Source organism: Cupressus sempervirens, chromosome 6, assembly GCF_028749045.1.
Source record: "Cupressus sempervirens isolate cs-2001-9-10 chromosome 6, ASM2874904v1, whole genome shotgun sequence".
Classification (NCBI taxonomy): Eukaryota; Viridiplantae; Streptophyta; class Pinopsida; order Cupressales; family Cupressaceae; genus Cupressus; species Cupressus sempervirens.
The window spans coordinates 23,113,081-23,185,169 of NC_143123.1; positions in this window are offsets into that span (position 1 = coordinate 23,113,081).

Here is a 72,089-nt window from a genome sequence, read left to right on the forward strand (position 1 = left end):
GTTGTAAGACTTATCAATGTGTTGACTCTTAGTTAGTCTTGAGGCCTTTATATTCAAGCACTCCTAGTGTGCACATCATATCAATTATATCAATGGAATATCATATTGCTATTCTAATCATACTTTATTGGTCTATTTTGTGCTAGTTATTGTGCTTCTTGGTCTTGGGTGATTTTTCCCTAAGGCAAATTCTTACAAAAATAAGGACCCCAAAGACTAAGGAAAGAAATGCAAATAAACAAGGGGATGGTTATGTGTGTGTATGTGTGCATATGTTCATATCTGTATATGTATATATATGTATATATGTATATGTATATCTACATATATGTATATATACATATGTATTTGTGTGTATATATGTATATATATACACATATATGTATATATACATATATGTACACACATACATATATATATAGACATTGGTAAAAGCACAGATTAGTGTCACCGTTTACAATACCAAAACCTATTTTGGTCAAATCTCATTTCTCTATCAAAATTTAATTTTTTTCAAAAACTAAAAATACTCTTTTATAGATCTTAGATTCAATATCATCGCTATATAATTTATTGAGTGTTTTGATTAGTTATAATATGTTATAATCTCAAAATATTATAAGTCGATATTTCAACATTTCAAAAGATGCTCCCTCAAAAAAGGAAAAAAAAATAGTAAATCATATCAAAAAAATTAAAAAATCATATTTATCTCTAGAGAAGAGAATCCTCTTCATGAATATGTAATTTTTTTTCAAGAAGGTATAGATTTGATAGGGAAGTTTTGACGGGAGGAAAAATTGTTGGATTCTGATAAGGTCAAACTTGAGTACTTATAACAAAGAAAATATGAATAAAAAATAATTATTACTTTTTTGGTTCCCTAGCTATACATGTCCTCTATATGATATTTTCAAATCAGAACAAAAAAATATGATTTACATATACTTGTTTGACGGGAACTACACCCTATATGTTTTATAGTTAAAAAATGGATTTCAAAATAAAATAAAATGAATAAATTCTTACTAAAAAAAATTATAAAAATTATAGGCATAAAATTCATCCAATTCTACAGATTTCATCAATTTACATCATCTTCATATTGTAAACACAAATACCACTTTTTTTGTCATTAATGTTGAATTGTCACATTTTGATATCCCATTTCTTTATAAAAGGTGACACAAGTTTGTGCTTTTACCAATGTGTGTGTGTGTGTAGATATGCATATACGTATGTACACATATATGTATATACATATATAGATATACATATATGTGTATATGTATACATGTATATTTATATATACATATATATAAATATATATATATATATATATGAATGTATATATGTGTATATAACATATGTACATATACCCACTTCCTTGTACATATAACCATATAATATTATATTGAATATAAGTGGGAAAAAAAAATCTAAAGTGCAAAGAATGTCTACAAATTCCTAATATAAATTCTACAAGGCATACTACCTATAAATATACAACACATGTAATAAAAATTATATATATAAAATATAATATATATAAATGGAAGCGGATGTGTGTGTGTGTGTGTGTGTGTGTGTGTGTGTATAGGGATGGATGGGATATATGAAAGAAAATATACATACATAAATACATATGTGTATATGTGTGTGTGTGTGTGTGTCTGTGTATGCATATATACATAAAAGAAGATAAGAATCTAACTATAAAAAGTGGTAAAAAGCAAGTGCAAGAAAATAAGGAAGGGGAGAGAGAGAGAGAGAGAGAGAGAGAGAGAGAGAGAGAGAGAGAGAGAGAGAGAAGGGCAAGGAGATAAAAACACAACCAAAGAAATGAGGCAACAAGCCACAAGTCACTATGAAAAGGAACAAAAAAGAGACTAGGGAGGCATCAAGCTGAGTTTGTGAAGGACACATTGAGCATGGGAAAGGTAAAACCCTAGGGAGGAGGACAAAAGACCAAGCCAACTTAAAGGAGGAGAATGAGCATGGAGGATGAGTTGGCTAGATGAGAAGGAGCTTCGAGGGAAAACACACAAAGGGACAAGAACAACCTCATACTAAAGTGACAATAGGTCAAGGGGGAGGGGAGAAACATCAAGAATAGGGCAAGTGAGAGTTCCTAAGGACTGAGAGAAAGGGAAGCCAAGAGTGATTCAAGTTCCACCCATCATCGTGATTTAGGTTGGATGGGTTACTAAAGATCTCAATCGCCTCTTTGAACTTTCTTTTAAAGAAGTTATGTTCCTTGGAAATAATTGAAGCATCCTCTAAGAAAATATGATGCTTGGTAGAAGAAGAATGCTCAACAAGGGAAGGCTTAAGAAGCCTTTGCTACTTTCCAAAGAGGTAACTCCTTCAATTTATGGGGTCCCTAAAATCCACAAAGAAAATATTCCTTTGAGACCTATTTTGAACACCATTGGCTCCCCTACTTATAATCTAGCCTCCTACCTTGGCAAATTCTTTGCCCCCCATGTTGGAAATTCTAACTCGTTCATCAAAAAGATCCATATAGTTTTATCGACTTTGTTAAGGACTAGATATGATGACGGGGACATCTTGGTTAGCTTTGATTTTTTTCCCTCTCGACTAAGGTTCCCATTCCATATTCTAACATGATTGTCAAGCACAAGTTTGATGTTGAGATTACCTCGTTAGTGGAATTGTTCTTGTGATCCACCTTCTTTTCCTTCCAAGACATGATCTATGAATGTGTTGAAGAAGTAGCCATGGGCTCCCCCATTTTTCTAGTGATTGCCAACCTCTTCATGGAACATTTTGAGGATATCACCCTTCGTACAAGCCCCCTTAAACTCAAGTGGTGGAAGTGATATGTGGATGACACCAATGTCTACAAGATCCATGGTCTAGAATAGTTTGAGGAATTTCACAATAACCTCAACAAGTTAGTTTCATGCATATCTTTCACAAAGCAAGTTGAGTCCAACAATTACCTTTCTTTTCTTGATGTTTTGATCATTAAGAAACTGGGGGGCTCCTTTGGTGGTTGTGTCTTTTATAAAGCTACCCATACTAATTTCTACCTTCATGCCTCCTTTGACCACCATCCTAGCTAGAAAGAGGGTATTCTCAAAACCCTTACTTTGAGATCCCTTTCGATCTATGACGATGATCACTTACCTCTTAAGCTTGCTCATCTCCATCAAGTTTTTTAATGAAGAATGGTTATTCCAAAAAAAAAATCTTCACAGTCTTCAATCATGCCAAGTCTATTTTTCTCTCCATTTCTACCCCCCTCCCCCCACCCTCACTTCTTGAACCTTCCCCTTTCATCTCCCTTGCCTACGTTGAGGGTATCTCCCACAAAATCTCTAAATTTGGGTTTAAAAAAGGATCTCTGTTTCCTTCAAGCCCTTCTTCACCTTCAACATATTCCTTCCCCCTCTTAAGGATTCTAGGAATCATTATTTGGACTTGGGGGTCTACATAGATAATTGCTCTTGCAACACCCCCTACATAGGTGAAATGGGTAGCTCTTTCTTCACTAGAATTAAAGAAATGCAACATATATCAGGGATGAAGGTGTTCTTCATTCTGCCCTTGTTGAGCATTCTTCTTCTACCTAGCATCATATTTTATTAGAGGATCCTTCATTTATTTCCAAGGATGATAACTTCTTTAAAAGAAAGTTCAAAGAGGTGATTGAGATCTTTAATAACCTGTCCAACCGGAATTGTGATGATGGGTGGAACCTAAACAACTCTTGGCTTCCCATACTCTCAGCTCTCAAGAACTCTCACATGCCCTCTTCTTGACCTTTCTCCCCCTCCCCCTTGATCTATTTTCACTTTGGTCTAAGGTTGTTCTTTTCCCTCTGTGTGTTGTCCCTCGAAGCCCCTTCCCATGTAGTCGACTCATCCTCCTTTTAGTTGGCTTGTTCTTTTGTCCTCCTCCCTAGGGTTCTTCCTTTCCCATGCTCATTGTGTCCTTCACAGCCTTAGCTTGATGCCTCCCTAGTATCTTCATGACTCCTTTTCATAGTGGCTTGTGGCTTGTTGCCTCATTTAGTTGGTTGTTTTTTTGTCTCCTTGCCCATGTTTGTTCTCTTTATTTTTCTTCTTTCTCTTATCTCTCCATCTCTCAATCCATCTATCTACTTATTCTCTCGTGCTTCCCTTTTACTATTTTTATAGTTAGATTTGTATTTTCTTTTATCTACATACATACATACATACATACATACACACACACACACACACACACACACACACACACACACACACACACACACACACACACACACACACACACACACATTTCCACTTTCCTTTATATTATTAGGACTAAGGTGTCTCAATTCCTATTCCTATTATTTTTTTTATAAATGTATTTTGTGCAAATAATGTAATTAAGTGTGAGTATACATGTCTAGTTGGCATGTTGATGTGTCACTCCACTTTCATTTGTAGGCATCTTGAATTGTGTATAAGGAGATCATGACTGCAACAATTATGACGGATTCCTATGACATGTAAGAGCTATCTTTGGAATATTTGATGATGGGTGAAGATGTGAAGACATGTGGAAATTAATCATTGAGTACTATACAGTCGAGTATCCATCTACCCCGTGGGGTTTGGGGCATCACCCCCAAAAAATTTGAGTTCCCACTTTTCCAAAGAATGGTAAAACTCTAATATGGTTGTTCTTTGGAAGTTTCCCTAAAATGGAAAGCGCATGATATAAGAATTTTTAGGGTTACAAATAGGAGAGAATGAGAAGTTTATTATTGGTGAAGCTACTGGATTAGTCTTCCATGTCTTGAAAGAACTTGCATTACAAGTGTGTTTTAACCTTTGTGTTGAAGATAATACATTGTGCAGGTTTTGAAGGGGTGGGATTGTTTTACCAAAAGGTTTTTCCCACCAGCACATCTTTGTGTTTATTTATTTTCTTTCTTTGTATTTTTTTTTATTCATGGTTGACTACAATATTATTGTTTACATAATATTGAGTATGAAATTGTAAGGATTTAATAGGATTTTGCACAATACTTTCCTTAATGGATTAGTGTAGGAAGCTATTTCCACACCTGAGTTTCCTTACATATATTATATTTGATATATATAGTTTTTTTGATGAATAGTCCCTTTCTATTAATAAATTAATATACTAGTTACAAATTCACAAAAAAGGGGTTGGGGGATAAGATCACCTCATGAGAGTTCACATAGCTGAAGTCAGATACAATAACTATTCATCAAAAAAAAATTAAGCAACTCCCTCAGGCTACCAGAGTAGTGCCTTCCAAGGGAGGTGGTTCATCACAATCATTAAAACCCTAGGCATCCTCGAGATTGGCAAGTAGACTAGGAACAGTCCAGCCATTAGTAGCATCATCATCAGCTTGTTCTTTAGCTTTCTCTTCTATCTGTGGTAGTGAGATAGCCAAATTTAGATGGAAAGGCCATTTGGAGCTAACAACATTAGGAGGAGTATTAGGGGGGAACTAGGGACTAGCTAGACCCATGATGAGTTGGAGAAGCCAAGTGACACCACCAACCATCATCACCACCACTTGGAGATCAGTGGTGGGGAGCCTACGAGCATGGTGTATGCAAGCAACAAGTAGAAGAATTGCAATCCCAATGATAGCCTTGAGGAAAAGTATGGTCGGCTGAGTCAAGAGGCACTCTAGCGACTATGCAAGGCATGTTACACTAGTGATTGAGTAGCCTCTAAAGGTCAGCCACCTTCAAAGTCACCTTGTTAGCTTGTATCTATATCTACAACATGACATTATTACAAATGATGCTTTAGTGTACATAGAAATAATTATATCAAGAAAGTTGTGAGTGAAAAGAACAACATTCCTATCTTTCCATAAAGTAAAAAAATCTCCATCCTGAAGGCATGCCAGATCTGAAAAAAATTTCTAGGGATCCTAGGGGAATCACCCATCACAATCATGTTCCAAATAAATATTTCTAGCCTAAAAGGATTGAAAAAATCATGTATCCAATTCCAATAAGTCTGAGCACACCTACAAAACCAAAAAATATGCAAAAAAGAATTAGGATGCCCACCAAATGGATAGAGAGGATCTAGAACACCAAGATGCTTGAGCCATGGCCCAAGGGGAAGCCCTTAAAACAACAAGCACTAGGAAAAATGGGCAATCTTTGGCTTAATGATAGCACTCCAGATAGTGTAAAATCACATTCTCCATTGATAAGTAGAAGAATAAAGATGTCAACTCTTGTTGAGAGTATCCACCATAGGAAGATGGGGAGAAATTGAGTGATATCCTAAGCTAGGTTTGTAACTAGTGAAGGGCATGGCAGGATACCACTTCTAGTCTTTCCACCAAGGTTGTATAGATTGGATGTCCACCTTGTGGATCAAATGATTTGGAAGGGCAGAGAGTAGAAGATCAAAATTTTTTCGATCTAGACAAGCAAGATGGAATTGGACCTTAATATCCTCCCAAGATCTAAGACTCATGGAGATCCCAGAGAAGAGATCCTTAGGATTCTTGATGTTGTGTTTGAAAAAATGCAGAGCACTGGAACCTTGAGTCTTGGCTAGAGGAACACCTTGAATGGAAAAAAATCAATGACCACCAAAATTTTTGCTAATTTAAAGAAATCCCATCACAAAACCCATCATCATCCTAGTGAAGCCAAGGCTTAACAACTTCCCAAGCTTTCCAAATGCTTTTGATAACAAAGGAACCCTTGACATGAACAGATTCTTGCATAATGAGAAGGGCTTGAAGACCAATCCCCTTCCACTCATGCTTGTCAATAGGGAAACTAGAAGAGATGTAATGTTGAACCGACACTTTCTAAGCTTCATCACCAGTAAGGGCACACATAATCCACTTAGAACAAAGAGTGAGCCCTTTCTTCTATGTGGAAAGAATTCTAGGCAACCCTATGAAAAACATGATGATCAAACCCAGAAGCCCAAAGAAAGTCATTAAGAAAATGTTCCACCTTGAGGTAGGAAGCTTTAGAAGGAGCCCAGCAAGAAAAGAAATACACATGAGCAGCCGCCAGTACATTGGAGAAAATATGGAATTTACCCACAAGAGAAAGGGGTTTAGTTATCCAATAATCAAGATTTTTCTCAATTTTCATGAGCACAACATTCCACAATTCGACCAGAGAAGCTTGAAAGGAAAAGGGGATTCCCAAAAAAGTAGAAAATCTCCCCATGGGTAACCCATTTCCACTCAAATTGAGCAAGCCAAGGTGGTGCTAGAAGGAAGGTTTGTTTGTAATAGAGTGTCTTATGCCATTGAAACCAATAGCTTGACAAAAAGTGTCCAAGCATTGCAAGGCATTAGTGATATTTTCCTCATCTTCTAGGAAAGTGAGAAAAGAGTCATCAACAAAGTTTCCATTGACAAGCTAAGAAGAAGACTTAGGCAAGGAAATTCCACTAACCAAACCAACAAAAATGGGTTGGTCAAGTAAGTAACTGAACCCTTCAGCAACAAGAACATAAAAAGATAGGGCATATGTGTCTAATAGATCAAAAAATCCCAAAGGCTTTAGATTGAGAGTTGTTAATGGTAACAGAAGAATTAGCATCACCAAAAGGAATTTCCATTGACTGAAGGAAATTAGGGCCCAAACCCAAAGCTTGGAGCATAGCCAAAATGAAGGGCCATTCAATTTGATCATAAGCTTTGGCAAAATCAAATTTTAAGAACGTAATCTATTGAATGGGCTTGTGAGCTCACTCCATGCCTTCCCAAACAACAATGTTGTTGTCAAGAATATATTGGGACTTGATGAAACTGGTTTATTTAGGTCACACAATTAAGGGAAGAAGATGCTAAATTTTGAGAGATAAAGCTTTAGGAATGATCTTGTATGACACATTAAGCAAGGTGATGGGCTGCCAGTTGCAAATATCCTTAGGGTCACCAGCTCTATGTATGAATTTAATGTTTCCTTTGTTAATGATGGCTCCTAGACTCTTAGTATGGTAGGCTTCAAGATATACTTTGTGTAGGTCTAGACCAATAGACTCCCAGGGGTGTTTGTAAATTTCACAAGACAATCTATCACACCCAGGGGATTTTTCATCTTCCATAGAAAATACATCCTCCTTGAGGTACCTAATTGTTCACAGAAAGCCTATTGCTCAACTACTAGGTGATTTGGAGCAAAAAAAATACACTTTTTTAGAGCTTCCTCCTGGGAAATCAAATTTCCTTGCAAAGCAAAAACATTTTCATAATGATGAAAAAAGGCTTGTAGGATGTCAGTTAGATTGGAAAGAATAACATTTCCCTATTTAATCTTTTTAATCCCAAAGTTGGTATGACAAGCTCTGATATCCTGGAGGAATTCTTTAGAAGCTTTATTGCCAACCTCCAACCAATGAAGTTGAGCCTTGATTCGGGCACCTCAAGCAGCATAGTTATCAAAAATCTATTTCTCATGGTGAAGATTGGAAAGTTGGACTTGCAAATCATAATCAAATGGGTTAAGGGTAAGAGCTTCAGAAGCCTTTCTGAGAGCCTTGGTATTGGCTTCATAAGATCTTTTTTTTGAAAATAACCAATTGTAGCTTGTAGATGTGAAGAAACCTAGCGATGTGAGCAATAGTAGAAGCATGTGTCAACACTGATGTGTTGAGAAAAAATTATGTTTTGATAGATCATTGGACAACTATTTGCCAAGAAATGGTATAATATATATGGGATAGTGGTCTGATAATGTCACATCCAGTAGAGGAATGACAAGTAACTCTTGATCTTCAGAAAAGGAGAAAAAATATTGTGTAGTAATCATAGCACAATCGAGACATTTTAAAATGTGGTTAGAGCCAGCTCAAAAATTAGACCAAGAGTGCTAGACCCCACTCTATTGGTGGTGATTAGCATTGGGATCAAAAAGGCCCAATTTATTGCACATGTAGTACCACACTTTCCTTTCCCTAATTGTCCAGCCAAAGGGAAAAATACCTTCCTTGTCAAAATCCATCTCTACCATATTAAAATCAGTACACATAACCCAAATAGTTGGTGACAAGTTGTTAGCCATCCAACACCAAAATTGATATCTTTCCACAACATCATTGGGAGCATAAACATTAAATATACCAAAGGAATGATTATTGATAGAAAGAAAAATCTAAATAATTCTATGCATGGGTTCCAAACCATGTGAAATAATAATAGAATGAAGATGAGATGATAGAAGTAACTACACCACCTCTACCAGTTTCATGTTGAGAAGAAAATATAACGTCATCTAGCCAAATGACGCAAAATGTAGAAGAAACCATGACACCTAAAATTTTAACTTCTTGCATAAAAAGAAAATCTAAATTACCAAGACTATGATGGTTATCCTAGACATAGTATTTTTTGGAGAGGTCTATAAGACCTCTTACATTCCATGATAAAAAATTTCATGAAAACTCTTCCATTTCTTCTTCTTCCTCAATGGAGGAGTAGCTATTTTGCAAAAAAGTAGAAATTGGGTTGAAACCAAAGGGAAACCCTCTAGAAGTGATGACCCATTGCTTCTCATTTGGTTTCTCAGCACATCTGGGAGGATTGTGAGAACACCACACATTTTGAGTCTCAATGGAGGATGTAGCAAGTAGAGTGTGAACCACTACAAGAGTGGTAGCCCTCAAAACTGTCTTGATTCCCTATAAAAAATCAAGGTTTGAATCTCATGAAATAATAAGAATTGACTATAGTGAAACCATCATCAATCCTGCAATGGTTGAGGTTTGTGCTCTATTCCAAACAGGAGGAGCAGAAGCTGAAGTAACATTCGAGTGTTTGGAGGTCGAGGAAGCCTTGCCCTTGTGCCTAATAGTGGTCCATTCCTCTTTTCATTTTCATTCTACTAGCTTAACAGGAGCATCCTTTTGTGGGGATTTAACCCTAGGCACTACCAAAAAGCAATTCTTGATCTTGTGTTCTACAGACTAACACCTATAACAAGTGTTTGTCAAGTTCAAATAAAGCATCTTCTAAGAGAAGGTGTGAGAACCAATATGAATCTCCACATAATCCTTTAGATCCTTGGAGAGATCAACCTCAATACAAACATTTTTTTGAGGGTGGGCATTTAAAACTTCTCATGTTCCTTTGTAACTACTTTGCCAAGAGTGTTGGCAATGGACTCAATAAAAGGTCATCATGATAGGGGAAGACCAAGAAACTCAACCCAAACAAGAAACCTAAGCTTTTTTTCATCAAATACTATAAGGTCTCATGACCACCTTTGGAACATTAGGAAGGAGGAACAAACTGACTGGGGGCCATTACCAAAGACTGCATTAGCCTAGGGTGGGTTAGCGAAGTAGAATAAAAAAACCTTTGGTAAGGTTTTGGACAACTTCAAGGTGGACTCTATGAGGAGTCCAACTTTTGGTAACCCATTCTCTGAGCATGGCTTTAGGAGAAGTCCTACCCACAAAATAACCTGTCAAAGTATGTTGTTCTAACCATTCACATGCAGCATCAAATTCTTGCAGAGGAAGGATATTATCAGGACTACCTCATGAAAGACCTTCGGGATGAACTTGTGAGGATGTTTTTTTAGTGGAGGCATTGTGGCTATCTAAAGTAGCAACATGAATACCAATATCAACTACTAGGTCACAACTAGTCGGGGCCATTATAAACTAGCCCTAAAAAAATCTCGCACTAAATGTAGTTTGATAGATGGAGATGATAGAAGGAAAGCTTAGACAAAGAGTCCTATTTAGGAGACACATGAAACCCTAGCAAAGCGAAAAAAAATCTCTAATATATATAATTTTTATTACATATGTTGTATATTTATAAGTAGTATGCCTTGTAGAATTTGTATTAGGATGTTGTAGATATTCTTTGCACTTTAGATATATATTTTTTGCCCACTTATATTCACTATTCATCTAATATTATATGGTTATATGTACAAGGAAGTGGATATATATATAACACCACCCCCTTGTTTATTTACATTTCTTTCCTTAGTTTTTAGGGTCCTTATTTTTAGTGTCTTGGGTTGTCTTTCTTTTGCTCTTTTTCATAGATTGGTCTTCTTTTTGCCTCCTCTTCTTAATTTTTCATTTTTATTTCTTCTCCCTTTCTATTTTTGTGCATCGGGTTTCTCCCTTTATTATCATGATATTATTTTTTCTTGGTGGTCGTTTAAGATTTCATTGCTATTTTGAATCCCCTTTATTTATTTATGTTCTCTTTTATTTCACACACACACACACAAATATATATGGTGTGTGCATGTATGCGCGCACACACATATAATTTTGATTTTCTTGTATATTTTATTAATTTGAATATATATATTTGATTATAGTTTTGTTTTCTCTTATATATTATTAATTTTATATTCTCATTTTTCTCTTATATATTATTAATCTTGTACATAATTTGAATTCTATTTTCTCTTAAATATTATCAATTTTTTTGTCTTATTATTATTATTATATATTTATTTTGTTTTGTTTTTCTTTTTCTTTTTTCTTTTTTTGTTTTTTCTTTTCTTTTTCTTTGCTCTTTTATTTAATACTTATTGTTATTTATTCTCTTTCTAATTGTTGTTATTTTCTCATTTTTTTGTTTATCTTTATCTTTTTGTTATTGTCTAATTGCGTGGCTGCTATTGTGTTTAACCATGGGTATGTTAAGGAAATATTTGGTTTTTTATGCTTGTTTTACTTTTCCATAGTCTCTTTTGGTGGTTTGTTGGTTGTTATCATTTATTTGTTTTTTGTTTTTTGTTTTTTCTCCTCTAGTTGAGTCATCTTGTTGGTCTCTCTTATCATTGAGGGTAGATGTTCTTGGTTATTATGTTGTCTTCCTTTTTTCCCCCTCCTTTTATTAGATTCTTGATTTGCAATCTGCCACTTTTCTCCTCTCTTCATTTGCATGAACATCCTAATGATGAATCACGTAGTGTGATCTAAAATGTTGACGATAAAAAATCATTTGCACAATCAAATCTAGAAAATTGAATAGCTATATTAGTGATGTTTTAATCAATCTAAAAAAATAATGTTGTTGGAATTGTCATATTTTTAAAGATGTATCTTTAGTATTTTATTTTGGGTTCTATTGTAAACTTTGTTTCACTATTAATGAAATCATTCATATTGTGTTCTGAAATGAATTTTTTAAAACAACTATTGAGTATATTACAATATGATCAATTTGGTATGATTATACATTTTTTTGCAAGAATTCGCTCACCAAGAAAATGAATGCTCTCTGATTAAGATTGATAGACATGATCCTATTGCTTTGAGCATTTACCATTTTTCACTTTATCCTCTTTTCCACTATATTCATGGCCAATGCAAAAGAGCAATGTAAGCAAAAAAAATATTGTCATTGTAGTTCTATTATGTAATTCAACATCTAGTTATTTGTTATCACTAGTGCCTATTCTCTTTATAAGTCAATTTAATATGTTAAAAAATAGTTTAAGTAAATAGATGATAGTTGGATATTAGTAACTCATAATAATTGAATTCAATGGTTAAACCTTAAACTAAAACATTACGATGGCATGCATGTAACATACCTCCCATTGTACATGTGTACTACTCCTTTCATAATACCATCTTTACACCTCTGTAATTAAGTATTTCGAATATTGGCAATTGTGTGTTTAACAAGTTGTGTTGTGTGCATAATGTAAGTATCAAAATGAGTCTACACACACTTCAACATAGTCATTGCATGTTGGATTCATCCAAGAATGAACATGAGACTTTTCATCTTGAAAGATTCAAGAAAATTGACATGTTGCCTTCTATATAGAAGGGGTTTGAATGCTTACTCTCATAATCAATAGCTCAATGACCATAAACCTAGCTAGAATGAAGGATTTGAAAACATAAAGATAAATGCAATGATAAAACTAGATTTACTACTCAAAAAGTAGGTCCTTTGTGAGAGATGAGAGCTCTCTATTTGTAGAGAAATTGGGTCAAAAGTCCAAGTAGAGGAGTCGACAGAATATAAATTAAAATGGGAGATTCTACAAGCGAGGGGAATATGACATGTCTTCCCTCTTACCATTGTACCCTTTCCAAATATTCTTTTTGAAAATTTTCCTACACTCTAATATTCCAAAAGATGTGTCAAATTTGAATATTTAAATTCAAATAAATGAATATGTGGAGACAACTTATGATGGGGAGGATCCAACTATCAAGACATAAAATACTCTTTCTTTAGATCCACACTAAGCCCACTCTCTACTAGCTTCTTATGGTCTCTTTCATCACCCTAATCCAAAGGATAACCTCTCTCTTATCCCTCTTACTCTCTAATCCTCACTATAAAATATAATCTACTCTTTTATGCTTGAAAACACACCTATACATTGTAGGTGTCCAACTTATTGTTTCAAGAAATTAGGACTTTCTCTAACCAAGTGAACATTCAAGACTCCAATACCAACTCTTTCCAAGGTTCTTTTATTTTTTTTGGTGGCCATATGCTTCTACTCATTAACAATCTCTTCAAATCCATTATTTGGCCTTGTAGCCTTTTTGTCCCCAACGAGGTCTCCTAATAGGGAATTTGATCTTGAACTTCCCAAACTCCTTAACAAGCCCACAAACTATCTTACAATCCTGATACCTTTTTGTGAAACCTCCAAGATTCAAATATTTTAGGATGTCAAACTAATTTTTACAGTACCATACCCAAAATGACCTTATTTTTAAGGGTTTTAGGGGTTTGTTGTAGTCAATTTATTTCTAGAGGATTAAACTAACCAAATGGATTCAACCCCTGCCCAAATCTAGTCCTAGGATCCTTTACCTTATAAGCTACATAAATCATAATCTGATTGGCACAAACCAATCCGCCTTCTCCATTTTTTTTCTCTTGCAATCACCAAGTTATCTTGTCGGGCACACCAAGGCTCGCCTAGGGCTTGGTGATAAGAATAGCTATTAACTCACTATGCCTTTGTACAATATCAATCCCAACCATTTCCTTAGGTGTGGCATGGAATTTTATAGGCCTCCTATATGAGTGGCATTTGTAGAAACTACCAAATAACTCCTATGTGTAAACTTGAACAAAAGTTGTGATGAGCAACCTTTTTCTTTTTTCCTTCTAATTCTTCCTAGGACCCCAAATGTGTCTATTTTGATCCCTTAGGACTAAGTAAGGAAATTTTAATCTATTTCACCTATCTATAGTCATGGTCAACCCCTTTGACCATTTTTTCACCCCTAAGCAACATTTGTTCAACTATGTCCTATTTGAGTCCAAACGTTAAAGACAACATGTTGGTTAACAGTTTGTCCCTCTTGCTAACTTGGCTTTACCTTGACTCTAGATGCCCAAAATGTGAGGAAACAAAAGATGTTACCAACAAATGGGTCAGTGTATGTGTTATATCACTGCCCTCTATATTATAAGGTACAACTCCCTTGTATGCAATATATGCAATGAATTGTGTTTTTTAATAGATCATTGGGATATGGGGTATGCTCTTAATGTGAGAGCAGAAACTCATTCACCATAAAGTTTTTTGACACTTTAATTTTCAAATGAAGTTACATTTACAGGTCCACTCTTAGGGTTTTGGCCAGTTATGAATTCATCAGTTACATTGACAAAGCATTTGAATCACTCAAAAACATAATAGTCACTCAAAACTAATATGAATAAGACATGAAAAATATCTAATCTTTAACATGATCATGTTCCCTTGGTGCCTCTAAGAACACTCAGTGACCTTTCATCTTCTTGTGATTCCACAAATCTTGCAATAAATCATTTTTTTCTTCATGTTCTGTCATTTTGTGCCAAATATGCATGATTCATATTCCAACATTCACTACTAGTTTAAACTTTCATCATTGATCTTAGAAACTATGATCAAGATTATATCATGAGAAACCTATTTATGTCTTTCTTTTATATTTCCTCAATGGGTCCCTCTTTTCACTTTGTCACTATAATTAATGATCAAGAAACTTTACATAGTGAGAAAGCAACCTGTGTATATCTTATTCCAATCTCATGGTGGTAACGAATGATGTCAGTCTCTTTGTTTTACAGTGTAGATCCACTTTCTCCAGCTAGGCACATTATGGCTAATAGTTGACATCATTTCATTGCATGAAGGATCTGACATGGAATTTTTTTGGTTTGTGATTGAGTTCTGACTATACCTTTATGAAAGGTGATGGCCCAATAGACATGTATTGATCCATCGCTATGTCCTATGAATAATAGTCAAGAAACTCTATATAGCGAGATAGCGATGAACATAGATTTATCTTGATCTAGTAGTGATTAATTTCCCTTTGCATCATGGGTCCACCTTCCATTTATATACCTTATGGCATACATGTGGTAGTACTTTATTGTTTGACGTTGGACTAGTTTGCGTAATTGGCACCTCATGACTAGACTCTGACGGTGCTTTGTGAGAGATGAAGGCCCACTAGACACGTTCCTTCATGTTGTTATGTCACATTAATTAATGATAGAGCATCTTTACATAGCAACATAAAAACCTTCATAGATCCTCTTTGATCTAATAGTCAATGAGATGCATTTAACTTTTGTTTGAATGGGACCCAATATGACAGGTAAGCATCTAACTTTTCAACTAGCCAATAGTATATGTTCTCTCATTCAATTGGCTTTTCAGCTTGGTGATGTGGATGATTAGATGTGTTTTGATTTTTTGATTCAATTTCAACTCAAGTCTTCACCATGTTTGACCATTTTTCTTTGCCATTTTTGCATTTATCTGGTTCTCCTACATGCGAATTCAACTGATCTTCTTGTAGTTCATTCTCACGATCTATATATTGTCTGCAAGATTGGTCTTTGACATTCCTCTACTATATTTTCTCTATATAGGCTCATGATATCTTCATTCACCCTATGTTATGTCTTTAATGAAACACTTGATCATAGAATTAGGGTTTTTCATAAATTTGTAGGAATGCTTTCATGAAGAAATGCTTCTTAATATGAATCTTTGTCTTGGACATGGTTAGGAACAAGGAATTATGAATCATTATAAACATCTAGACATTCTTCTCATCAATAAAATCCATAACAAACCCTCCCAAACCCTAATCACCTTGCCATGGACTAGAAATTTTCTCATTTGACTTCTCGCATTAGGTTAACTCAAAGGAATGATGAGAAGAAAGGCCATCTTATAGGCAATCTAGACTAAAACTTGACATCACATTGAATCAACAATAACCCTAAAAGTTTGAAAAATATAGGAGGCTGAAATCATGGCAACTATTGGCTCTAAGATGGGAACTAGCATGTTGGTGACTAGGCAGGAACCTAGCAATCTCTAGTTTGAAAAGAATTGACAAAAACACACATAGCAAAAAACTACTTACTTCCCTTATTGCAAAAAACACCAAATAGAAAAGATAAGTACCTTAGTCCATTGGGTTGCAAAGCCTTAAATAGCACAAGGATATGCTGTGCATTTGGGTTGTTGGGAAATAGGGCAACCAATACAAAAGAAAAGAAAACACACAAAAACCAAGAAAGTGAGGAAACATAACTACACTAAACACATACCTAACCTAAAATATTTATAAAGGTGAGATGGATCTCACCTTTGAGAATCAACAACAAAAGATAATCAAGTGAACCCACTTATTAATTGACTGAACTAGGATCCCCTCCTCCAATATTTATTTTGATCTCTACATAGGATCCCTACTTGTAGTAGGAGCAACAACATGGAAACCCCACATGTTTCTTTGATTATATGCACTATATGGCTATACATCCATTTGGGCTTGAAAAACCCTTCCTGGTCATATACTTCATTATCTCCCTTTGCATTTTTCATGTCATTTTCTTGATGATCTTCTGTTGTGCCAAGGAGAGAAAGAAAAACATATACTTATTTTCAGAAAATGAGCTCACTACTGCAATGGTCTATGCTTTCTTCATGAGCCTGAGAATAGGAAGATCTCACCTTCACCATGGAATCCACTAGTTGATGATTAGTCACCTTATTACTTTGAAAAATTAAATCAATCTCATCCTTTCTCTCTTTGATAATCTCTTTCTAATAATCTTCTGGGAGAGGAAGATGGTCATGCATCTCCTTATTAGGAGAGAAGTGGTTGACACCAAAGACTTAGTTACTCTCTTAGATAACTGGCATTTATCAATCAAGGTAGAGAAAATATTCTCCTACACAAGATCTATTATTGGATGGATACCTACTTCATTGCATTCAAGAACCAAATATCCCTTGGTTATGCATTCTCCCTATCCTTCATTACATCTTTGTTATCTAAGTTGTTGAGAGAGATTTCTACCATACACTTCACTATTTCTTCAGAGGAGTTATGAAAATTCAACAAGCTCTCAAATAGTACATCCACCTTTAACCCCTTTTCAACAAGTCCTTCATTAGGTGAGCATTTCTCCATATGAGATGACCAAAAGGAAACAACTTCTCTTTCTATGTCTTCTACTTTCTTTTTGTCATCTAGGACTTGTTCTTCATGATCTGACGTAAGGTCATGGTGATGAAAAAATGAAATTGCCAAGGGAAGTCATCTCATAAAAAGGCTCTTCCTTGCTATAAGGGAAAGTTGTGTCAACCAATGGAACTAGTTCTTCTACCAATTGACAACTGATCTTGAGACTCATTTCTTTAATCAACTTTTTATCAAGGATAAGATTCTTAATAGTGGGTTCATGAAGTTTCTCCTTATGTTGATACAACCATTCTTCATGATGAAATTCATTGCTTCTTTCTTCAAATAGAGTCAAACTTGTAGCTATTGGTAGATCACAAGTGGAATGTTCTAATGCAAGAAAATGATCATGAGGAGATTCTTTTTCATAGGATTCTGATGGAGTATTGTCACCTTGATTTATAACATCGAGAAAAACCTCTTTTCTACCTAAGATTGCAATAATATGAGAACTAGAATTAGGTGACATTACAATAGGATCCTCATAACCAGCTGTAGATGTTATCTTCAGCTTTAGCTCCTTTCTCTTATTCTTTGTTTATCCTTCAACTAGTGGAATAGGTTGCAAAGGTGGTCCCATATCTTCTTTTCTTTGGGGTCATCTCCTTTATTGAGACTCTCTACAAGATTTAACAAGATCTTTTGGAAGACCTTGTATTTAATTGTACAGATCTCTTTAAGAGTAGGATCAGATCTTATCTTTGCTCACTTCAACCTCAAATCCTCTCTTTGCATGTCTTTCAGCCTATAGAATCTAGAGCACACACATTTACAAAGGAATGTAGAAACATGATAATCTTTAATACTAATATTCTTTTGGACAACATGAGAGATTATTTATTTATATAGAAGTACAAGCTTTTGTAGTAGCTTGTTAGTACTCTCATTGAATTCTTGGAGAGTGGGTTTAGGCCTTAGCCTTCTCCCAATATTTGAATTTGGCATAGAAATTGAGTTACAATGGACCTTCTTTGACCAAAGAGAATAGATCCTTCATATAGAGTCACCAGTCTTCTTCATAGGGAAGACACCTTTAGATTTATGAGAATGAGAAACCAAACATTGGGCTTAGATTCCAATCCCCAATAGAGTTGCCAAAAACTATTGGTTAACAATTTTTCCCTCTTGCTAACTTGGCTTTACCTTGACTCTAGATGCCCAAAATGTGAGGAAACAAAAGGATGTTACTAAAAAATGGGTCAGTTTATGTGTTATATCACTGCCCTTTGAATTGTAAGGTATAGCTCCCTTATATGCAATATAAGCAATGATTTTTTTTTTAATAGATCATTGGGATATGCGGTATGATCTAAACGTGAGAGCAAAAAAGGATAAATCAAGATGTTCATAACTATAAACACCCTAGGCAAAAATATATTTGGGAAACTATTAACACCTAGTGAAATGGATATCACAAGCTACCTTGAAGTTCTTCTAACATCTACTCCTACTTCTAAGTGTAGATTTACCATCTAAATAAAAAAGAGGAATGAAGAGATAAGCACATAAGGGAAAATGGAATTGCTTTCACTATCAGCCTTGAATGAAATGGAATCCAACCAATAACTAATAGATTCATATAAATTTATCTTTCATTTCCCTATAAAACTATCTAACATGATATGAAATGAACAAGAGAGGGAGAAAGATCATATATGAGGAAAGTAAATGGAATCATTTTCACTGCAAACATCAAAATGAAATGGAATCCACTTGATTGTCATAGGTTGACATACAAGTGTTCTTCAACTCTTTATGCAAAACTAATCTAAGAATGGCCAACAAAACATGACCAGGAAATAGAAAGTAAATGGAATTAAAAATTCATTTACCATAAAGTTTTCTAAAACTTTTATTTTCAAATGAAGTTACATTTATAGGCCCCCTCTTATGGTTTTGGCCAGTTACAGATTCACCAGTTACATTGATAGAGCATTTGAATTTCTCAGAAACTCAACAATCATTCAAAACTAATATGAATAAGACATGAAAAATATGTAATCTTTAACATGATCATGCTCCCTTGGCACCTCTAAGAACACTTAGTGACCTTTCATCTTTCTATGATTCCACAAATCCTACAGAAAATTATTGTTTTCTTCATGTTTTGTCATTTTGTACTAAATATGCATGATTCACATTCCAACATTCACTTCTAGTTTAAACTCCCATCATTGATCTTAGAACCTATGATCATGATTATATCATGAGAAACCTATTTATGTCTTTCCTTTATATTTATTCAATGGGTCCCTCTTGTGGCTTTGTCACTATAATTAATGATCAATCAACTTTACATAGCAACAAAGTGATGTGTGTAGATCTTATTCCACTCTCATGGTGGTAACAAATGATGTCAGTCTCTTTGTTTTATGGCGTGGGTCCACTTTCTCCATCTAGGTGCATCATGGCTGACAGTTGACATTATTTCATTATGTGGATCTGACGTGGACTTGTTCTAGTTTGCGACTCAGTTTTGACTCTACCTTATGAAAGGTGATGGCCCATTGGACATGTTTTGATCCATCGTTATGTACTATGAATAATGGCCAAGAAACTCTACACGGTGAGATAGTGACAAACATAGATTCATCTTGATCTGACAATGATTAATTTCCCTTTGTATTGTGGGTTTTCCTTCTACTTATATACCTCATGGCATACATGTGGTAGTACTTTATTTTCTAATGCCTAACTATTTTGCTTCATCGGCACCTCGTGACTGGACTCTGAAGATGTTTTGTGAGAGATGATGGACCACCAAACATGTACCTTCATTTCACTATGTTGCATGAATTAATGATTGAGCATCTTTACATAGTGACATAATGACCTCCATAGATCCTCTTTTACCTAATGATCAACAAGATGCATTTAACTTTCATTTGAATGGGACCCAATATGATAGGTAAGCATCTAACTTTTCAACTAGCCAATAGCATACATTCTCTCATTAAATTGACTTTTTAGCTTGGTGATGTGGATGATTAGACATGTTTTGATTCTTCAATTCAATTTCAACTTAATTCTTCACCACCTTTGACCATTTTTCTTTGTCATTTCTGCATTTTTCTAGTTCTCCTACAATTGAATTCAACTGATCTTCTCGTAGTTCATTCTCATGATCTATATATTTTCTTCAAGCTTGGTCTTCGATGTTCCTCTACTTTATTTTCTCTGTATAGGCTAATGATATCTTCATTCTACTTTTGTTATGTCTTTAATGAAACACTTGATCATAGAATTAGGGTTTCTCAAAAATCTGTAGGAATATTTTCATGAAGAAATGCTTCTTAACATGAATCTTTATCTTGGACATGATTAGGAACAAGGAATTATGAATCATTATAAACATCTAAACCTTCTTCTCATTAGGAAAATGCATAAAAACCCTTCCAAACCCTAATCACCTTGTCATGGACTAGAAATTTTCTCATATGATTTCCTGCATTGGGTTAACTCAAAGGAATGATGAGAAGAAAGGCCATCCTATAGGCAATCTAGACTCAGACTTGACATCACATTGAATCAACACTAACCCTAAAAGTTTGAAAAATATAGGAGGATAAAAACAATGGCAACACAAAAAAAAAAATCTTGCCAACCCTTCCTTACCTACTTAAATACAACTTATGAACTTTTCTAAGTCCTTATTCTTCAATGGTTTGGCTAAGACCATTTACAAGTTACAAGCCAAAATTTGAATAGGCAGAAGCCAAATCCCTAGGTGCTCCTGCACCATTCTCCCCTTGTCACAACAAAGTTAGTTAACCTATGTTGGGAATGAGGTCTAATCCAATGCTAGAATTTTTTAAGTCACCTTTAGCCATCCAAGTGTCTCCTGACTCAGGTTTTTGCCTCCATTTTATCAAGTGTTCCATGTACACTTAGTTTCTTGTCTTCTTTTTCACCCTTGAGCTCAATACTCTTTTTGCTTGTAGCTTTGGCTTTTTAGGTACACTGAGCTCCTTGGTATCTTTCTCCACCTCTGAGACTCTCTCATTTTCTTTTACATTAGGCCCTTTCTATTTCACCAAGTCCTTAATATTGAAAATAGGTGAGATGGAAAACCCCTTAAGAAGGTTTATTTTGTATGCATTTTTCCCATACTTCTTCATAACTTTGCAAGGTCCTATCCTCCTCATTTGTAACTTGTTTGGAACATTCCTCTTCATCCTTTCTTTGTTTAGATGAGCCATCACCAAATCTCCAACTTCAAACTAAAGATCCTCATCTTAGCATCCACCTTAGCCTTTAACCTTTGATTAGCTTCTAGGAGTGTCTCCTTGACCTATTCATGCATTTCCTTCATGGACTAGGAAATATCATCAGCATGACCACTTATGCCTTGATCTTTCAAGTCCCTAAGTTCACATACAACTCTAGGATGTAGACCATATACTATCTCAAATGGATGCTTACCTATGGTCCTATTTACACTATCATTGTAGGAAAACTCTCCCTGAGCTATCATTTGGTCACATACCTCATCATAATCCTTGGTTGAGCACCTTAACAAGTTCCCAAGCACCTTTTTTATCACCTTAGTTTGACCATCAGTTTGAGGGTGGTAAGCTGATCCAAAAGCCAAGATTTTTCCCAATCTTTTCCATAAGGTCTTCAAAAAATGACCCATGAACTTCACATCCTTGTTTGATACTATTCTTTAAGGTAACCCATGGATTCTAACTATCTCCTTGAAGAAAAGATGTGCAATATGACTAGCATCATTAGTAGTTTTGAAGGGTACGAAGTGACTCATTTTACTGAATCTATCTACCACTACAATTATACCATCCAATCTAGTATTTTTCCTAGGTAGACCAACATACAAAATCCATTCTTAGACATTGCCATGGTCTATTAGGAGTAGGTAAAGTTTGTTACAAACTAGTATTAACAAAAATGTCTTTATCTTTCTAACATACTCCACATTGCTCCACATATTTTTGACATCCTTTTTCATCTTAGGCCAATAGTAGAACCTTTGCACCAATTCTAAGGTCTTTTTCAAACCAAAGTGTCCACTCAAGATGTCATTGTGCTTTTCTAGGATCAGGTTCTCCCTCATGGAACCCCTAGGAATACATAACTAGTTGTCCTTGATAGTAGTCTATTCTACAAACTATAATTAGAATATTCACCATGAAAATGATTCTTGATCTCCACACATACCTTGTAAACTTCCACAAAATATTCATCTCCCTCATAGAGAGTATTTAATTCTTCTATGCCAATACTTTGTAATCATACCTCTTAGACTGTGAGTAGCCTTCTACTAAATACATTTCCCACCTTGTTACACTATCCCTTCTTATTCTTGATTTTGGAAGTGTAGGCATGTGAGAACTCAATCCACTTGATATGTCTCAAGTTGAGCTTCTCTTAAGTGTTAAGGAAACTAAGAGCTTGGTTGTTAGTAAACACCACAAACTCCTTAGGCAACAAGTAGTGTCTCCACTTTCTAAGGGATTTAACTAATGCATAGAATTCTAGGTCATAATATGAATACCTAGATTTAGCTTCATTTAATCTTTCACTAAATATTGCCACTGGTATTCCCTCTTGGCTCAAGACTACTCCCATTTTTATATTGTTTGCATCACCCTCCACTATAATGGGCTTTTCAAACCTAGGTAGCTTTAAGATAGTCTGTGTGGCCACTTCTTTCTTTAGCTTCTCAAAATATCAAGAGGCTTCCTTGGTCCATGTTAACTAAGTCTTGTGTCCACCTTTTATGGTATCTAGGATAGGTTCACATATTTCATTGAACTTCCTCACAAACCTTCTATAGAAATTGAGCCAAACCATGAAAAATCTTGACTTCAGTCCTTGTTCTAGGTGTTGGCTAGTTTAGGATGGCTTCCACCTTGCTTGGATCCATCATAAGGTTTTCTTGTGACACCACAAATCCTAGGTAGACTAGTTCTTGTTTCAATAACTCGCTCTTCTCCAAATTGATGGCTAACTTATCCTCTTGTAGGCTCCTTAACACCAACTCAAGATTTTTCATATATTCTTCCTTTGTCCTATTGAAAATAAGGATATCATCTAGGTAGACCACTATAAACCTAGTTATGTAGTCTTTCAACACTCCATCCAATGGTCTCATTAATGTTCTAGGTACATTTGTGAGGCCAAACTACATTACTAACCACAAAAGTTGTCATGAGCCAATTTTTGCTTTTTACCTTTTAATTCTTCCTAGGACCCCAAATGTGTCTAGTTTGATCCCTTAGGACTAAGTAAAGACATTTTACTCTATTCCACCTATTTTTAGTCATGGTTAACCCCTTTGACTAGTTTTTCGTGCTTGAGCAACATTTTCTCAACTATGTCCTATTTGAGTCCAAATGTTTAAACAATTTAACAACTTTTGTCAGCCCCTCCTAACCTACATAAACAAACCTTGTGGACTTGTCTGAGTCCTTATTCTTCAATGGTTTGCTAAGACCACTTACAAGCCAAAAATTGAATAGGGAGAAGCCAAATATATAGGTGCTCTTGCACCAACTTGATTTGAAATGAATTAGTAAATCCCATTGCCATGTATTATTGACTAAGGTGTATTAATTTAATATAAAGTGTTATGAATTCATATTTAATTAATTAATCAAATATATGTTTAGCTAGAAAATTTCAATTAAATATTTAGGGATTTATTAAATTTAAATTATTATTGTAATTTATTAGTCTTGTGCACAATTGATATTGAAATTGAGTAGCATCAAGTGGGACTAGAAATGCCTAGTGATTTTAGGACTTTACAATTGTTCATAAATTGATGTTTTGAAGTTAGGACCAAATTGGTTTAGGAAACTAATTTTAGGGTATTACATTTTCCCCTCTTTGAATTGATGTATAACCAGTGCATTGATTTAAAGAACAGTATGAATTAGAAGCATAGAATGAGAACTAAAATTGGTTCTAAGTTTAATGGTATGAAGAGTGATAGATTAAGATAGAATTGATTCTAAACTTGGTTGGATGAAAGGAAATGTTTAGGAGTTTATTCGATAGCAAAAAATTGAATACCTTCCCATTGAACATAGTTTATGATTATCTCCAAAATGAAGCTTAATCTTCTAGAGTCCAGATAGAACACCTAGACACAGGTCCATTAAGAAGAGTTTTAGGATCATCTCTAGAACAAAGCTTAATCCTCTAGAGTCTAGATAGAGTACCTAGATATTGGTCCATTGAGAAGAGTTTTAGGATTATCTCTATGATGAACCTTAATCCTCCAATGTCTAGATAGAACACCTAGATATCAATCCATAAAAGATGACCAGAATTGTCATGGGTCATAGGATCATCCCTAGAATGAGGCTTAATCCTCAAAAGTCTAGGTAGAATGCCTAGATACCTATCCATTAAAAGATGACAAGAATTTTCATGAGCTAACCAAGGTAACTGATAGAATTTCAATCACCTAATCAAGAGATTAGGACAATGCCACATTGATGTGAGTTGCAGGAGAATTTGATATGCCCTTAGAGATTGAGATAGTCATGAGTAGATCATAAGACATCTATTTTGAAATGAGATATGAGTAACTTAATATGCCCATGGTGATGAGATATCCTTAGAGATGAAGACTTTGAGTTTTAATCATATTGGTTGGAAGCAAGATTTGATTGATTTAAAAAATGATTCCATCCTACCCCTTAAGGAGCGAAATCAAAAGATGACACATTAGAATGGTTATATAGAGAAATTGACGTGATTTGAAGAGGAAATTGAAGATTTAGAACAATGTAGAATAGATTAAGATTGATTTGGAGTAGATTTGGAGCTCATTTATCAAGAATTTATGTCCTAGTTGACCAAGTTTGACCATAGTTGACTGGAGTTGACTTTGTTGAAAAAGACAAGTAAATTAAGAAATTTTTGATATGAAAAGGTTCTAATATGAATGTTGCATCAAAAAGATAGATGACACAAATAGTCGATCATGTTGGTCCCAAAATTTTAAATCTTATTTTTGATATGCTTGGTAGTGTTAGATTTCAATTAAAATCTAGAAAATGAATCCAAGAGTGTCAAATTAAATATAGGGGTGACTTTCATGTCACTTGGAGCACATTTGAAAATAAGTTCAAGCTACATAAGATTCAAAAAGATCATTTTCAAATCATTTGCTCATTTGTCTTCTAGTGATCTTGCTCTAAGACTATGGAGAGAACTGCTTGAAATACAATAGGGAAAGTAAACTCTGAGAGGGGAGCTAAATTAGTCCTTCAAAAATTTCACCATAAATTCATTCACCAAACATCCATCTCAAAATTTGAATGTAAACTAAAATAGCTAGCTAAACATATTCATCCATAGCATGAAAACAAATAACATTCAACACATATATGAAACAAGATATTTGGCTACCTAAAAGCCCTCCAATGAGAAGGTAAAACTAGGGTGGGCATGACACCCAAAAATATCCACTACTATAGTTATAAAGTGTATCCAAGGAAGGCTACAATGTTTTATCATAAACTGTGATCTACCCTGTGAAAGGTCTGCTTTGTTAAAGGCTTACAAGATTGTTAGGTTTTACCTTGCTAAAGGATTTAAACACCTTGTTAGAAGTGTGCTTGATTAAAGGACTTAAAACTGAAAATAAAGTAAGCACCCTATTAAATTATTTACAATAACTTTATGTTAAGATATTTAACTGATTCACTTGCTAGAATGTATCAACAATGATCCTGTAGATAACACTCTACTACTAGATAATAGATCACCTCTTTCCTGATGTGTACTTGATCCTCACTGATCAAATGTATCACTTATATCCTCTAATTCCTTTCCTCTATTAACCTCTTACTAATTACGTAATCTATCTCACTTCACAACTCCTTAGCCACCATGAATACTTTTTTTTCACATGCAAACTTCTCTCTTCACTCCTTCCACTCCCTCTAATGTTTGGGGTTTTTCCTCCTTAAGAATATCTAGGTGACTTAGGGTTAGGAATGAATCAATGATTGTCATTCACCCATTTTTCCACTTAAAACACCCCTTCAATTGATTGGCTACATGTATTGCATAGGGATCCTCAATAAAATTTGTCCTTATCATCTAGAATCATAAAACAATCCTTAAGCTGGATAAAAAATGGTTCACATAGAAGTTTGTATCATTACAAACAACTATGTCCAAAACTTTTTACTTGGTACTTGAAGTGTCTGATGGTTGGCATCCACGGTCTCTTTAATGTTGTAGCTCAGCCTTTGAATGACTCAACATCCACTAATCACTCGGCATCTGAAAGACTCGGCACTTACTATCTGCTCAGGACTTGAGTGACTTGACACTTACTAGTTACTTAGCATAAACTGTATATATCTCGCTCGACATATAGTATCTGATAACTTATGCTCAACATACATTACTTTTTTGGCATGAACTAAGAAAATGACTTAAGTATATTGTCACTCATATGTCAAAACCAATCTAAGATTAACAATCTCTCCTTTTGACATGAGTGGCAAAAACTACTTGGTCATCCATGAATAACCTTAGCTTACCAGCATAAGTCAAATAATATCCATTAAGTACTTGAATTACATACAAAATTTCAAAAAAACTTTGAAATTTTTTAAAACTTATGACTCATCAGTCTTACCTCAAAATTCTATGACTCTACCTGAGTTGATTGTTCCATTTTAATTCTGAAATTTAATAGTGTAGGCTTTATTTGGTTTCCCCCAAAACTTATCTCTTCTTTCATGCATTCTCTTCTTCTTTATTCATTCTCTCCCAAAATTAATTCTCCCCCTTTTGACACTTATGTCATTGGTGGTACACAAATTTTGTGTTTGTCCAAGAAAGATTTATGGACATCCATTATTATCTATAATGATGCATCCCAATTGTCACATGTTACCTCCAGCACTTTTATCTATATTTCTAACTTAGTAACTAGGGTGACTAAGCCTTCATGTGTAGAAAGATGAGGATCTTTCTTTAACAATGTCTCTACATATGCTAGTTCCTTATGTAAAACCTCTATGTGAGGGGTTAACATGGATTGGATGTTGATCAATGTAGCCCTAATATTTTCATCTTGAGCTTGCAATGCTGCTAACTTTCCTTGCACTGATAACAAATTTCTAAAATGAGACTAACCTTGGCCAGGAGATTTTGTAGAATGTTACCTATTTTCTTTAGATCTCCCTCCATATGGTCAATATGTCTCTACACTTCTTGTGTGAACATGGGAACATCACACAACTTGGTGCAAAGAGAGAAAACATGTTCTAACATCTTCTTTACGCCCTCAATCTTGGTTGCTCATTCAACCTGGTGTAGTGCAATGGCACTATATATCTATTCATCCACCTTGGTTTGAAATTTCTTCCCAAACCATTCCAATAATTTGACATTGGTATTGAGGTCTTCATCATTGATTTACTCTACAATATTCACCAATTGCTGAATGATTGGCTTGGCTTCATCAGGTGTAGGGAGGCTAAATGCATCAAGAAATAAATCCTTGATATCATGAAGTTCTTTTTTTTTTGCATGTTCTCCCTTTTGAGAAGTTATTCTTGTTTCTTCCTTGTCAAAGCATCTTGCAATATGCTCATCTACTCTAATGTGATTTAAAAATCATACTTAGGTAACTCAATCACCTCATCTAATTTTATTTCATTATAGGATATCAACTCATCAACCTTAGATGTGCTAAGACTTGGCCTCGATGCTTGCAATGGTTTAGCTTTAGTACTTGACCTATGAAGTACTTGACTAGGAGTAGGAGTAGTAGTATTTGTGTTGCTATTACTTCCTCTAGCTTTGTAGTCAAGATTTAATCTTCAATGCTATCCTTTCTATTTTCTTGGATTTATACTTCACTTTGTTCTTGTGGTGTAGGTGTAGGACTAGCTTCCTAACCTATTTGAACTGATGTCCTTTATTTTTCAATTATTGCAATTGTCGATACTAAAACATGTTTTATCTTAGTGTTGATATGTGAAGGCATTGAGTCCTTCTATTGATATAATACCATATGCATGGTAGGTTGCACTTCTATAGATTGAGTGGGGGCAATAGATAATGCTTGTGGTTTCTCCCCTACAAATGCCAATTCTGCCTTCTCAATCTCATCCATGCTCACCAAAATAGGATGACTGCATAGTTGTACCTTGGTGGTGGAATCAACCAATATCTTTAGAATATCCTCCTCTGTTAGGGGATTGATGTTCTAAATGGTGGTGCCAGACACATCTTTAACCTTTACTATATTTTCTTGTGGATTGACACTCAACATCTATACTTCTAATACATTTTGGTCTGGTTGTTGCTCTTTCTCAAGTGTTTCCTCTATAGTGCCTTCCCCATGTGCTTCCATCATAGATTCATCATTTTTTTCTTCAACTACCTCTTCCTCTACTTTTTCTTCACCTACTTCCTTAGGTGCTTGCTCAATATCCTTTTGAGTTGTCAGCACATAAATTACCTTCCATACATGTGTGCTCTATTGAACAACCTCTTCAATTTTGTTCTAGAAAATATTAAAGGCTTGGTATTTTGGAGAAAATCTTCCCTTGTACTTATTAATATCTTTTGTGATTTCAGATTTGTGCAACTCTGGCATCACTCTTGCAAGTGTAGTCTCTCTAATATTTCTTTCATTTGTAAAGCTATACTACTATCTTTGCTCAACTCTGTCTTATAGGCTCTTGGGTAGAGATTTGGCAATCTCAATTGGAGTCTTCTTAAAAATTGCCATAATGGCATATATAGATTCTTCTACTTTATTTATATCTAACTTCCCAAGTGTATCAAAATCAACATGTGCAAATCCACTTAAATCAACATTATTCTTTATATTTACACAAAAGTCAAAATCAGAAGAGGGACTATTACTTACCACTTTAATTTGGTTGTTGTCCTTTGATTTGGTCCTCTTCTCATCTAATTCTATCTGGGGCAATGTACTTCCTTCTTTTTTTTTTGCTTAGGTTCATCTCCTTATGTAGTTGTACAAGCTTTCTTGCCTTTAGGTTTCTAAACCTCCCAAGTCTTCTTGGTAGTAGCTCTTGTGCTAGCCCTAGTAACAAGAACTGTAGGCTTTTTTTGTGAAGGTTTCACAACCTTTTTAGGTTTTCTTGTTTTCTTGTTTTTTCTTTTGTGGGAATATGTGCTTCATTGGCTTCTTCTCCCTTAGCACCTTCATCAATTTCTACTTCTTCAATGTTGTGATCTCAATATCTTTTCCATTCAATTCATGATTGGCAATCATCATTTGATTCAATGTTTCCATTTGAATGTGAGAAATCCTATTCACCTCTTATGTCTTCTCTTCTAGTATGTTGGTCAATAACCTTTTCTCATCTTCAATCATGACTATGTCTTCTTCAGCTTTCTTTTTCTACTTGGCCACCTCACATAGAATTATTGATTGGACTTCTTATTCTATCTTAAGATTTTTGACCTCTTTAGTTAGGGCTTCATTATTTTTCATTAGATCTTCAACTGCTGCATCAAATCCATTTGTGTTTCCATGAACAAACAATTCAATAGTGTCTTCCTCTTGGTATTGTGTGTCATTCTCTTCAATAGCCATCTCTTTCCTTCTCTTCAATGAGTGCTTCAAATCATCTCTTGCTTCATTCAGTTGATGTAGACCAAGCTGGATTTCAATCTTCTGATTCTGAATGGTCTTTCCCAACCTGTAGACTTCTATCTTCAAGATCTTTCCTCAAAGCTGCAAATATTTCCTTTCTAAATAACTAGGCTATAATACCAATTGTTGGAAATATAATAGGGAAAGTAAATTCTAGGGGTGGGGTGTAGGGGGTTAATCAGTCCTTTCCAAAACTTTAACCATAAATTCATTCACCACACATCCATCTCACAATTTGCATTTAAATTGAAATAGCTAGCTAAACATATTCATCAATGGCATGAGAAAAAATAAAATTCAACACATATATGACACAAGATATTTGGTTATGCAGAAATCCTCCAATGAGAAGGTAAAACTAGGGTGGAGATGAGACCCAAAAATCTCCACTACTATATTTATAAAGTGTATCAAATGAAGGCAACAATGTTTGATTATAAAATATGATCTACTCTATAAAAGATCTTCTTTGTTAAAGGCTTACAAAAATTTTAGATCTTACCCTACTAAAACATTTCAACACCCTGTTAGAAGTGTGCTTGATTAAAGGACTTAAAACTCACAATGAAGTAAGCACCTTGTTAAAGAATTTACAATAGCTAGTTAAGACTACTCCATTAAGAGATTTAACTGATTCACCTACTAGAACCTAACAACAATGATCCTATGGTTAGCACTCTACTATAGATAACATATCACCTCTTTCTCTATGTGTACTTGATCCTCACTAATCAGATGTATCACTTATGTTCTCTAATTCCTTTCCTCTATTCTCCTCTAACTAATTTTGCAATGTATCTCAATTCAAAACTCCTTAGCTGCCATGAATACTCTATTTTCACATACAAACTTCTCACTTTGCTCCTTCCGCTCCCTCTAATGTTTAGGATTTTTCCTCTTTAAGAAGATCTAGGTGACTTAGGGTTAGGTATGAATCAACAATTGTGATTCACCCATTTTTCCACTTAAAATATCCCTTCAATTGATTGGTTGCATGTACTGCATAAGGACCCTTGATAAAGATTCATCCTTATCATCTAGAATCATAAAACAATCCTTAAGTCAGCTCAAAAATGGTTCACATAGAAGTTTGTCTCATTACAAGAAACTATTTTTAGAAATAATAGTCTACCAAGATAACTATGGGGTGAATCAATTATCCAATTAAAACAATTATCAACCTTAATTAATCTTAACTATTCAACCAAAGTAAACAACAACCATAACAAGATGCACATACACAATTACACCATATTTGTGAACTTGGGAATTCTTTGATCAGATATATATATATATATATATATATATTCCCTGTTAGAGGATGGACCTTGTTAGGAGTCTATAAACACATTTTGTACATAAGAGTCCCTTTTAGGAGATTCCAATCCTGTTATGAATTGTGAGAACCCTGTTAGGAGTTGTAGAAGGGAGAAGGACCCACTATACAAACAACTTCTAGGGCAAGACTACTGAACTCACTATCCAACCAATCTCTCAACTATTCCTTGTAGAATTATTTTTTTATTTTTTTAACCTCTTTACTTTGTCCTATCAATTGGACCAAATGCTGCCATATGTTGTAGACTAGGTCATGAACCTCGAATCTCATAATAAGACCTTAGCAATGAAGTTTTCTCCAACTTCACTTTGCTCTACTTATCTTTGTATTCCACTCTTTGTGCTTCTTGCAATCATTCATACATTCCATACATGATAAAGGAAAATTTCCCTTTTTTATACCAAATTCATAAAACAATTCCCTAAGTTAGCTATTACACCTTCTCAATTAATTATTATAGGACCTCATTAAAAACACACTACACTTAGTGATAACATTAATCTTCCACCTTGTAACTTGAATAACTTTCCATATGTGTGACATCATGATGAGTGAGATAAGCCATGTCATCTCTAGAATTTCTTCTATGCATCTTTAGCTTCAACTTCTTAGAATATCAATTCTACTAAGAGATAGAACAAGTTTACCAAAATATGCTTTTGTAAACTCTATCTATCAACAATCTTCACCAAAACTAGTGTAAATTCTACCAAACTTTATATGTTATGCCTAGAGGTTAGCTACATATACTAGGAACTTAGTATTCTCTCCCTTTAATGTCACTTAGTTAAAATGCTCAACTATCTATCTATACCAACACTATCTTTCCATTGTTCTTCTATCAAATACCAAAAAAAACTGCTATATTAACATCAATGACAAACACAATCATGAAAGTAACATATCATCATGATAATGATCTAATCATGTTTCTACAATACTCCCTCATAGAAGTATGATCAACATTCATGATTCCAGCTATCTTCCCCTTTGGTATTGATGGCAACATAGATGCAAAACATCTAGTTCCAAAAATACCAACTATAAAATATTGTTATCCTTTTTTTGCAAATCCTCTTCATCAATCATTCTCCCATTGTTATGCCTCAATGTATCTCTCTCTTCAATTTACTCTATATCAAACTATTTTTCATGTTGTAATCTCTCACCCATTGACATCAATGTCAAAGGTTTCAACAACCATCAATCTCTGCAAAAACTATCTCTGACTTGTTCAAGTGTCCAAGAACATTGTTCAAAATAACATACAACAAGAGTCCTAGATGACTCTTTCCACCATAGATACTCCCCCATATAGGAAGCATCAAAATTTAGTCTAGAGAAACAATAGTGCTTTGTAACACTAGACTGACACACTCTTGCATCATCTACTCTGATGTAGGAAGGGGCATAACCCCTAACATACCTTGAATATACTCAAAAGTCTCTTTGGGAAGAGGCTTGGTGAAAATATCTACAATCTACTCTTCGGTGCTTACATACTCCAATATAATTTCCTTTTTTGAAACTTTCTCTCTCAACATATGATATTTGATAGAAATGTGCTTAGTCTTAGAATGCAACACTAGATTCTTAGACATATTCAATGTGCTTGTGTTATCACAATGTAAGACAATAGGTTCACTAAATTCTATCTTTATATCTTTTAGTATCTACTTTGTTCAAACAACTTGATTACAATTGTTTTCTAGTACAATATATCCTACCTCTAGTGTACTTTCTAAGGTACAATCCTGCTTCTTGCTTAACCAAGAAACTAATCTTCCTCCAAGAAAGAAGGCTCCATCATTGGTGCTCTTTCTATCATTCATAATGCCTACCCAATTAGCATCAGTATAAACATAAAAAGTGAAATCATTAGATATTTCATACCACAATTTAAACTCTTGTGTTCCTTTTAGGTATCTAAATATCCTTTTGACTACTACATCATGTTCTTCTCTGGGATCATCTTGAAATCTCACAAAAAATATAATTGCATTTTCTATATCTAGCCTTATGTGAGTCAGATATTGCAACCCTCCAATCATATATATGTACTTCTTCTACTCAATAGTAGGTGTCTAATCTTTAGTAGATAACTTGTGTACAGTTACCATAGGTGTTCCAACTAGTTTACATGTTTCCAAACCAAACCTGTTTAGTAGATCTTTTAAATACTTATTCTGAGAAATAAAGATTCCTTCTTTATCCTACACAATCTGTAATCTTAGGAAGTATCTCATCTCTCTTATCATGTTCATTTCAAATTCCTTCATTATTTCTTTTGCAAACTTGTCACTTTCATCTTCATTTCCTCCAAATATGATATCATCAACAAATATTACCAAAATCATCAATCCATCATCTATTTATTTCTAGTATAGATTATTGTCTTTCATAACTTTGCTAAATCCAAGCTTTGTTAAATGCTTGTCCAACCTTGCATACCAAGTTTTAGGTGCTTGCTTTAAGCCATATAATGCTTTCTTCAGTCTACATACCATGTCCTTGTCATCTATTAAAGGAAAACCTTTAGCTTGTTCCATGTATACCTATTCTTCAATTTCTCCATTCAAAAATGCTGACTTGGCATCCATCTCATACACATTGAATTTCTTATGTGTTGCATAGGCTAAGAATAACCTTACTACTTCTATTCTTTCCACGTGATCATAGGTTTTGTCATAGTCTATTCCTTCTTTTTGTGAGTAACCTTTACATACCAATCTTTGTTTGTTCCTTACAACTTCACTTTGTTCATTCATCTTGTTCCTAAATACCCATTTTGTTCCTATCATATTCTTGTCTACTGATCTGGGGGCCAATTCCCATGTCTCATTCTTCACTATCTGATCCAATTCTTCTTTCATAGCTTAGTTCCAATAGTCATCTTTACATGCCTCATTTGCATTCTTTGGTTCAACTTGAGATATTAGACATGGTCCTTCATTGATTCTACTTCTTGTCATCACACCTTTATCTCTACTTCCAATGATCTACTTTGGTGGATGATTCTTTATCATATTCTTACCAGAAGTAGGAGTTATTGTCTCAACTCTTAGCTCTATTGAAGGTTCCAAACTTTTTTTCTACCTTAGCTCTCCTTCATTCTACAAATCGTTGTTATTCTCAAAGAATACTTCATCATTCCTTGGTTTAGTAACAAAATTATCATCATCAGAATTGTAATCAACTACTCTTTCTTGTATCTTGAATTTCTCATCAATTCTTACATTCGCACTTTCTACAATAGTCTTAGTTCTTAAATTATAACATCTATAAGCTTTGAGTTTCAATGAATAACCAAGAACCATACCTTTATCACTTCTAACATCAAATTTATCAACATCATCATCTCTTTTGATGTAAAATTTGGTACCAAAAATTTTGAAATACTTAATTGTAGGTGAGTGACTGAACCATAGTTCACAAGGGGTCTTGTTTGTGTCTTTATGGACTTGCACTTTGTTCATAGTGTATACTGCTATATTCACATATTCTCTCCAAAACATCTTGGATACATCATTCTTAGCTAATATAGCTTGTTTCTTTTATTACTAACTTGTTTATTCTCTTTGCAATGTCATTTTGTTCATGGGTTCTCAATGTTGAAAATTGTCTTTTGATTCCATTGGCTTCACAAAAGATGTTAAACTCATTTGAACTAAACTCTCCTCCTCTATCTAATCTTAAACATTTAATCTTCATACTTGATTTATTCTCAACCCTATTCTTGAATATCTTGAACTTATCAAATGCCTAAAAATTTTCTTTAAGAAATGCAACTCAAATCATTCTAGAAAAGTCATCAACAATAATCATGAAATACCTTTCACCATAAAATCTTTTAGTCCTCGTAGGATCACAAAGATTTATGTATAAAATCTCCAACATTTTCCTAATAGTAAACTTCTTGCTAGGAAAAGAAGTTCTAGTATACTTTGCTAGTACACACTCCTTGTGAATTGTGTTAGTAGGCTTTATAATCTTAGGCAAATCTCTAACTACAAACATACTACTAGTTTTCACAATGTTGTCAAAGTTTATATGACAAAATCTCTTATGCCATATTCCAATTACCGTTCCATCTTTTTCTCTAATCATGTCTATCTTCTCTATGAACTGTAACTGATAACCTTTATCCACTAATTTTCCAACACTCAAAAGATTGTGTTTCAAACCATCAAAAAAATATACACCCTCATTATTAGTCTTACCATCAAGAGTTATAGATCCAATACCTTTAACATAGCAAGTTGCATTATTTCTAACTCTGACAATGCCTCCATCATGAATTTTGAAGTCAACGAACTTGTTCATATCACTAGTCATATAATGTGAACAACCATTGTCAATTATCCAATTAGATTTCTTTTCAACCTATGATACCAAAGCCATTTTCTCTAGATTTTATTCTTTAATAGCTACAAATCCTATTTCATCATCACTAGCACTTACTGCTTGTTCATCAGAATCATCTTTTTCATTTGCATACAAAAAATAGTGCTTCTTTGGCTCTCATTTTACACATGAAAAGTTATCTCTCTTCCTTGGTACAAGTTTCCAAAGCACTTTCAACAATAATTTTCTTTTTCTAATTTTGTCAAGATCCAATATCTTGGACCCATACACAACAGATGTGTCTTCATCTTTTCCTTCCAACTATCATAATTTGTTCTATCAAACTTTAGACTATCCTTTCCAAATATATTCTCCATGGATCTCCCAAAGTTGTTAAACTTTATCTTCAAGGACTTGATTCTCTAATACCAATTGTTAGAAATAATAGTCCACCAAGATAATAGAGGGGGGGGAGATGTTGGGGTTGGGGTGGGGGTGGTGTGTGAATTTATTATCTAATTAAAATAATTATCAACCATAATTAATCTTAACCATTCAATCAAAGTAAACAACAACCATAAAAAGATGCACATACATAATTACACCAGATTTGTTAATTAGGGAAACCCTTGATCAGAGGGAAAACCCTGGTGGGAATGATGCCCACTAAGATATACTAATATATATATTCCCATTTAGAGAATGGACCTTATTAAGAGTCTTTAAACACATTAAATACATAAGAATCCCTGTTAGGAGACTTTTAATCCTTGTTAGTAGATTCCAACCTTGTTAGGAGTTGTAGAAGGTAGAAGGACCCACTTTCCAAACAGCTTCTAGGGAAAGACCACTAAACTCATTGTCTAACTGATCTCTCAACTTTTACTTGTAGAATAATTTTCTATACTGCTTTAACCTCTTTCCTCTATCCTATCAACCAAACCAAATACTATAAGATCTTGTAGACCAGGTCACAAATCTTGGATCCAGATATCAAACCTCAGATCTCACAATAAAACCTCACCAATGAAGTTTTCTCCAACTTCACACTTCTTTGATTATCTTTGCATTCTACTCTTCATGCTTCTTTCAATCATTCATTTATTCCATACATGATAAAGGAAAATGTTCTTCCTTTATATGAATCCATAAAACAATTCCCTAAGTTGGTTGTTACACCTTCTCAATTAATTATTATAGGACCTCATTAAGAACATGTTACACTTAGCAATAACATTAATCTTTTTCCTTGTAACTTGAATAAATTTCCATACATGTGGCATCATGACAAGAAATGTTAGCCATGTCATCTCTAGAATGTCTTCTACACATCTTTAACTTTGGCTTCGTAGAATATCAATTCTACTAAGAGATATAAAAAGTTTACCAAAACATGCTTCTATAAACTCTATCTCTAAATAGTCTTCACCAAAACTTGCATAACTTCTTCCAAATTTAATATATTATGCTTCCAAGGTTAGTTTCATATACTAGACACTTAGTAGTATCTCCTTTTAACCTCTCTTAGTGAAAATGCTCAACAATCTGTCTGTGCCAACTTGATCTTTTCGTTGTTCTTCTATCACATACCGCACAAAACTACTATGTTGACATCAATGATAAAAATAGTCATGAATGTAACATATCATCATGATAAATATCTAATCATATTTCTACAATACTCCCCCATAGAAGTATCCTCAGTATTCATGCTTCCAATAACTATGTCCAAAACTATTTACTCGATGCTTGAATTCTTGGCATCCACAACCTCTTAAATTTTGTAACTTATCCTTTGAATGACTTGGCATCCATTTATCACTCAGCATTTGAATGACTTGGTGCTTACTATCTAATCAACACTTGAGTGACTCAACACATACTAGTTACTTGACATAAATTGTATATCTCTAACTCAACATATACTATCTGACAACTTATGTTCAACATACATTACTTGTTTGACATGAACTACATAAATGACTTAAGTATATTATCACTCATATGTCAAAACCAATCTAAGATTAACAATAATTCCTATGAGAGATGATCATTTTGAGCTCCAAATATGTTACACCTGATTGATAGACTACCCACCACCTATAAGTCAACTAAAATTTCCTTTTTTATTCAAGTTTTATAATTTTTGTTGAATTTTTTGAGTTTTAGCACATTTTCTAGGTCATGTCTGTCAGAAGTCTACGTGAAGCTTGAATTGAGCTAGTATGAGCCTTTGCATCAATTAATTTTTATATTCATTACGTGTATAAGTTAGTGGGTAAGCTCGTACAAGAGGTACCCACCAGTCATACGACCAGGCCCTAATTTAATCTTGTCTCATGTATGTTGATGTGAATCCTCCTACAAGCTTGAGGACTCATATGGTGCTTGATACTAGATTGTACATTCCTGCACATCAATATGTTTTGATTATGTTTCCTCGTATGAAAATAGAGAGGGCTTTTCGGAATTTTTTTCTTATAATTTTTCCATTTTTATTTTTCTAATGGACTTGTCGATTTGTCTAGCACTGGAAGATAGTTTTATATCACATCTATTTGATCTATTTAGCATATTTTTGTGATTGAGTAATGGTATTTTCTTATTTTTTGTTGTTATTGTAGGTGGACTTGCATATCATTGAATTTAGATCTACTTATCCAACCACACAGGGCCTAGTGAGGTAGTTGTCACATATCAAGGTAGCACATCTTGATGTACTAGGTTTTTTGCATTTCCATGAGTTCCCTGACATTTGGTGAATAATGAGCTATTGATAGCACTAGCCAAGTGTTTCCATAGTGAAATTAACACATTTCACTTTCTAACAAGAGATATGATGGTCATTCCTAATGACACCTATATAATCCTACAAATTCTAGTGCATGGGGCCATTGTCTCATATGATTCATAAGTACAGTCAAGAGTTGAGGCAATGCATAGAGTATATGAGGACAAAAATCTATTGGATAGGTTTATCATGTGGGATGAGTTAGTGTGGAGATACAATGCCACTCAGAATTTGGCATGCATACTAGCAGGGTTCACTAGTTGTTTCCTAATGCCTAATAGATGCCAATAGGGATTTCAATGTGAGTGTGGTAGACAACTCACAGAAATTTTGCAAAGATCAACTACCTTTGGATGGGTCAATGCATGTTGGCCCATAACTACCATGAGATGCATGAGGTGGTCTATCGCGAGGCAAAGACCATGGCAATAGGTGTGATAGTACTACAAGTCTTGGCCTAGGAGCATCTCTCGATAGCCAGGCCAATATTCATGGACTAGTGGTAGGGGGGAGAGGCCTATATCATGCAATAAAACATAGAGATTACCTAGCCTTGGTTGAGCAAACTTGTTCATTAGAGGGGAGTGCTAGATGATTTAGCATCAATGATATAGAGGTCATGGATATAGGAAAATGAATAGGGAGAGGGGAAATACTAAGTCAAATACATGTTAGTGTCTCAACCTTTGATAGGTTGATCACGAGATCATTTTGAGACATTTTTCATTTCTTGAGAATGGCATCAGTTTAGGTGGATATAGGACCTCTCTAAGGAGTACAAAGGTTATGTCTACTTCACCAATGAGGTGAAGAAGGGTTGGGGTGAGAAAATTAATGCTTCTTTATTAGTAGATGAGATGAGGAGGATGGCATCAAGATGATGGGAGTATCTCCCAGAGTTCATAGATCCAGTAAGGATGGGGTCACAAATCCAAGAAGTTCCTACAATTCAACCACAACATTCCCTTGAGGAGAGGGTTGCTTAATCAGAGTAGTTGGGGGAGAGGAGTTGGGTGGAGGAGTTAGGTTGGTGGAGTAGGCTATACACAATTTTTGGAGACAAAGGGTCAAGCCACCACCAATGCAATAGGCATAGGAAGAGGATAAACCTCAACTGGAGATAAGAGGTGGAGGGGATGAGGAGATATAGGAGTAGCTTATACAGGGACCTGTCTGTGAACATCTATTAGCATAGACACATGAGGCACTAAAGAGAGAAAAGGAGAGATCATAGATTTCTCAGAGTTAGGTCGTAGATTTAAAGATCCATGTCACAATTAGAGATGATTGGTTAGCATACAAGGATCAAGAGATAGTGAGTTTGGGAGCAGAGAGAGACTAAGACTTGACTAGCCTCATAGATGATATTTTAGAGCTATAGAGGTGTTGGAATTATAGATGGATTACCTGAGAGGGGGGTGAATCAATTACCACAAAAAAAAATCCATAGATCCCTTAGATGTGAAACAAGTTACTTATTACTATCACTCAATAAACATTCACAAAAAATTTGTAAGTCGGTAGATTTACTTGTTGCTGATCTTTAAGTATTCATAATTATTAACATGCATGCAAAAGTAAATAACATGAACACAAGTGACACCAGATTTAATGTGGAAACACAATATGGGAAAAACCACCAAGTAACTTGTTGAGATAATGGGTGTTGCACACATTGCATAATATTGTTATTTTATTATTTTATTTTATTATGTAATGTTGTGCCTAGATGGACGTGCAACATGTAAAGATTCCCATAGAATATTCTTGATGAGTTGTATTGTAACATTGTGAAAATATTTCATGTAATTATTTAATATTGGGAAAAAGAATTAAATGCCCAATATTAAATGTGGGGTCAGTGGGTTAGGTAGCACATGGTTTTAGCACATGGTTTATGTAATACCACTTAGTGGTTTTGTGGGACTTGCTACTATATAAGAAGCCACAAGGGTAGTTGTTGTAGAGAGAAAAAAGAGAGAAGAGTGTGACAAGGAGAATAAAAAAGGCAAGAGTCGAGCGGGACAAGGCTTGACAGGTTAGCTAAGGGAGCATTTGTGAAGGTTGAAAGCATGGCATGGGATGTGTGGATTCATGCTTGTTCACATAGTTTGCTCGGTTGTGGCTATGGCCATGAAGGCTTCCATGGTTGTATGGCAATGGTATTTTTGTTGAATAATACATGGTGATGGATGCTTTTGGAGGCTGGATTTTTCTCTCAATGAGGGTTTCCCAGGGTATATCTTGTATCACAATTTTGTGGGTATGTTGTCTATTCTCTTGCATGTGGATTTTAATTCCGTGTTTATTTTAGATCTATTATGGGTTATGTGGAAATGGTGGTTATATTCTTTGTTGCCAAGTTTCCTTACAAGTGGTATTAGAGCTATGGTTTTATTATTGTAACCCTAAATTAAATCCATGGGAATGCATGAGAGGATAAAAGAAAGGGCAAGATATATGAATGATTTATTGCAGATCTGAGGGTTTTGAATTTTCTATTATGATGGGATGTTAAAATATTTGGGCATGTGAAATTGTTGGACAAAAGAGTTTTTTGGATGTTTCATTTAAATGAGGGTTTTGGGGGGTAGCTTGCAAAAATGACCTCCTGGGTAAAAATAGACCTCACCATTGGATCCAGGTCGACATTTCCATAAAATTTGATATATAATATGCCCTAGTTTGGCCATGTTAAGAGGAAATGAAAGATTTTTTTGGTTTCAGCCCATGATGGCCGTCAAATTTAATCCCGTCGGAATTTTCGTCACTGAAAAAAAATTAAAAAATGAAAAATCGTACTGAAAATGGTAAAAAGACGGTCTTAGTAAAATGGCCATAACTTTCTCTCAAAATATCGGATTTCAGAGTTCTTATAGGCATTGGAAAGCTAATTCAGAGCACTACAAGATGGTGTAGGTTTGGTTGTCTGATTTTGATATTTTTTAGGCATACGGAGTCAGATTTTCGACTTCGAGTAGTCAACGGAAAGCTCTTGGAGAGCTCTACACATTGGTTCAGATTTGGTGCAGGTTTGGCATGATTTATTTGGTGATATATTGATCTGAATAGTTTATAGATATATTTTGACTATGGTAACATTGTGAGTTTATGGCATTGGAAATTTAAGATTTGATGTCATTGTATACTCAGTTCATATTTCAGATTGGTCTCATGATGATATGGTTATCAGTGTTTGGATTTGGGTATGCATGATGACTTGTTGGGTCTACAAGTTGTGCAGTGTTGTAAGCGGTCTATACTTACAGGTTGCATTTATGGCTTGGTTATGGGTTGTCTTTGCCCATTGATCTTTCATTATTGATGCATGTTCAAATTGGTGGCTTGGATTTGGGTTTTCTATGCCCTAAGTCACATGATCTACTATTTTCTTCATGTAGAAGGGATGAGATGTTGTTACCAGGTACAGTCATGGTGGAGGATTGTGGTTGACTATTTTATGCTGACAGGTTGGACACTTTGAGAGACATATGCTCGGTTCATGGATGTGATCATGGTGTCATGGATTTTGGCATGACATGATTAGATATATAGGTACCTCCTTGATGTTCATTAGCTTGGATTTTTTGATTTAGTTATGGTGGTATATCTTCTTGGTTGAGGATCATGGTTATTTGGTTTCTTTTGAGGAGCTCATGATGTGCACTTTGAGTTCTTTGATGGTTTGATAATTTTGTTGATTCTAATGGTTAGAAGATGATTTTTTATCATGATGTCATGTATAGCTTGGATACACGGTTTAGTGAGAGCTTGTGACAATGATGGGGTGACAGTGCAGGATTAGTTCCTGGCTTGGTTTATATCTTCTTGGTTTGGAGAAGATGGATTTTATGATGACATAGGTGACTTGGTACCATAGTTCAGTGGGAGTTGTTGGCATTGATATATTTATTGAGTGTTTGCAGATGTTGGAGGTTTTTCTTAGATCCTGTTGCTGCAGAAGCGTCTTTGACATTTGCATGGTGCACTTGTTATCTTCATGGTGTATGAAGATGGTTAGATCTTGAGGACTCATGGAGTTCTTGGTTATTTTCATGGTATGTGGAGATGGTTCTTCTTGGTATGTGGAGATGGTTTTCTTCATGGTGTGTGGAGATGGTTGCATCTTGAGGACTCACAGGGTTCTTGGAAAAGGTGTGGTTTATGCTTTTATTTGGCATGTTATCCTTGGTATGAGGATGGTTTCATTATTATGTCATGGTATACTCTTGATACGCATTTAGAGTTGTGACATGTTATAGTGTGTTCATGTGGAGCATGTTATCTCTTTAGTTGAGATGGTTAGATCATGTTGTCATGTTTATGTTCCTGAGGCCATGGTTGGAACTTTGACATTGATCTTGGTTTAGTTTCTTGGTATTGAGTACACTAATCATAAGCTGGATACTTCATGTTATTGCTATGTTGCATTTGGAGTTGGCATGGATTGATTGGTTACAGGTGCTCATGGATACTTAGAGATGGTGGTGATGCTGATTTCTCTTGGATTAGAGAAGTATTTGTTGGGACGGTTGATGGTTTCAGCAGGAAGTCTGAGGGACAGTCACCTGATATGGACTTGAGAGGAGATTGTTCTTAGATGAGTCTTGGTTGGAGACTTGGGTATCTTGATGAGCATTCTCATTCCCCACTCTTGGTCTACTTGGCGGTTTGCTACTTGAGAGGTATAGCCCATTGTTTCTCTCAGTTACATTATATTTATGCTTGTCTTTCATGGATATGGATCTTGAGCTATGGTACATGAGTTAGTTCTAGAGTGTTCATTTGAGAGATGGTTTTAGCATTGGTTATCTCCATGTGCATACGTTGTTATGCTAGTTTAGTTTGGGAGATGGTTTTATATTGGGCATATTCCTTGGATTAGGAATGGTTATTCCTTGGTTTAGGAATGGTTTTATGAGTTTGATCTTCTTGTGAGAGGCTTACATCCATGATTAGTTATATGGTATGGTTTGGGTGTTGTTGAGGCTTCTTGTTGGGGTTTTATGGAGGAGATCATACTTGCACAGTTTACATCTAGAGGTGTGTGTAGAAGGACATGATACAGGTTATGATTTGCATGGTTTCTCTGGTCTTGGTTATCTTCTTGGATGTTCAGTTTTTCCTACATTGGATTTGAGATTGGTTAGAGATTGTGATCACTGGTTTGTGCTCATGTATGTCATGTGAGAGATGACATGGTTATTCCTCCTTTATCTCTTTCCTCTGTTGGTTGTGGTGAACTTGGGAGAGCATTGGAGACTTGTAATGAGAGTTGTTCTTGCAGGATATTAGTTTATGTATTATGGATGTCCTTGATACTACATGGATTCACTTCTTTGAGATGTGTTGAGTGGATTGGTTATAGATTTGACATTATCTTTTGCAGTGGGAGCTTCTTGGTATATATGTGGTAGGTATTGCTCTTGAGGCTTGTGATTGCAGGTTATAGATTGGAAATGTCGGTGATATGAGATTCACTTGTTATACCTTTGAGGTATGGATAGTTGGATGGGTTTGGCACTTTGTTGTGGGTGCTATTTCAGCTATGGATATTTTAACAACTATGGATACATGTGATTACCTTTGGATCAGGTTATTATGCTTGGAATTTCAGCTGGTACAGGATTTTATGATCTTCTAATGCGACAGGTTGGGTGGTTTTCTCTTTGGATGGCTTCTATGTATCTCCAATGGGAGTGGCATAATAGGAGGTGAGATCGTTCATGTTTGAGATGCTGGATACTTTGATTTTGTTGCGGGTATCAGGATGGAGCACTTGGTGTATTTTGATCCATGATGGTGGATGTGCTGGGAGGGATTGTTCCCTTGTTCATTTTGTGTGGCTACGGATTGACCCTATGCAATGTATACAACAAGTGGGAGATTGTTGAGATAATGGGTGTTGCACACATTGCATAATATTGTTATTTTATTATTTTATTTTATTATGTAATGTTGTGCCTAGATGGACGTGCAACATGTAAAGATTCCCATAGAATATTCTTGATGAGTTGTATTGTAACATTGTGAAAATATTTCATGTAATTATTTAATATTGGGGAAAAGAATTAAATGCCCAATATTAAATGTGGGGTCAGTGGGTTAGGTAGCACATGGTTTATGTAATACCACTTAGTGGTTTTGTGGGACTTGCTACTATATAAGTAGCCACAAGGGTAGTTGTTGTAGAGAAGAAAAAGAGAGAAGAGAGTGACAAGGAGAAGAAAAAAGGCAAGAGTCGAGCGGGACAAGGCTTGACAGGTTAGCCAAGGGAGCATTTGTGAAGGTTGAAAGCATGGCATGGGATGTGTGGATTCATGCTTGTTCACATAGTTTGCTCGGTTGTGGCTATGGCCATGAAGGCTTCCATGGTTGTATGGCAATGGTATTTTTGCTGAATAATACATGGTGATGGATGCTTTTGGAGGCTAAGTTTTTCCCTCAATGAGGGTTTCCCAGGGTATATCTTGTGTCACAATTTTGTGGGTATGTTTTCCATTCTCTTGCATGTGGATTTTAATTCCGTGTTTATTTTAGATCTATTATGGTTTATGTGGAAATGGTGGTTATATTCTTTGTTGCCAAGTTTCCTTACATAACTAATTACTAATTTTCACTCTTCTGAAGTGAGCCCTGTTAGGAGCCAACCCTATTAAAGGTTTACAAAACAAACTGTTAGGTGTAACCCTATTAGAGGATTTATTCACCCTATTAGGAGTGGCCTTGTTAGAGGTGTATTGCATAAAAATATAAAAATGGACTAAAAACTAAGCAACTAATGCATATTCCTACATGATTATGCAAACCTCAAAATATGAAAGATAAACATATAACTAAGCATGACTTGAAATCAAAAGAGTATAAACTTTTCAAAATAGCACATATGAAAATCTCATGAAATCATCAAGTGTAGATGATTTCATTTTTGTGGAATGTGGTTGCTCACAATTCTTGTAGCATAACAATGAGGTAGATAGTTCTTGATGAAAATGAGGAGAGAGCTCTCCTTTTATAGGAAAATGGATGCAATAGAAGGCTAAGATTGAATGCAAGATGAAGGGCTAGGATCTCTCAGGATTGATGAGGTGTCCATGAGGTGGAGGCTAAGTAGACTCCATGTGGATTAGGGTTTTGACCATTCAAAGGGTGAAAGATGCTCACACATGTGTGAGCAACCTTTGATGTGACATGTCTATGACATGTGTAAGAGGGTTGGAGGCTCAAGGTTTCTCACACATGCGTGAGACACCTTTGACAGTGATGGGTCAATGACATGTGTAAGAGGGATGGAGGCTCAAGGTTTCTCACACATGTATGAGACACATTTGGTTCACATGTGAAGGGGGACAAAGTTGTCAGAGATGTAAGAGTCACATGTCACATGTGACTAGGGTTTGCTAATCCTTTGATTAGGATTGTGCAAATGATTAATGATGTGATTAGATGAGGAACTAGGATTAATTAGTGGATAAGTGGATTGACCTAGGTTAGAAGGATGGGTTAGGTTAGGAAAGTGAGGTTAGGTGAGGGTTAAAGTTAGCCAGAGCCATGTGCTGAAATAGGATTAAAAGTAATATTTAATTCCAAGTGGGATAGGCTAGGATTTAAATAAGCCTTACTTTATTTAAATCAAGAAAAGGTGAACATAATTAAATAAATGTAAAATTTATTTAATTAAAGGTAGGGTAATTAAATAAATAATAAATATCTATTTAATTGGCTAGGAGCTAGGATATGGACAATTTTAGGTGTCTACAAGAGGTCTTTAGAACAATTCAACTGAACTATCACCTTGTTAGAAGATTTGCAAAATGGTTGTTAAACCAACTCTGTTAAGAAATTTTGGAATCACTACTATAATGGTTAGAAAGTGACAATGGAATGACCTGAATAAGATGCAACTAAATTTTCTGATTATAGATCTCTATTCTGCACCATTAGATCCTCCTTGATCAAATATAGCTTTGCTACTCTTTAATGATCTCTTATCATCCTTCAAAATTCACTCTCACAATAATCAGTCCACCTTCACATTCATATCACATCAAATTCATCACACTTAAAATTTGCAACTTGACCTCTCATATATACCATTCAGATTATCAAGTTGTCTCAATTACAAGTTACAATCACCTATAATCATTACCATAGTCGGTTGGAAATAATACTTAAAACAATTAAGCATTAAATCATAAATTAACAAATTCCTTTACTGGCTAACTCTGCTTGGTAAACACTACTTCAAAAATAATTTGCTGAGTTAACCATCTCAACTTGGTTAACACTACAAATTTTGTGAAATCCTTTGGCTGCTGAGTGAACTCAGTAAGAACTAAATTTCCTTCGCTGACCATGAGAGCTCGATAAGAATAATTTTCTACCACATTTTCCTTTAATGATCAAGTAAGCTCGGTAGACACTGAATTTCCTTTGCTAACTTTGGAAGCTCAATAACAACTGTCTACACAAGGTAAAGTTTGAGAACATTGGCATTTCAAATTCCTTGTTCATTTGCTTTAAGAATTCTTTACATTGATCATCATTTCCTATAAAAAAAAGTATCATCCACAATTATTTTTTCCAAAACAATCTTATTATCTGGTCCTTCCTTGATATACAAGCTACTGTTATCATTAGTTCTTTGAAAACCAATCTGAATAAGATAGTTATGCAATCTCTCATACCATGCTTTAGGGGCTTGCTTCAAACCATACAATACTTTATGTAATTTGCTGACCATGGCCTTCTTATCTAGATCAACAAAACCTCCAGGCTATTCAATGTAAACCTCTTCATCCAGTATACCATTGAGAAATGCTAACTTGACATCCATCTGATAAACTTTGAATCCTTTGTATGCAGCATATGCAAATAAGGTCCTGACACCTTCCAATCTTGCAACAGGAGCAAAATTTTCTCCATAGTTTATTCCTTCTTCTTGAGAGTAGGGTGATCCCATAATAATGGGTTCCACTTTTTGACCAATTTCGACATTGAAATCAATATTTTTGCAACAAATGTCATGTTCAACTGACTATATCCTGAAAACTATAAGTAATTTTAGGATGACATAAACTAATGATTTTGAGTACTCTATTCGTTCTTTGTAACCATATTTTTTAATCTGAAAAAATTTTTATTTAAGTCAATTTTTCATCTCCTTCAAAAAGTGGTACATAATAAAATTCAATATTTTTAAAGAGTGAGTCTGTTTGACACACATAACTTTTTTTCTAGAAATAATAATGATGTAATTTTTTTGGTGTTAGATTCATAACATCAATATCCAAAGGATGCATTTGGTTTGATTCATTTTGGTTGAATATTGTATAGTTTATGAAGTTTTGAAGTGACACGAATCGTAATTCAGACATACGTTCCATTTGACACAGATAATTTGTAGTCAATTTATCAAAAACCTTTTCTTTCTTTTTTTGAATAGAAAGGTATCTCAATAAGCTAGTTCCTACATATTTTTCAAAAAAAATTGACCTAATTTACTAATTTTACAGAGGTGTCAAAGTCAATTGATGCCAAATTGGTAATGAACCTATAATGAGTTAAACTCATATTAGAAAGTCTTAATGAATATAATATGTATTACAATTATAGTTGTTGGAAAGCTTGCTCCAAGTAGCACAAATTGATATTTTTTATTTTACATTAGGAGATCATTCAATCTCAATTTTAGGGGTCGAAAGAGCCAATTTCATTTTTTCTCTAAAAAACAACAAAAATTTGTAATTTGAGATGTTCGCATGAACACTATGTTTGCGCGAACTTGTCTAATATGTTTGTGCGAATAGATGTTTGCATGAACATATGAGAAAATAATCTGGTAGCCAAAAATTTAATTTAATGTATTCGCACGAACATGTATAATAATTTGTGTTCGCACGAACATAAAAAGGGAAAATTTATCAAGATCTGAAATAGAAAAGTGGAATTTTCATCACAAAATCGCCGTTGCAAATATGTTCACATGAACAAATTAACAAGGTATGTTCACACAAACATACCTTATTTAAAGTCAATATGTTCATGTGAACATATAATTGATTTATGTTCGCACGAACATTGTTAGTACATTCGACGAACATGCATAAAATTCTAAATGCAAATTTTTCATCATTTCACAATTTTCTTCGTCCGCCAAAAGTGGTACCTAGTATTGTGGGTTCACCCAGTATCCTTTGCATACCAGTCTAACTTTATTTCTTGACACCTTACCATCTTTATTAAACTTGTTTCTAAATACCCACTTAGTTCCAATCACATTTTTGTCTTTAGGCCTAGGTACAAGAGTCCATGTTTTGTTTTTCTCTATCTGCTATATCTCTTCATTCATAGTCTCAATCCAACTTTCATTTTCTAATGCATCTTTGACACTTCTAGGTTCAAAATCAGCAAGTAAACAAGTATCTTTCAACTTACTTCTTGTCATAGTTCCTTCAGATTTATCTCTAATGATCTGATCTAGTGCATGATGCCTCCTGACATACTTAGCTAATACAAGTTCCTTGCTTTTTGAATGCGTTCATCCTCTTGCACTTCAACTTTGGGTTCTAACTATTCTATTTGCTACTCAAGTCCTTCAGACTCGGTAGGCATTGGCTCGATAGCATCAAAATGTGACTTGGGTTCCTGTAGCTCAGTTTGAATTTCTTGCAACTCAGTTACTAAAGACTCTGGAGTAGAAGATTTATGATTGACAGGTGTACCTGGCACTATATCAGGTTCAATGAAAACAAATCTCCTATAGTCTTCTAGTTCCCTTTTTCTTTCTTCTTTAGTTCTTTCTACAAACTCATCAACTTTCATATGTGCACTTTCTATGACTTTGTGAGTATACAAATTAAAACATCTATATGCTTTACTCTTGCAAGAATATCCCAAAAATATTCCTTCATCACCCTTCACATCAAACTTACCTTTTCTAGATTCTTTCAAAATGTAAAATTTTCTTCCAAATACTTTTAGGTAACTTACATTGGGTTTGTAACCATACCATAACTCATAGGGGGTTTTGAATGAGTCCTTCTTCAGCTGTACTCAATTCAAGGTATGAACTACTGTGTTGATAACTTCCTTCCAGTATTTGATAGCAATTCTCTTTTCAATCATTAAGGCTTTTGCATAGTCCATGATAGATCTATTCTTTCTTTTAGCTATTCCATTTTTCTCAGGAGTTCTAGGGGTTGATACTTATCTTTTGATTCCTCTTTCAATACAAAAGTTATTGAACTCATGTGAAATGAATTCACCACCTCTATCTGACCTCAAATATTTTAGTCTTTTACTTGTTTCCTTCTCTACTCTGGCCAAATACCATTTGAACTTCTCAAATGCTTTTGATTTCTCTCTTAGGTACATGACAATCATCATTCTTGAGTAATCATCAACAAAAAGAATGAAGAATTTTTCACCAATATAGCTTTCAATTCCAATATGTCCACACAAGTTAGTATGCACAATTTCCAAAACTTTTTCAGACTTATAGTTCTTACTTTTAAAGCTAGTCTTTCCCATCTTGCCAATTTGACAATTCTTGCATAGACCAACCCCAGGTTTCTTTATGTTAGGAATGCCTCTTACTTTCCTAAATTTACTTATTTTCACCAAGTTATCAAAGTTCACATGACACAACCTCTTATGTCATAACCAACTTTTTTCAATTTGAGCAATAAAGCATGAACATTCACCAAGTTCAAGATAAAACAAGTTACCTTTTGTTTGAGTGCTTGATCCAATCAATTGTCCTTTGTCATCTAGCAGTCTTGCTTTTCCATGCATGAATTCCACTTTGAATCCATTATTAAGTAGCTATGCCACACTCAACAGATTGTGTTTAAGTCCTTCTACCCAATATGCATTATCACATACAAGTTCTTTGGTTATTAAGATTCTTCCTCTTCCTTTTATGCAACAAGGTTCATTATTACCAAACCTCACATTGCCACCATCATAGTCTTCAAAATGCTCAAACTTAGTTTTATCACCATTCATGTGATGAGAACAACCACTATCTATAATCCATGTATCATTTTTGCTCACATGATAAATAAGTGCCAATTCCTCATCATTATCAAACTCATCCTTTATAGCATTGTAAACAATTTCATCTTCTTCTTCATCATCAGAATCATTAGAATCCTTAGCCATGAAACATATTTTCTTACCTTTGTCCTTGAATGATTTGAAGTATTTCTTGCCATTGCACTTGTGCCCTTTCTTCTCATCCTTGTTCTACTTATTTGGGCACCTAGCAACAATATGTCCAATTTTTTCACAAGAAAAATAGATTAGAGGAACCTTACCTTTGTATTTCCCTTTGCCTCTTGAATATTTCCTTGCTAGCAGAGCTTTAACCACCTCAAGATCACTGTCTGAACTTTTTTCTGATTCTTCTTCACTATCTGACTGAGAATCCTTTATCTTCTTGCCTTTCTCCTTGAGTGAAAGCTTCGCTTCAAATGCTAATTCAATGTTCTTGGTAGCTGGAACATAATTATCATAGTTATCTAGCTCGAATCCAATCAATCTTCCAACTATGGCCTCTAAATTTATCTTATGATTTGCTTCACATCTTCTTTCTTGAATTGTAGAAACTCTGATTGCATAAATGGGAAGTAGTGTTCAAAGAACTTATAGTTGTTTCCTCCTTGATATCTCCTCCAGAAGCTTTGATTAAACTAACACTTGCTTTAACTCTTTCAACATATTTTGCAATGTTTTCATCTTCTCTCATCCTCATTTGATCAAATTAACCTCTCAAACTTTCTACTTTGGCTCTTCTCACATTATCATCACCTCCGTAGATATCTTTCATCTTGTTCCACATTTCAAAAGTAATTTTGCAATCCTTGATATCATTAAATTCTTCATAACTTAGGGAAGATGCAATATCTATCATCATGTTATTTTGAGTCTTCTTTTCAGCAATATCATTGACAGATAATGTGCTAGTAGGTTCTACATATTTTGCATCAAGGTACTTCAGCCCTGTATCACCAATAGAAGCTAGATAAAATCTCATTAGTCTCTACCATGCTAAGAAGTTGTCCCTGTTAAGTCTTGGAATTTCCCTCTTGTAAGACATCCTGATCTTTACCTTAGATCCTTGAAATATTTTTTTACAAGCACCAAAAGCTCTGATACCAATTGTTGGAATTATAGATGGAGTAACTGAGAGGGGGGTGAATCAATTACCATAAAAACAAATCCATAGATCCCTTAGATGTCAAACAAGTTACTTAATATTGTCACTCGATAAACATTCACAAAAATGTTGTAACTCAGTAGATTAACTTGTTACTAATCTTTAAGCATTCATAATTATTAACATGCATGTAAAAGTAAATAACATGAACACAAGAGACACCAGATTCAATGTGGAAACCCAATATGGGAAAAAATCACCAAGTAACTAGCTACTGATTTTCACTCTTCTGAAGTGAGCCCTATTAGGAGGCAACCCTATTAAAGGTTTATAGAACACACTATTAGGTGTGACCCTATTAGAGGATTTATTCACCCTATTAGGAGTAGCCTTGTTAGAGGTCTTTAGATCAATTCAACTAAACTATCACCTTGTTAGAGAATTTGCAAAATGGCTATTAAACCAACTCTATTAAGAGATTTTGGAATCACTGCTACAATGGTTAGAAAGTAATAGTGAAATGACTTGAATAAGATGCAATTGAATTTTTTGATTACATATTTCTATTCTACACCATTAAATCCTCCTTGATCAAATATAGCTTTTCTGCTCCTTAATAATCTTAGATCATCCTTCAAAATTCACTCTCACAATAATCAGTCCACCTTCACATTCATATCACATCAAATTTATCACACTTAAAAATTGCAACTTTACCTCTCATATATACCATTCAGATTATCAAAAGCTCAATTACAAGTTACAATCACCTATAATCATTACCATAGTCAGCTAGAAATAATACTTAAAATAATTAAGCATTAAATCATAAATTAACAAATTCCTTTACTGGTCGACTTTGCTTGGTAAACACTACTTCAGAAACAATTTTTTGAGTTAACCATCTCAACTCAGTTAACACTTCAAATTCTGCAAAATCTTTTGGCTGCCAAGTGAACTCGATAAGAACTGAATTTCCTTCACTGACCATAAGAGCTCGGTAAGAACTGTTTTTTGCCACATTTTATTTTGATGATCGAGTAAGCTTGATAGACACTAAATTTTCTTTGCTAACCTTGAAATCTCAGTAACAACTCTTTGCACAAGGTAAAGTCTAAGAACACTTGGTAGACATTGTAAATCTTCTTGCAAACCAACTGAGCTCGATAAGTGCTAATAGATGGTTTGTATGACATTTTTGTAACATCAAAGACAACACACAATTGGATAATTGTATCCAACAAGAGGAAGTTTTTAGATGCTCATGAGAAGGCTCATCACCATTTTATGAGGAAAACCTATTACTATGCAACTTATGTGGTAGTAGTACCTATAGAGAGGCACATAGCCCGATATTCAGAACATGTTAGGTCTAAGATGGAGTAACCCCTCCACCACAAGTAGTTGTGTGACTATCTCTCCCACCTCTAGGAAATGAAGGAGAGGGATACAGTTAGAGTCCCTTATTTAGATTTTTTTTTATGTACTTAGTGATCATATTAGATGTTTTGACATCTTGGTTTTTTACCCTTATGACATTGATAATCCTCAAGTAGCACATTTTTTGATATCTTTGCATTTGTCTCTATGCGTTTGTGATGCTTTTATGAGATGTATCCTAGATGTTAGATTTTTATTTCCCATATGTTATGCAAATGTGATGAATGTATGGATATCTAGCTTACATGATTTGAGATGTATATGTATGCATTAGATGTAGTAGAGGAAATAGAAATGTATAATTTATTTTCAAGTATATGAGATGTATGGATGATGAAATTTTTTTTTTTTTTGATATCCACATGTATGATGTGAGATGCAAATGTATATGCAAATTTTTTCCTTTTATGCACATATCTATATGTATGGATGAACATGTAAAATGGTTCTAACATCTCATGCAAGTGTTTGATTTGTTGTTCATGATAGTTCTTTGAACAAGTTCTAAAAGATAGGGTCACTGAACCATCATGATATAGTTTTCATCACTAAGCATTTTTTTGGTAAGGCTACAACATGTCATATAACCCTCATTAGTATTGCTACCATGAGAGTATGAATATGACATTAGTAGGATTTTTTTAGAATTAGATGTGAACATTAAGGCACAAGAAGCTAAAATGACCAAAACACCTTTTCCTATTGATTTACCGCATGAACATAAGCATCATGGAATAAGTGTCTAGATGACCAGAATGTTCCTTGTATAAAAGCACACTAGAAATGTGAGAGTTCTATATCATGCTAAGAAATAATAAGTATTCATTCTGCAATGATCCATTATCATTCGTGACCTAAGATAGAAGAATTTTTCTAGATGTACTCACAGTGACCATTATGGTCACTTCATAGGACAGGAGTTCATATATACTATAGCATAGAGAGTTCACTCAAATAGACAAGGAGAAGAACCAACCTCACCAAAGTATCCTTATAAAATGAGTAGAGGTACACATGGCCATCCAATACAAGATAGAGGCTCTTATAGTGGACATTCCTTTTATTTGGACCTTTCAGATTACTAGAACTAAACCAATAGGCACAAACCAAAAAAAATATCATGCCCCCAATCTTCACTTCTCTAGTCAAGATAGACATATTAGATTTACTCAAAGGGGAATGACAAAGAAAAAAATAGAACATGAAGAAAAGCTCAACATAGCTCAAACAATATTAGTTTTCAGATGTTATTTTAGTGGATTGATGTCAAGTTTGGAGTTCAAAGTGTAAGAAATCTCTTCAGCAAAAGAGTGATAATATGATTGACTTAGTTGGGACAATGAGTGAGTGATGTACAAGACTCTTTGAAAGTATAAGATATCTCCCCCTAGAACAAAAAGGTTGTCCCTAGACCTATGATCAATTTTAATCCATGAAGGTATGAGCAGTATCTCAAAGTGGTTTGGATCTTATGCACAAGTTATGGTAGAAAATGAGAGCAAAACATTGGAAAAAATAAAGCACTCAAAGCAAGAAAGTGGAAGGAAAAGAACAATTGTACAAAATCTAGGAGGTGCACTAATAGATGGAGCATTTTGAACAAGAGACACATATTTACCAAGTTTTAACCATCTTGGAAAAGACTTTATTGTTGCTATAGTGATGCATGTTTGCCAGGCTTTTATCAACAGAAACTTTTCTTATTTTTCATTTTTTCTATATTTTTTGATTTATTTAGAAAAAAAATTGTATTTTTTTATTTTTCTATTTTTCTGTATTATCAAGGTTCCTATTGCTAGGTTTTCACCAAGATATAGAATTTTTTGTTATGTTTAGTGTTTTTTTAGCTAACAAAAAGAACTAAGCTAAAGCATAAATGAAACTAAGCTAAAAATTATGCCATAGTGTAAGTAGAATGAGAGCTAAGCTAAAATGCTAAAATTTAAGAATGCTCCAAGTCTCCAAAATCACCAAGAAAACCTACAACATAACAATAGCATGAGAGACCAAGATTTTTTGAATGAGAAGAGAGCCCTCCCTTTTAAAGAAAAATGGATGGAAGAGATTAAGAGGCAAAAGAGGAATAATCAAGGGAGGAGAATACATCTTGAGTGATCCATGTGCACAAGCATCTCAACCAATCACAATTAATGGTTGACTTTTGAGAGGGTTTGAAACATGTGGAGGAGAATTAAAGTTATCTTAAAAGTAGAAGATTCCTCTCAAATAGAAAAATGTGCATTCATGTGTAGACAAAAATGACTTTTCTTTTATTTATAAAATAATAATAATGCTTTATGTGTGCACACTTAGGATAAAAGATGAGTGGGGAATTTTATTTAATTAAAAGGGGGACATGTTCTTTTAATTAAATATGTACTTGAGATAAAGTGGTCATACCATAGGTTATAATCGAATAAATAGATTTTTGAGGATTTGATCAAAAATAACCATTAGATAAATTATGGGAAAATGCTAGAAAGGGGGCTCATAGTCTAGACGACCATTTTTAGTTGATTACATCTACAACTAACATCTATGCATCAAACTCTACAACAACAGTTACTTACTTAGCTCAAGTGTCAAAAGACATTATTCAACAACATCAATAGGAGTCATGAATGACTCTATCCATCATAGATGCTCCCCCTTATAGGAAGCATCAACATTGAGTCCAAATAAATAATGCTGCTATGTTACCCCAAATTGATGCACTTTTGCAACTTATACTCTAATGTAGGAAGGGGCATAAGCCCAGGAATACCTCAAAAATACTCAAAAGTCTCTTTGAGAAGAGGGTTAGTGAATATATCTACAATCTACTCTTTAGTTCTCACATACTCCAATCTGATTTCCTTTTCTGCAAACTTTTCTCTCAACATATGATACTTAATAGAGACGTGCTTCATCCTTGAATGCAACATTGGTGTAGACACCTAAATTTGTCCAAATCACGTGTCTTGACCAATTAAATAAATATTTATTATTTATTTAATTCCATTACCTTTAATTAAATTAATTTTACATTTATTTAATTATGTTCATCCTTTCTTGATTTAAATAAACCAAAGTTTATTTAAATCCTAACCTATTCCCCTTGCATGCTAACCCATTCACTTTAATTAAGTACTTCATTTACTTAATTAATCCCTTTCCTAATCCCATTTGGAATTAAATATTACATTTAATCCTATTTGAGCACGTGGCTCATACATTTAACCCTCACCTAACCTCACTATCCTACCTAACCCATCATGCTAAACCTACCCACTTCCTTAATCATGCTTGCTTTGCATAATCACTTAGCTAATCACCTTTTAATCCTAAGTGTGTGCTCACACATGTGTGAGGAATTCTCACACGTGTGTTCTCATACATGTGTGAGGAATCCTCACAGTGTGTGCTCGCACATGTGAGAGGAATCCTCACACATGTGTGAGGGATGTTTACACTTTCCTCATCTCTCATGTCTTGCATGTCTCTTGCACACTTGTCCTCTTGCATGAGAGTCAAGGTGTCTCACACATGTGTGAGAAGCCATGCCTTCTCACACCTCTTGCACACTTTTCCTCTTGCATGAGAATCAAGTTGTCTCACACATGTGTGAGAAGCCATGCCTTCTCACACCTCTTGCACACTTGTCCTCTTGCATGAGAATCAAGTTGTCTCACACATGTGTGAGAAGCCATGCTTCTCACACATGTGTGAGAAGCCATGCTTCTCACACCTCATTGATCATGTCACCATCAAAGGTTTCTCACACATGTGTGAGCATATTTCCCCCTTTGAATTGGTCAAAACCCTAATCCATGTGGAGTCCACTTGGCCTCCACCTCAGGACACCTCATCAATCCTAAGAGATCCTAGCACTTCATCTTGCATTCAATCTCAACCATCTGTTGCATCTCATTTCCTATAAAAGGAGAGCTCTCTCCTCATTTCCACAAGCACCTTCTACCTCATTGTTATGCTACTGGATTTATGAGCAACCACATCCCATAATGTGAAATCATCTACACTTGATGATTTTTGTGAGGTTTGCATTGGTGTTATTTTCAATAGCTTAAGATCTTTGTGATTTCATGTTATGCTTTTTACATGTTTATCTTGCATTATTTTGAAGTTTGCATAATCATGTAGGAGTATGCATTAGATGCTTAGTGTTATTCCTTTTATTACATTTTTATGCAATACAATTGGATTCTTAGACATATTTATTGTGCTTGTGTTGTCACAATGTATAACAATAGGTTCATTGATTTCTATCCTTATATCCTTTAGCATATACTTCATCTAAATAATTTGATTGCAATTATTTGCTATTGCAACATACTCTACTTCTATTGTACTTTGCGATGTACAATCCTAATTTTTGCTTAATTAAGAAATGAATCTTCCTCCAAGAAAGAAAGCTCCTCCAGTAGTGCTCTTTCTGTCATCCATGCTTCCTACCCAATCTGCATCAGTATAAGCACTTAGAGTAAAATCATTGGATCTGTCATACCATAATCCAATTTTGAAGTTCCTTTTGGATATATAAATATCCTTTTCACTACTACATAATGTGCTTCTTTGGGATCAGCCTAAAATCTTGCAATAATTCCAACTGCATTTCTATATCTGGTGTTGTGTGAGTTAGATATTGCAAACCTCCAATCAAAAAGCAAAAAAAAATTTGCTTGACATTCTCCTAACCATCAATTTTTTGCTCGCAGGTTGCTGATGTCAGCACTACATTAGTAGTCCACATGCCTTTCTAAGCCATAAGGAGTAGTCTTCCATTTTTTGCTCATAACTTGAGCATACGACCTCCATTTTTGCAAAACAAAATATCGTTGAAAAGCTAATTCTGAGCCCATCATAATGGTGGTGGTTTTATGAGATTTTGATGTTGTTTATACCTCTATTTTTCCTATCAAAGATAAAATTTTATGCTAACTCTTTCATTGCAGGGTTGTTTCACATTTGTCCTACATTTTTGCTACCCTAACTTGTGTTTTTTGTAGGGATATTTTGATCACAAACAATATTTTTTTTTAGATTTTTGCTTTAAGTTTTTTTTGGAATGAACTTGTATGGTTAAACACTCATCTTTGAATGCATGGTTAAACGCTAAAACAATCAAATTCAATCTTGAATGCATTAAGGGAATGGACATGTATGCTTAGGTTAGCAAACATTTGGATTTGGTGCTTAAAACGAACAATCACACACTCTTGAATGCCTTAAGAAAAATTGATTTCATTTTCAGCAATCTTGCTTATGCACACGCTTAGTTTAATTTCTTGTTGATGAACTCGCGCTTTTTATTTATGTTGATGATGATTTCAAGTTGGAAAGAACATTGTATGCTATAATTACGAGTGTCTTCAAGTAGATTACAAAACCTAAAGTTTCATTGGGAACGAACACATGTCTTTTTGAACCCCGAGGCCACTTACATATTCTCTCCCCTCACGCCTTCGGGTGATCTTGGGTGCACAAGAAATAAGTGGTCTTGTTTTTCTTTTTTAGGAGGCCTGCTTGGGGATTTCATCACCCCTTGGGATGAACTCAACTCCTGTGTTCTAGCAGAGTATAAAATCAGGAGGTGAATTGAAAGACACCTCTCTTGGAAGCATAATATTGTCACTCTTGGCTAAGCCCCAAAGAACTTTATACCTTTGGGAAGTGAAGGAGGAGATTTGGGTTATTGTCTCCCCCCGGCTGTGTGGCAATATTTTCTTTCATCTATAGATTTGGGCCTCATGTACCTTGCGTATATCAAGGACACCCTCCTTGTACATCCTAGTCAAAACCTTATAGGATTGTTGGTGTGTTTGACATTCTTGAGTGTTTGAAACACACTTGCCTTGTACATATTTCCTTGTTTGCTTTTGCATCTTAAAACCTAAAAATCCAAAAAAATTATAAAACATAAAAACCAAATATATATATATATTGTAAAACATAAAAATCCACAAATTATTTTTATAAAACTTCAAAAATCCAAAAAAAATCAAAACAAATTTCAAAAACAACAAAAACAAGTCTTGGTTTAGGTCCTCTTATTCAAGGTTGTCCACATCAATTCCATGTCACTTCTTCTTTCCATCAAAGTCATCACCCTCATACATCTCATCTTCATCATTCAAACCATTCCTCCACATCTTAATCATCTCCATTTGTCCACATCATTTCCTCGTCATTCAGTCTAATTCCTAGTCTTCATCCTAGTCATGATTCATCATCATCTAGCTTCAATTTCCTCTGCCAATCTCATAATGCATTCTTAATTCAATCCTTCACATCATCATTCTTTTAATCCAAACCCCTGTCAAATTCATTCATTTCTAATAAATTCTTAATTCGATCCATTTACATATTCCTCCACAATCAATCTTCCTAATTTCATTCAACTCTTCTTCTAATTCAACTTTTCACCTAATCTTCTACTTTGGACATAGGAGCATTGTCATCAACATTGGACTTTCATTCAAATCAAACATTCCCTTGTTTGCAATATCATAGGGTTTTCATCAAATCAAATCAAACCCTAATTCAATCAAATCATATCAAATCAAATCAAATCAAAATCAAATCCAACAAATATCAAGTCCCATCCAATTCAAATCAAGTCAACACAAAGTCCAAACTTGCTCCTAGTCCTGAGTTCATATTTCCTTCATCATCCATCTTTCTTCTTCTAACATCTATGGATTTGAATTTTCTTAATCAAATGGTTGACAATCTTCAAAGACAATATGGAGTTATACCTCCCATTCAACCTGCATATCAAATCCATCCCCAACACTTCATATCCTAATCTAATCCATCTCATGTTCATTATTCCTCTACCTTTGACAAGGGAAATCCACCTCATTACCCTTCAACTATGCATAATTCCATTCATAGCCCACACACTTCCTCAAACACAAATGCCCTTGCCATGGAAATAGAGCAACTAAAGAATTATCTCTTAGCAAGCCAACAACAAGAGGCCACCTTCCATTCCATGTGTCCTCTTCCCCCATGTTTCGAAGATCCTAGTCCTCATGTCCCATCCAACCCCAACCCTCCATGTAATCCCCTACCCATAGTTACACCTTCACACAATTCCAGTCCTCCAAAAACATCATCCCCACCTCAGAAGGGGTATTCTTTATCATTCTTGGCTAAGTGCAAAATACAAAATGAAGTGAGCCAATCACCCGAAGTCATACCCCTAGTGCCATTTCAAGACCTTCCTCCGAAGCATGACATTATAGATTCCTCTTCTCCTCTAGATCCGAGCAGTTCTTCATCTCATCGTTCCCCTATCCCTCATGATCCATTTATCCCTCTTAGTCCATCTCATGATCCCCTTCCTAATCAAGATCAAGACATTCAATGTACCTCCAATTCCACTACATCTCAAGAGTTCATATCCATAGATCCTCCACTTCATACAAAATTTCCTTCCACTCCATCCACTAATTCTCCTCCATGTCAAGATCAAATCCCTCCATCTTATGATCCTATTCCATCTCATTATCCACTCATTCCACTCCATGATCCTGTTCTAAGTCAAGATCAAAGCACCCCTTCATTTTCTTTTCATGATCCAACTCCATCTCCAAATCCTATTATCCCCCATAATCCCCTTCATGATCCTAATCCTCCACATATCCTATCACACCTATCCCATCCACTCATGAACCCAATATACATGGACTCATATCTTGTGTTAAAAATGATAACTATCCCATTGAAGAAATAATGTCTCAATATGTTGGTACACCTTCCACTTCTTCCAACTCCAAAATTCCTCCATCCCAACCTACACATTCCCATCATCCATCTTCCAAGTCCATTTTAGGACCTTATATCCATATTCCCATTCCTTCCTCACTTCCGTCCATTCTAGGTCCTTATGTTCCACCACCAAATCCTTGATCCCTTCCTTCCATTTTGGGTCCTTACATACACCCATCCACCATATCCATGTTTTCCCCTTCATCCCCTCATGCTCCTAATAAAGATCAACAAAGGTACACATCCTTGAATTCCTTCCAACATTCACCATCTGTTTGCTCTTCTTCATACACCCATACCATAGCCAATGGAAGCAATTTTAATGCCAAAGATAAAGAGCATAAATCCAAAAATCCACAAAAGCCCAAGGATCAACATGTCCCTTCTAAACGACACGTTCAAGAAAAGAAACATCTTATCCAAAGAAAAATCAAAAAGCCACAAAGGCTAAAAATCAAACATGCAAAAATTTTGTGGATACTAAAGCTACTTAATGTAGCAATGAATCTCAAAGAAAGATTCAAATTGACATCTAATTTTTCTAATCCAAAGGCTTCCCTCATTCATAAATCACCTTAGCTTCCATTTTCTAAATCCATTTTGGTTCATTATGTCGCAAAATCCACCATCCTAAATCCATCGTCTCCTTCATCTATTTTGGGTCCCTATATCCCCAAATTCAAACTTTCTCCCACATATCCTCCACAATTTCCTCCTTTCCATCACCCTTCAAGGTGTGTGCCAATGATGATCTTTCTGCATCCTCCATCCACTCATTCACAAGTCTTCCAACCTAGAATCCATCGACCATGTCTTCCTCGCACCCACTCCACTTGCTTAATCTAAACCTTTTCATAGGCCATTTCCTCCATTCCCCAATCCACTTCTTCCTTCTTTTCACTACCCTACCAACATCTATGAGAAAATAATACAAATTCTTTGAAAATAAAAAAGAAAAGAATAACAAATCAAGGGATACTATATATATATCTACATGCTTGAGTCCTCCCTTCAATCTCCTATCATGTATCCATTGTCTTCCAATTCCACTTATCCCTCCATTCACTTTTCCTTGTCCACTTGCACTCTACACTGGGGGCAAGCTCCATCCATACCACTCTTCCCTACATCTCTTCCATCCTTCCATCTACCATTCATTATCTGTTTCTATCTTTGATCTTGACTTTCACTTTCCTTTCATTCATCCATATGCACTTTTCATATCCCTTGTGCATTGTCCATCCATTTTCCTACATACTTCCATAATGCTTCCATATATTTGATCTTGACATGTTGTCCATATCTTGGATCCCATTGTCCTTGTCATTTGTCCATTTTCCATCCACCTCCATATTTTCATCCTTCTTTCATATGTCCTTGATCTTGGTTATCCCTTCCATTTCATCCCCTCCATATTCCACATTTCATCCATATCCTTCATATCATTACCCATCCCTTTTTCATACTCTCCCTCCCATCTCCCCTCTTCATTCCACTTTCATGCACATGCTCGTGATCACTATTAGAGGCACAATAACAAAATGTTCATACATGTTTTGGAAGAGTGCATGCCTCCTCTTCCTCCACACGCTAGACTTCATTCCATCCTTCCATTTTCATGCATCTTTTCAATGCATCCTTTCCCACCATATTTCACTCCATTTTCATATCCTTGGTATGGAGCATTTGGACTCCTTCGAAACATGGTCCTTGGTTTTGCACTTTCCAACACCATATCATTTGGCCCCTCATATCCTTTCACTATTTCTTGCATCCACCAACATCACGTTGCTTTTCCTCCATTTACCATACCTTGACCCTCCCTTGTCATTGGTTCCATTCTATTCATTCTATCTCACATTCATTCAATCCATTCATTTTATCCATTCTCTCACACATTTTTCTAATCAATTCATTTCTATCCATTCTATATCACATTCAATCTACTTCTTGCAACTCACTTCAATCAAATTCATTCTTCAATCCATTTTCCCTTCTTCTAATTCTTTCACATCCAATCAATTCTACTATCATCATTCTTCATCCTACCAATATCTATTCTTCCAATCTTATCCATGTTCATTTCAATTTCATCAATTCCTCCAACTCCACCATAAAATCACAAAATCAAAAAACATATCAACTATGCAATCAATACTAATTCAATCAATCTAATTTTGTAATCTTGTACATCAATCTTTAATCAATTCATCAATTTGACCCAATCAGCTGAAAATCCGTTAACCATATTCAAACATTATCATGGGATGAATCCTTCCCAATCCTTGGATGTGCATTATGCTTCGCATTAGCTTTGCCATCCTTAATCAATCATCAATCAATCAATCCTTTAATGGGTTTTCAGCTTGACTAGGGGCAAAGTTTTGGTTTGCTTTTAGTTTTTTGTGCATAATTGCTTGTTACTTGTCTGCATTAGTATTTTTTGCATTTATCATGGTCTTTGCATCCTATTGTCCCCAAGAATCATGGTCTTACATATCATGGTTTCATAAGGCATATGGTTTTATTAGACCCCTATTTTCACGTACTTGACACATTGTCATCTTGGTTCCTCATACCTTGGTGCATAGTGTTGAGTACAATATCAAACTTAGGTTGTTCACACCATTGCAGCATAATTTTTCCACTCCCTTCCATCTTCCTATCCATTTCGAGAGAACATTCATGTTCTCCTAACCCGCATGTCCTCTCAAGGGGGCATACCCTTCCACCTTCATCATCCTTCCATGACTGGGGCATCATGCTACTAGTCTTATCCTCCTAGCCACTATATTTTATTCTTCTTTGATATAACATTACTAATACTATATCAAAGAGGGGTAAAATATAGACACCTAAATTTGTCCAAATCACGTGTCTTGACCAATTAAATAAATATTTATTATTTATTTAATTCCCTTACCTTTAATTAAATAAATTTTACATTTATTTAATTATGTTCATCCTTTCTTGATTTAAATAAACTAAGGTTTATTTAAATCCTAACCTATTCCCCTTGCATGCTAACCCATTCAATTTAATTAAGTACTTCATTTACTTAATTAACCCCTTTCCTAATCCCATTTGGAATTAAATATTACATTTAATCCTATTTGAGCACATGGCTTCTACATTTAACCCTCACCTAACCTCACTATCCTACCTAACCCATCTTGCTAAACCTACCCACTTCCTTAATCATGCTTGCTTTGCATAATCACTTAGCTAATCACCTTTTAATCCTAAGTGTGTGCTCACACATGTGTGAGGGATGTTCACACTTTCTTCGTCCCTCATGTCTTGCATGTCTCTTGCACACTTGTCCTCTTGCATGAGAGTCAAGGTGTCTCACACATGTGTGAGAAGCCATGCCTTCTCACACCTCTTGCACACTTGTCCTCTTGCATGAGAATCAAGTTGTTCCACACATGTGTGAGAAGCCATTCCTTCTCACACCTCTTGCACACTTGTCCTCTTGCATGAGAATCAAGTTGTCTCACACATGTGTGAGAAGCCATGCTTCTCACACCTCATTGATCATGTTACCATCAAAGGTTGCTCACACATGTGTGAGCATATTTCCCCCTTTGAATTGGTCAAAACCCTAATCCATGTGGAGTCTACTTGGCCTCCACCTCAGGACACCTCATCAATCCTAAGAGATCCTAGCCCTTCATCTTACATTCAATCTCAATTGTCTGTTGCATCTCATTTCCTATAAAAGGAGAGCTCTCTCCTCATTTCCACAAGCACCTTCTACCTCATTGTGATGCTGCTGGATTTGTGAGCAACCACATCCCATAATGTGAAATCATCTACACTTGATGATTTTTGTGAGGTTTGCATTGGTGTTATTTTCAATAGCTTAAGATCTTTGTGATTTCATGTTATGCTTTTTACATGTTTATCTTGCATTATTTTGAGGTTTGCATAATCATGTAGGAGTATGCATTAGTTTCTTAGTGTTATTCCTCTTATTACATTTTTATGTAATACAACTAGATTCTTAGACATATTTATTTTGCTTGTGTTGTCACAATGTATAACAATAGGTTCACTGATTTCTATCCTTATATCCTTCAGCATCTACTTCATCTAAATAATTTGATTGTAATTATTTGCTACTACAACATACTCTACTTCTATTGTACTTTGAGATGTACAATCCTAATTTTTTCTTAACTAAGAAATGAATCTTCCTCCAAGAAAGAAAGCTCCTCCAGTAGTGCTCTTTCTATCATCCATGCTTCCTACCCAATCTGCATCAGTATAAGCACTTAGAGTAAAATCATTGGATCTATTATACCATAATCCAATTTTGAAGTTCCTTTTGGATATATAAATATCCTTTTCACTACTACATAATGTGCTTCTTTGGGATCAGCCTGAAATCTTGCAATAATTCCAACTACATTTCTATATCCAGCGTTGTGTGAGTCAGATATTGCAAACCTCCAATCATAGATCTGTAATTCTTTTGCTCAATAGTAAGTGTCTCATCCTTAGTAGATAACTTGTGTCCAATTACCATAGGTGTTCCAACAAGTTTACATGTTTCCAAATCAAACCTTTTTATTAAATCCTTCAAGTACTTCATATGAGAAATAAAAATTCCTTCTTTATTCTACAAATCATTGTTAGTCTCAAGAAATACCTCATCATTTCTTGGCTTAGTAACAAAAACATCATCATCTGAATTGTAATAAACCATTCTCTCTTGTACTTTGAATTTGTCATCAATTCTCACATTAGCACTTTCCATAATAGTCTTAGGTCTCTGATTATAACATCTATAAGTATTTCTTTTCAATGAATATCCAAGAAACATACCTTCATCACTTCTAGCATCAAACTTACCAACGTCGTCATCTCTCTTTATGTAACACTTACTTCCAAATATTCTAAAGTACTTAACTATAGGTGAGTGACCAAACCATAGTTCATAAGGTGTCTCATTTGTGTCACTCCTAACTTGAACTTTGTTCATAGTGTAGATTGTTGTATTCACTGCTTCTCTCCAAAGTTTCTTGGATACATTATTTTCTACTAACATAGATCTAGTTGCTTCTGTCATAGACTTGTTTCTTCTCTTTGTAATGCCATTCTATTCAGGGGTTTTTGGAGCTAATAATTGTCTTGTAATTCCATTTTCCTCACAAAATATGTTGAACTCATTTGAAGTAAATTCTCCTCCTCTATCTGATCTTAAACATTTAATTTTTTCACCAGATTCATTCTCAACTCTATTCTTGAATATCTTAAACTTGTCAAATGCCTCAAATTTCTCTTTAAGAAATGCAACCCACGTCATTCTAGAAAAATCACCTACAAGAATCATAAAATACCTTTCACCATAGAATCCTCTAGCCTTTGTAGGACTATTGAGATCTGTGTGTACAATCCCCAACTTTGTTGTAGTATTAAACTTCTTGCTAGGAAAAGAAGTTCTATTATGCTTTGCCAAAACACATTCCTTGCAAATTGTGTTAGTAGGTTTTACAATCTTTGGAAAATCTCTAACAACAAATATTTTACTAGTCCTCATAATACTTCAAAGTTTATATGATAGAATCTCTTATGCCATAACCAACTATCACCTACCTTTGCAACCAAACATGTCATTTTAGTTGGATTCAACTAGAATATATTACCTATAGATCTAGTTCTTGTTCCAATTACCTTTCCATCTTTGTCTCTAATTATGCATGTCCTTTTTGTGAATTGCAACTAATAACCTTTGTCTACTTGTTGTCCAACACTCAAAGATTGTGCTTTAAACCATCAGCAAAGTATACATCCTCGGTATTAGTTTTACCATAAAGAGTTATGGATCCAATACCTTTGACTTGACATGATGCATTGTTTCCCACTCTAACAATTCCTCCATCCTAACTTTCAAGTCAAAAAACTTTTTCATATCACTATTCATATGATGTGAATAACCACAATCAATTATCCAATTAGATTTCTTCTCAACCTGTGATACCAAAGCTACCTTTTCTGGAATTTCCTCTTTAATTGCCACAAATTCAATTTCATCATCACTAGCACTTAATGCTTGATTATCAAAATCATTATCTTCATTTCCATACAAACAATCTCTATATTTTCTACACTTATGATTTCCCTTATACTATTTCTCCCTTTTAGGACACTTAGATGCATAATGACCATACTCATCACAAGTCCAACATTTAAAGATTTTCTTACCTCCTTTCTCTCTTCTTACCAAAAAGTCTATTGCTTGATCAATCTTTCTATCTTCTTCAGATTTTTTGCTTCTTGGAAAATCTCCTCTTGCACTTGTGCTCCTAAATAGGTTAGGTCAAATATTCAAGGCATTGAAAGTTGTCTCTATTTTTATTAATTCTCTAGACTATCTAAGTTCATACTCAACTACTTCAAGTCTTCCAAGCAATGTCTCCTTTGTGAAATCCTTGATACATGATATCAAGAATTGTATCATCTAAATTGTTGGCTTGAATAGTGGTGTTAGAGTCTTCAATATCTTCCATATAACCTCATCATCTTCTTTGTTTCCTCCTTGAGCTTTAGTACTTGTAGTAATTTTTAATATTCTGCCTATATATGTCCTTATAGATTCATCTTCCATCATCTTAGCATATTGAAATGCACAAATCCAACTTTGTAGCCTCAACTTCTTAGAGTGTGCATCACCTTCAAAACTATTTTCCAAATCTTTACAAATCAAATGTGAAGTAGGAAGTCATTTTACCTTATTGTACTCAATCTTAGAAAGTGTAGTCAATAGTGCTTCCCTAGCTCTCATGTCACACATGAAAAGATCTCTTTCTACTTCAGAGCAACTTTCCAACTCATTTTCTTCAATGATTGTTTTCACCTTTTCTTTTCTTTCCATCAAATGTGTCTTCATCTTTTCTTTCCAGCTATCATAGTTTGTTCCATCAAAATTTGTACTATCTTTCTTGAACATGTTCACCATGGATCTCCTAAAGTCATTAAAATTTTTCTTCAAGGACCTGATGCTCTGATATCAATTGTTAGACCACCAAGATAATTTAGAGGGGGGTTGAATCAATTATCCAATAATTAAAACATTTATCTTTTTTAAACAAACTTAACCATCCAACCAAAGTAAACAACAACCATACAAAGATGCACATAGACAATTACACTAGATATGTTGAGTAGAGAAACCCTTGATTAGAGGGAAAACCCTAGTGGGAATGATGCCCACAAGATGATGTACTAAAATAAATATTCCTTGTTAGAGGATAGACCCTATTAGGAGTCTATTACAACATTTAGTACAATGAGTCCCTATTAGGAGACTTTGAATCCCTATCAGGAGATTTCAACCCTATTAAGAGTTGTGCCAACCTTGTTAGGAGTTGTGGTATAATGTATGCAAGAAGAGCCCATTGCCCAAACATGCAATTTCAACTACAAGAAGAGTTCACTGCTCAAACAAGTAATTTACTAGTATCTTCTTCTTTTCTTTGTCCTTTCCCTTGTCCTATCAACTAGGCCAATCACTTATGAACCTTGTAGACCAGGTCATGAACCTTGGATCTAAATATCAAACCTTGGATCACTCAGAAAAATCTTGGCAATGAAGTTTCCTTCACTTCCACACTACTCTACTCAACTTTGCATTCTACACTCTATGTTGCTTTTGAGCATTCACAATTCACTTCATCCATTCCATGATAAAGGAAAATGTCCTTCCTTTATACTGAGTCCATAACACAATTCTTGAGTCTGCTATTAGTCCTTCTCAATTAATTATTATGGTACCTCACTAAGAACATGTTACACTTAGTGATAACCTTAATCTTCTACTTTGCAACTTGAATAACTTTTCGTACATGCAATATTATGATGAGTGAGCTTAGCCACATCATCCTCAACATATCTTCTTCCTGTCCTCGACCTCAATCCTCAAGATATCAACTCTACTAGGAGATATAACAATTTTACCAGAACATGCCTCTATAAACTCTATCTCATAATAGACATCACCAAAACTTACATTACTTTTTCTAGACTTGCCCTTTTTTCTTCCAATGTTAACTACATACACCAGATACTCAGAAGTATCTCCCATAACCTCAAGTGGTTATCATGCTCAACTAGTTGTCCATACTAAATCTTTCTATTGTTCTCCTATTAGATACCACAAAAGACATTAAACATGTTATGTTGACATCAATGACAAACTCAATCAGTCATGAATGTAAGATATCATCATCAAACCAATCTTCCAATCTTGTTAATCTTCCAACAAGGTTAACCACATTAAATCTTGGTGTCTTGTCTTTTTTTCTATGTGATCTAATTATTTTTTGATATTGGTTATATTTGCATGCAACTATTATTTCTCTCTGAGATTAATCCTAACATGGTTTTCCCAGTGGCTTTAGTAAGAGGTACTTCCTCAACCCATGTTGTAAAATAGTTTTTAGTAGTAATGATGAATTTATGTCCATTCAAAGAGGAAGGGTGAATTTATCCTATTAGATCAAAGGCCCATTATTGGAATGGCCACAATGTGATTAATGGAATCATCTCCCTGGCTAGAGCATGGATCAAATTACCATAAAGCTGACATTTTTTGCAATATTTAGCATATTGAATAACTTATTTTCCATTTTCGGACAGTAGTACCCAACTCTAATAAGTTTGCAAGCTAGTGACAGGTCATTAGACTGAGATCCAAAAATGCCCTCATGTACCTCAACTAAAGTATACTTGGACTCAATAGGTTATAGACAACTAAAGAGGGTATTGTCCAAACCCCTTCTATATAAGTCATTCGCTATGATGACGTACCATGAAGCATTGTGGATAAGGTGATGTTTTTCATTCTAGGTTAGATTTTTCAAAAGAATATGGTCACATAGGTAGGAGTAGATGTGGTGGTAGCAAGATGAGTCTTGTCTTATGACAGAAATATCATATGTGAGTTAAGGGATTCATAAGAAGGGTAGGATAATATCTCCACCAGGAACTTGTGTCTAAATTCATTTTTCACCATTTGGAGCATGGAAGCCAGAGTAGCTATGAAATTAACCGCTTTATTATTTGCCTAAGGAACCTATTAAAAGGTGACATATACAAAGTATTTCTTCAAGTTATCTACCATTCTCTTGTAGGGTAGAAATTTCTCATCTTTTTTTTGATAGATATTGATGACTTGATTAATCACCAGTTGTGAATCTCTAAAGATGTTTAGTTCATCCACCCTCCATTCAATGTAAATTTCATCCTGTTGATTAAGGCTTCATATTCAACAATAGTTATTTTATACGAGGGAAGAGAATCTTGTGTGCCTTAGGTAGATAATACTTCTAAGGTTTGATGAACATTGTTATAACATCATATCCTTGTTGGGTGAATGAAGCATCAAATAACATTTTCCATGTTTTTTGTGTTAGTAGTAGTATAGATTCATCCAAAAACTTGATAATCATGAGGTGTTAAGATTATAATGGCTCTTCTTCTAACTAATCAAAAATAGCTTTGTCTTTGATATCTTTCCTTTTGACACACTCAATATCAAACTCACTTAGTATTGTTACCCATTTTTCTAGTCTTAATGTTAGAGTTTCTTTTCTCAACAAGTATTTCAATGGATCAATCTTTACAACTAGCTTTGTAGTATGAGCAAGCATGTAGTGCCTAATCTTCTTTGAAGCAATGACAAATGCCAAGAAATCTTTCTCAATGATGCTATAGTTCATTTCATAGGATACTAGTGTTCGACTGATGTTTAATAGATTAATTTTTCTTCTTCTTTTTATCATCTTGATCCAATAGGATGCCCAAGGATGTTTCTATTGTCAAGATGTATAAAATGAGAGGCTTCCCTTAATTAGGAGGCATCAATATAGGTGGGTTATAAATATATTATTTTATCTGAGTCAACCTTATTTCACATTCCTCATTCCATTCCTAAGGTTGGTGAATGGTTGTGATTTATCCATGAGTTGTGAGATGAACCTACAAATAGACTGTAGTCTTCCTTATAATCCTTGCATCTCACTAATATTCCAAGCTAGAGGCATATCCTTTGTATACCAATCTATCTTTATTCCTTGTGACTTCAACTTTCTCATTCATCTTGTTTTTGAATACCCACTTTATTCCAATAATGTTTTTGTCTTTAGGTCTGAGTACTAGAGACCATATTTTGTTCTTTTCAATCTGTTCAATTTCTTCATTCATAGCTTGTATTCAATCTTCATTCTCCAAGGAATATTTCATAGGTTTGGGCTCAAACTCACAAAGTAAGCATGCATCACTTCTGATTCTTTTTCTTTTCATAACACCAGACTCTTTATCTCCAATGATTTATTCAAGTGCATGATGTCTTCTAACATATTTTGCTAACACCCTCTTTTTTTCTTTGTTCTTCAATAGGTTCATCTTGAATAAAAATTTCAAGGTCATTGTCTCTGTCTTGTTCAAGTTCTGCATGCTTCACATTGCCTTCCTATTGTTTGGTTTCCTCTATCTATGACTCAACATCATTTATCTATTGCTTGACACTCATAGTCTGTTGCTCAATAACTAACTATTGCAACTCGACATTCCCAGTCTATCGAGGATCTGCAACTTTGGTTTCTTGTTCAAATGGAATACCTGGAGCACTATCATTCAAATATATGAATGAGCTATAATCTTTAGGTTTTGTCTTATATTCAACTTCATTTTTCTCTGTGTATTCATCAACTTTCACATTTTCACTTTTCACAACTTTGTTAGTGTTATATTTCAAACACTTATAAGCTTTATTCTTGGTGGAATATCCTAGGAATATACCTTCATCACTTTTAGCATCAAGTTTTCCATTCCCATTGTCTTTAAGTATGTAAAATTTTCTTCCAAAAACTTTGATATTTCACATTAGGTGCATATCCATTCCATAATTCAAAAGGTGTAGCCTTTGTACCTTTCTTGACTTGTGCTCCATTTAGATTATAAATAACTATAAGTACAACTTCTCTCCAGTATTTCTATGACACATTCTTCTCCATCATCAGTGTTCTAGGACAACCCATTATTGATCTATTCCTTCTTTTAGCTATTCCATTCTGAGGAGGGGTCCTAAGTGTAGACATCTATCTTTTGATTCATTTGTCATTGTAGAATT